This window comes from Sciurus carolinensis, chromosome 8, assembly GCF_902686445.1.
Source record: "Sciurus carolinensis chromosome 8, mSciCar1.2, whole genome shotgun sequence".
NCBI lineage: Eukaryota > Metazoa > Chordata > Mammalia > Rodentia > Sciuridae > Sciurus > Sciurus carolinensis.
In genome coordinates this window covers 127,454,986-127,515,933 of record NC_062220.1, presented here as the reverse complement: position 1 = coordinate 127,515,933, position 60,948 = coordinate 127,454,986, and the positions used below count along the sequence as shown (strand labels likewise).

Below are 60,948 nucleotides of genomic sequence, written 5' to 3'. Positions count from 1 at the left end.
CTCCATCTCTGAGTTTTAAAGTTGTTCGGTTTTATTGTTTGTTCTTTCTCTGGGGTTGGGCGGGGGGCGTTCTTCGGAAGTCCCTCGAGATTCTGCCCCCTGCCGCTCCCTCCCCACCCCCTCAGCTGGACCCTATTTCCCTGCCCGGTGCAGCTCCGGGGGCAGCCAGGAATCGGTGCGCGCACGACAGGGTAACTTTTTAACTCGCGCCGACGACAGCAGAGTGCTTAATCCGAGGTTTTTAAATAAAAAGGGCTCAGGGGTTGGTTTTATTATAACGTTTATTTCATTTCAGATTTCATGCGCAATTTAGCAAACGCTAGACAGACTTGGGCGATAAACACTTTCTTTTGTGGGGGGAAAAAGGCATTTTTATACACCATGCTTAATTTTATTTAGATTTAATAGCGATATCAGGGGCCCTTCAAAGAAAGTTCTGTTTTTTCTCCCTTTCTAAGGGTGTAGGTCTGCTAGCAAAATCGCCTCGTGCTATTTTATGCAGAGAAAATGAAAGGCCTCTCCCCTCCTCCCGCTGGCACTTGCTCTTCAGAGCGGAAGACACACGCACGCACGCACAGGCCCGCGTGGGCACGGGCACACGCACACAGAATCAGCACTCTCCTCTCCCCTCCAACTTCCAACTTCTAATTGCAAGATAGATTTCAGCCTCGGTGGGGATCAAGAAGATCTAAACATTTTAACTAAGATTATTGGGATAAATATTTCATAAAGAGCAGGGCAGATATTAAATTACTCCTATTGATTTTAGTATCACAGCCCAATTCCGTTCTTTGGCCTCTTCAGTTTAATTGATCTCTTAAGGAGGCCAACTTCGCGCCGGGAGAGGGCCTGGGCCTTGGCCTCGGTGGCTGGAGCAAGGTGCTCGGGTCTACCCGTGCGCCCTTTACGCGCGGGTCTTCTCGGGGCTCCCGGCCGCTGCGGCTACTACGCCTTGGCCGCTCCCGCGCTGGGCTCCTCCGACGTACCCCCCGATCCCCGCACAAAGTGGCAGAGTGCTGGAGGCTGAGAACCGGAAACCCCAGACAGTGGAAAGGAGGAACAATTGCGCGTGCCCTAGTAAAGGAGGAAAGCGGAGGAGCCCGGGGCTCTCCAGGAGAACCCTAACTTCGGGGTCCCGGGTCTGCTTCAAGCTCCAGAAAGAGCCCACGCCTGGCCACCTTAGGCGCCGCCAGTGGAGAGCGGAGGGAGGGTTCACCTCAGGGCTGAAGAGCAGTAGGCACTTAGAGACTTTCCGTGGCGCGTCCAGGGGCTTTGCCAGGCGACCCCATTGTCTGAGCGCCCCGCACCGCTCGCCGCCCACCTCCCCGCCCCCTGCCCACCCGGCAGGTCTCGCTGCAGTTGGGGGTGGGGAGTTGAGAACAGTGTGAATGGGAAGGGGGGTGAACAAAGCCAAGCTCCCGCCATTCTCCTCCGCCTGCGCCCTCTCCAGCCCCATGCGCCCGGAGGCCAGGACGCGCCCCCAGCGCACTGGCGCCGGACCCTGAGGCAAGGCGGGAGCAGGGGACCCCAGAGCTGGGGCAGTGCGGGTCCGTGGCGGGGGCCTCAGCAGCCAGGACCCGGGACCACCTTAAGAGCGAGCCCCGCCCCGGGCCCGGAGCTTGGGCGGCGCTGATTGGTGCAAATGTAATGGCTGAAATTGATTGCTGAAATGCAAAACTTGTTGCTGCTTCTCCCGGCGCTGGGCGAGAGGCAGACAGAGAGGGGAGCCGAGACCCTCAGAACGCCCCACGCAGAGCCCCCCCGCCAGCCTGGAGTGGGGTGCGCGGACCCCCCAGAGCTGCTCCCGCCCCCCTCCCCGTTCCCGGCTCGGAAAGCGCAGCCGGAACGCCTCAGCTCGCTGGCCCGGCGTGGCCCCCAACCCGCGTACGCCCCCCTTCCCCGGGTCCGAGGGGGACTCGCGAAGCACCTCGGCGCGGAGGCTGGGAACCGGAGCTTTGGAGCCACCCAGCCCTTCGCCTCTGTACTCGCCCAAGCTTGCAACGGGACGCGGAGACTCCCGCGAACTCAGAGACCGAACGGCGGAGGACAGAAGCAGCAGGCGGCGGACGTGGCCGAGAAGCGGCGCGCTGGGGCGCAGCGCACCCGCCGCCGGGCAGGGGAGCCGCGCCTTTCCCCGGACCCTCCGCTCCAATCCCGGCGCCTGCCGCCTCCCCAGCCCCGCTGCTTCCTCGGCTCGGGGACCGGCGCCGACGATGCCGAGCGGAGCCTCTAGACCTCCGACCCGCTGAAGAAGCAGCAGCCATTCGCCCGGGGCCGACCGGGACTGTGCGAGCGGATCGTGCTCGGCGGAGGCTCGGGCTGCGGAGCGCAGGGACTACGGGGGGGAGGGGGGAGGGCCTCTCTGTCGGTGCCCCCACGCCAGCCGCCGCCTTTAAGGGTCTCCCTCCCGGCCCTTAGCAGCTCCGCGCGGACTCCGGGAGGCTGCGGGCGGCGTCCTGGGGCTCCCCTACCGACCCGATCGGACTTAAGAAGGTGATCGCTCGGCTTTCCCAACCCCCTTCCCGCCCCCTTTCCCCCACATAACTTTTTGTCTACGTTCGCCCGCGGCTCGGTCCCCTCTCCGCAAACCCACCCGCGGCTGTGCCAACCGCCTGGGGCATGGGCCCCCCAACGCGGCTCCTGGAGGCCCCGCGGCCTCGCAAGATGTGAGAGGCCCGCCCCGGGCAGATCCAGAGCTTCGGGAGAGGAGCTGATAGCCCCCAGCCTCCCCACGCCTGGCGGGGTGGCGGTGCGCGCTGCGCCCCCGCGGTGCCGAGCGTCCCGGAGCGCCCAATCCAGGGCTGGAACGAGTAGCTGGCCGGAGGCGCGCCGCGGAGAGCAAGCTGTCATGCCCTATTGATCCCCCCTTGCCCCCCGCCAAGTATGTTTGGGCTGGACCAATTCGAGCCCCAGATCAACAGCAGGAACGCTGGCCAGGGCGAGAGGAACTTTAACGAGACCGGACTGAGCATGAATGCCCACTTTAAGGCTCCTGCTTTTCACACGGGGGGGCCCCCTGGCCCCGTGGACCCTGCCATGAGCGCGCTGGGCGAGCCCCCGATCTTGGGCATGAACATGGAGCCATACGGTTTCCACGCGCGGGGCCACTCGGAGTTGCACGCAGGGGGGCTGCAGGCGCAGCCGGTGCACGGCTTCTTCGGCGGTCAGCAGCCTCACCACGGTCACCCGGGAAGCCACCACCCCCACCAGCATCACCCCCACTTCGGGGGCAACTTCGGTGGCCCGGACCCGGGGGCCTCGTGCCTGCACGGGGGTCGCCTGCTTGGCTACGGAGGCGCAGCCGGCGGCCTGGGCAGCCAGCCGCCCTTCGCAGAGGGTTATGAGCACATGGCGGAGAGCCAGGGACCGGAGAGCTTCGGCCCGCAGCGACCTGGAAACCTCCCGGACTTCCACAGTTCGGGTACCTCGGGCCACGCCGTGCCTGCCCCATGCCTGCCGCTGGACCAGAGCCCCAACCGGGCCGCTTCCTTCCACGGCCTGCCCGCCTCCAACGGCTCCGATTCCCACAGTCTGGAGCCCCGGAGGGTGACGAACCAAGGAACCGTCGACTCCCTGGAATACAATTACGCGGGCGAGGCGCCCTCGGGACATTTTGACATGTTTTCGCCCTCTGACTCCGAGGGGCAGCTGCCTCATTATGCAGCGGGTCGACAGGTTCCCGGGGGCGCTTTTCCGGCCGCCTCGGCCTTGCCCAGAGCCGCGGGCATGGTGGGCTTGTCCAAAATGCACGCCCCGCCACCGCAGCAGCCACCGCAGCAGCCACCGCAGCAGCAACAGCAGCATGGCGTGTTCTTCGAGCGGTTTGGCGGGGCCCGGAAGATGCCTGTGGGTCTGGAGCCCGGGGTGGGCTCCAGGCACCCGTTGATGCAGCCTCCCCAGCCGGCCCCGCCACCCCCCCAGCAGCAACCCCCGCAGCAACCGCAACAGCAGCAGCAGCCTCCGCCACCCGGGCTTCTAGTCCGACAAAATTCGTGCCCGCCCGCGCTCCCGCGGCCCCAGCAGGGCGAGGCTGGCACGCCCAGCGGCGGCCTGCAGGACGGGGGCCCCATGCTGCCCAGCCAGCACGCGCAGTTCGAGTATCCCATCCACCGGCTGGAGAACCGGAGCATGCACCCTTATTCCGAGCCTGTTTTCAACATGCAGCATCCCGCTCCGCAGCAGGCGCCCAACCAGCGGCTGCAGCATTTCGACGCGCCCCCCTACATGAACGTGGCCAAGAGGCCGCGCTTCGACTTCCCGGGCAGCGCGGGAGTGGACCGCTGTGCTTCGTGGAATGGTAGCATGCACAACGGCGCTCTGGACAACCACCTCTCGCCCTCCGCCTACCCAGGCCTACCGGGAGAGTTCACTCCGCCTGTGCCCGACAGCTTCCCCTCGGGGCCTCCCTTGCAGCACCCAGCCCCCCCGGACCACCAGTCCCTGCAGCAGCAGCAGCAGCAGCAGCAGCAGCAACAGCAACAGCAGCAACAGCAACAGCAGCAGCAGCAGCAACAGCAGCAACAGCAGCAACAGCAGCAGCAGCAACAACGCCAAAATGCGGCCCTCATGATTAAACAGATGGCTTCGCGGAATCAGCAGCAGCGGCTGCGCCAGCCCAGCCTGGCCCAGCTAGGCCACCCAGGGGACGTGGGCCAGGGCGGCCTAGTCCACGGCGGCCCGGTGGGTGGCTTGGCTCAGCCGAACTTTGAACGTGAAGGCGGCAGCGCGGGTACAGGGCGCCTGGGTACCTTTGAGCAGCAGGCGCCGCACTTGGCACAGGAGAGCGCGTGGTTCTCAGGCCCGCACCCGCCGCCAGGAGACCTGCTGCCCCGCAGGATGGGTGGCTCAGGCCTGCCCGCTGACTGTGGTCCGCATGACCCCAGCCTGGCGCCTCCCCCTCCACCCGGTGGCTCTGGGGTGTTGTTCCGGGGCCCTCTGCAGGAGCCGCTGAGGATGCCCGGAGAAGGCCACGTGCCGGCGCTGTCCTCGCCGGGCCTGCAGTTCGGGGGCAGCCTGGCCGGCCTGGGCCAGTTGCAGTCGCCTGGGGCGGGGGTGGGGCTGCCTAGTGCTCCTTCGGAGCGCCGGCCCCCGCCGCCGGACTTCGCTGCGCCAGCGCTTGGGGGCCAGCCGGGCTTTCCGTTTGGCCCAGGGAGCCGGCAGGCCACTCCGCACAGCGGTCCAGGCGTGAACTCGCCCCCGAACGCAGGCGGGGGCGGCGGCAGCTCTGGCGGCGGCGGCGGCGGGGGCGCTTATCCGCAGCAGCCTGATTTCCAGCCCAGCCAGCGCACCTCGGCCAGTAAGCTGGGTGCGCTCTCTCTGGGCTCCTTCAACAAACCCAGCTCCAAGGACAACCTGTTCGGCCAAAGCTGCCTGGCTGCGCTCTCCACCGCTTGCCAGAACATGATCGCCAGCCTCGGGGCCCCCAACCTCAACGTGACCTTCAACAAGAAGAACCCACCCGAGGGCAAGAGGAAACTGAGCCAGAACGAGGCCGAGGGCGCGGCAGTGGCCGGCAACACGGGCTCGGATTACTTCCCGGGAGGGACTGCTCCTGGGGCCCCAGGACCCGGAGGCCCGTCGGGGACCAGTAGCAGCGGCTCCAAAGCCTCGGGGCCGCCCAACCCGCCCAGCCAGGGGGACGGCACCAGCCTCTCCCCCAACTACACCCTAGAATCAACGTCGGGGAACGACGGCAAGCCGGTCCCCGGGGGAGGTGGCCGGGGACGGGGGCGCAGAAAAAGGGACAGTGGTCACGTGAGTCCTGGGACCTTCTTCGACAAGTACTCGGCGGCTCCGGACAGCGGGGGCGCGCCTGGGGTGAGCCCAGGACAGCAGCAGGCTCCAGGCGCGGCTGTCGGGGGAAGCTCAGTGAGCGAGGCGCGCGGGGCGCCCACGCCCCACGAGAAGGCACTTACGTCGCCGTCGTGGGGCAAGGGGGCCGAGTTGCTTCTGGGGGACCAGCAGGACCTCATGGCGTCCCTGGACGGTGGGGCCAAATCGGACGGTAGTTCACCGCACGTGGGTGAGTTCGCCTCAGACGAGGTCAGCACGAGCTATGCCAACGAGGACGAGGTGTCGTCCAGTTCCGACAACCCCCCGGCCCTGGCCAAAGCCAGCAGGAGCCCCCTGGTGACCGGCTCGCCCAAACTCCCTCCTCGAGGGGTGGGCGCCGGGGAACACGGACCCAAGGCGGCCCCGCCCCCACTCGGCCTGGGTATCATGTCTACCTCTTCCTCGACCCCCGACAGCTACGGCGGGGGCGGGGGCACTGGCCATCCGGGCACCCCGGGCCTGGAGCAGGTCCGGACCCCTACGAGCAGCAGCGGTGCGCCACCGACGGACGAGATCCACCCTCTGGAGATCCTCCAGGCGCAGATCCAGCTGCAGAGGCAGCAGTTCAGCATCTCCGAGGACCAGCCCCTGGGGCTTAAGGGTGGCAAGAAGGGCGAGTGTGCCCTCGGGGCCTCGGGCGGGCAGAATGGAGACAGCGAGCTGGGCGGCTGCTGCTCCGAGGCCGTCAAGAGCGCCATGAGCACCATCGACCTGGACTCACTGATGGCAGAGCACAGCGCCACCTGGTACATGCCAGCTGACAAGACCCTGGTGGACGGCGGGGACGAAGACAAGACGCTGGCGCCTTGGGAGAAGGCCAAGCCCCAGAACCCCAACAGCAAAGAAGGTATACCCGCACGCGTTCCCTCTCCTTCCCGGGTGACCCGCCGGGGGCGCTGTGCAGGCCTGGGCCTCCGGGCCTCGGGTCCCTTGGGGTTTGGAGGGCCCAGGGCCCCACTCAGAGCTGGGTACCCCTCCACTGATTACACCAGGGGCAGTGGGGCCACCCCCCACCAGGTGCTGCCAGGTAGATTCTGGTTCCGGAGGATGGTGAGAACTTAGATGTCACTCTTTTGGGAATCTCGGTTGAGTCACACACATTCTCCCCGGCCCCGACACCCCCAGTTCTAGCTGAGCAGTGTGCAGCGCTCAGAGAAGCAGGTTACTTCTTTTTCACAGTTAGACCCCTCCTCACCCTCCACGTTCAGGCTGGTGTCACTTCTTAGGAGTTGTGAGTCCCCTCTCCTGGCAGGACACCTGGAAAGTTCTGTTCGCGCCTCCCCACCTTTTCCTAGGTAGCCAGCCTGAGGCTTGAGTGCCCTCAGGTGACCAGCATCCTCCCAAAAGTTGCCAACCCCGGTGTCCGGCAGTGTCCCTCCCAGGCAAGGCCTCAGTTGATGTTAGTTCCTAATGAATCGCTGTTTTGTCTTCTTCTTCAACTGTTGGAGTTTCATGAGAAAACACAAAACCAAAGACCTGGAGACCTGGCGGGGCGGGGGCCACCGGCCACCTTGCCAGGAGACATCTCCTTGACATTTGATGGGAGTTTCCTGGGGTTGGGCTGAGGGCTGCTTGGCAGAGACCAGATCCTTCCATTAGGAAATCATTTGTGTGTGGGGATCTGTATATATATTCCTAAGACACAAAGGACCTGCCTTTGTCAATATCTCGCTTGGCTTTGGTGACAGATGTCTGGTCTCCTTTGCATTCTAAGCACCCCTCTCGCCAGGCCTGGAGGCCTTAAGGTGGGAGGGGCGGGGGCAGGTCCTTGGAGGGCCAGTCCTGCTGAAGTGACACTGGTTCTTTTCAGCCTCAAGGTGACTGGGCTGTTGTAGGTATCCATTTTATTTGAATGGGACTTTATTTAAAAAAAAAAAAAATAGAGCTACTAGTTTCTTAAAACTAGATAACATCGGCCCCCCGTCCTTAAGCCTTAGGTGATTTCCCTGGGTTTCACGGGGTGCAATATTTCCCTGGTGCCAGTGGCTGGCGATTCAGCCCTGGCCTTCCGAACAAGTGCCCCTGGATCCTATAGCTCTCTAGCTTGTAGTTTGTTTCCCTTCTCGTTCCTTAGCCATCCCCAGGTCCCCAGGTCCCCATGTCTGGTGATCTCTTGACCCTGGATTTGGGGCGAGGGTCGGTTTTAAGGAGCTGTGAGGAGCTAGGGCGGGCGGGGAGGGGGCCGAGAGCCGGTGGTTGGAACTGGGGCGTCCCGAGGCGCCCGTCCCGGGAGGATGGCTTCCCCTGTGGGTTTTCCGATGCATGAAAAGCCCTGGCTGCTTTTCTTTGTTCCCGGTTCCTGCCCAGCCTGGGCCGCAGGGCCGCGCTCTCATTTGAAGCCGGGTGTTTAGCATGCACAGCGGACTCCCTCTGCCCGGCATGTGCATTCTCCAGGCTGGTCCCAGGCAAGGCCATAAATTGGTTAGTTTGGGACCCCGGCTCTTGTTTCTTTTCCTCCTTTTGAAAATGGACTTGGACACGGCATCCTGCTTGCGGCCCGCCTCCCGCCCCCCTTCCCTTTTATTTTCTTGTACACAACGTCTCGATCTGGCCCCGATCGATAGCTGGTTAGCACACATCTCAGCCCCTGTCACTTCTACCTGGCCTGGCCTGGCCGCCCCTCCCCCTCCCCTCCTCCCCCCACCCCTCCAGTAATTAAGAACATATTGGTCCAAAAATGGGTGAGAAAAGTTTAAAAAAAAAAAATACAAGAAAACAAACCCATCACCCTAACCCAATTTAGAGAATTCATCAAGAAAACCGGTTAGCACTTTCCCATCCTGGTCAACCGCCTTCCTAGGCGGAGAAGTCTTGGGTGGTTTTCATGGGATTTTGGTTTTTAGGGGTTCCCCCCACCCACCCGCTCCCCAGCCCTCGCTTTCTGGGGAGGGGGCTGAGACTCGGGCTTTGCAGGAAGACCTGTCCTTACAGAAAGGTTTGCTTTGCTTTGCTTCATTATCACCTAGGAGAAGATGTATTTGGGGGGACGCTGGCTGGTCCCTTTAGGCTCCAGGTACCCCTGTAGGTGACCCGAGGCCCTCCGTCCCCTGTGGAGGAGAAGATGGGGGGCTTTCCTCAGGGCCCGGCGAAAGGGACAGTCACTTGACCTCCTTTGTTTTCTTCTGTGATGTGGGAAGGAGAGTTTTCCTGGATGCAGCCCGAATGGAGGCTCTTCAGAGCTCCTGGGCCTCAGGGCTGCTAGTTAAGGCTTTATAAGGTATGTGCCTCGCTTCCCGCTCCCTTCCTGGTAGTAAATAAGGATGATTAAACTTTTCATTATGATAACACCCCCCATTCCATCTGCACACGTCGTATAAATAGGTGCACAAAAGCTTTCCGCAGGCCCCTGAGTCCCCTGACTGAAAATCAGAGTGAAGTATACCACTTTGAAATAGAGTCAGGGGGAAAAAAAAAATTAAAGCAAAAACATTCCGCTTTTCCTTAATAAACGCGTCCCGGGTCCCCTTAGCCGGGGAGCGCTGGTGTCCAGTGGCTCTGCACACACCTTGTCCAGGTTCCAGCCCAGCAAGCGCTCTGCCCGCCCTCCCACCCCCTTCCCAGCAGAGCCCATTTTGGTAATGATATTTTATTTTGTCACACCGTAAAACACGCCAGTACTAATGTGATTAAATATTAACACCGTTTCTGAAATTCTCCGCTCCGATGACAAAATACTAGTCGGTATTTAACAAAATGATCCGTGCTCGGGTTGAAGGAACGAATCGGTGTTCAGGACTGCACAAGACGTGCCGTCACGGGGACGTGCCCGGATTGTCTTATGGGCTTGCGATGTCCTTCGGAGGGGAAGAAACTTGATTGGCAAGTTGCAGTTCTGGAAGAGTCTGGGCCGGACTCGCCGGTGATTGTGATTTCTTAAACCAGGAGAGCCGGCCTCTCGGAATCTGCCTCCCCGATTTTCTACCCGGCTGTCCCCCCCCACTTCTATATCATGAAACTCTTCATCTGATCATGGGACCCCATGAAGTTGGGGTGGGGAAAGGCTGAGATGATCCATAGGGGGGGAAATAAAATAAAAACCTAGCCTGAGTTGGGGCCTATTCAGAGATCCAGTAAAGTCCACCAGGGTGACGTGAATTTAAGAATACTTTGCAAAAATCTACCCCTTGTCTTGGGGATCGGTGTGTGTGTGGCTCTGGAGAATTCCAAAGGAGAGAAAGGAAAACATCATGATAGGATAGAGATGGCGGCCTGAAGTTGGAGAGGGTGGTTTTCCCAGCCGGGGCTCAGCGTCTGCATTTGTTCCTGAAAACTTCCTTCAGTTCTGAAGACCCCCGGGGAGCCTTGAAGGGTCCTTCCCACACGCTGCAACAGGGGTGATATCAGGATCTGCTCAGCCCCTGATCTTGCTCTTTTTGGAAGTCTGATGTTTTTCCAGGGATGTGGGAGAAATTTTTGGAATGTCATGCTTCTCTCTCGGCGTTCCAGGCGGAGCCCAGTTAGGCCGGGCTGAGAAACTCTAGGCAGGCAGGGAATTTCTTGCAAGGACGACGGACGTGGGGCAGAGAGGGTAGGTCCCAGCCTCCCAGCCCTGAGCTGTTTCTCTTAAGTCCTTTCCGTCCCCCTCCTCCCTCCACCAGGCAGAGAATTTTGCAGGCTCACTTACTCCCACTTGTTTGGGAAAAGCCAGGAACGTCCCGGTTCTACCTCCCCGGGAGCACCCAGCGCAGGATCGCGTGCTTCCCACCGTGGAAGGACTTGTGCCTCTGGAAGATGTGACTCAAAACTTTGCAGGTGTTCATCAGGGGTAATGTAAACAGATAGGGGCCCCTTTGTGCAGCTGACTTGGGGACCAGCCGCTCCCTGGCTAACCTAGGACATACAACTACTGTTATTGGTGCTCATTCCATATTTCTTGCCTGTCATAAACCTGTCTGCTTGGTCCGCCTCCCGACATAAAACCCCAACCCAGAATACATCTGCGATTATATATTTCTACTAAATATTAATAAAGGACAAGGATGTTTTAAGGGGCTGGAGCTTAGCGGGGTTGAACTTATCGTGGTTTCTGCTACTGAAATTTGCTGGCTGTTTGGATTTTAAATACCTACTCCCTTGTAATATGCAATATACGCTTAGATATTCTCCCATGCAGACTTACAACTTTTTTTGGGAGATTGCAGGTCTTTCCTCAGGATAGCTTTCTTTCATATAAAATTCATTTAAATTTCTGGGGAGGCCCCTTCAGACCAGAAGTGAGAGACTGTTGAAATTTACTTCTGTTTTATTGCGGGTTCGAGGCAAGGAGCGTGGGTTGGTTAATCTGATTTCTCTCTCTAGCAATGAAATTCTAGGATTCCTGATATGATTTTGTTTGCCTGACAGAGGTATTTAAATTTCCACAAAGAATCTTAATAGGTCCTGAAAATACGGCTCCTCCCGCCAAGAAGTTAACTTGATACCCTCCGCTGATATAAAATATATATCTTTAATAAACAGTCCGGGAGGACTAGGTGAAATTGGAGGAGGAAATCTCTTCTCACTCTGGAAGGGCAGACTCGAGTGTGTCACTGGGATTTCATGGGATCTTCTAAGTTCGCTCTATGCTGCAAAATTTAGCAAATCACTGGTGGCCTGTTTCTCTCCACTTGAGTGACAGTGACATTGGCTCAGGTTCCTTGCCCAGGGAGCGATCTGCTTTACCGAAAGCATTTAGGAGATAAATACTCTCAGCCAGGAATACTGTATTTACCTCTGTTTGGTTAATTTTAGAGATTAAAAGGCTGTAGCTTTATATAATAGGATCAAATATCTGGGGAGCATGTGGGGACAAGCAGGCCTTCCTAGCCCATTGCCACGTTCACACACCAAGTCCTCCCACATCCAAGGCTCCTCCGCTGATCAGGGGCCCTGTCGTGGGTGCATGCGCCTCGCCTCCTTCTCTGGACCCCGCCTGCTCCCGCCCCTGTTCCACCCCAGTCTTGGGTCTGCAGGGGCCAGAGAAGCCCTGCTCCCTGGTCTCGACTGCAGTCAGGGCTTCGCCTTGCTGGGGACTGTGTGTGTGTTAGGACGGTGTCTATTTTTAGGTGCATTTGGGTGGACAGATTCGAGCGTGGGATTTGACGGCTCGTGGCGGGGATGTTGATGTATACTCAGGGTGATGGAGCAGAGGGAGCTTCGAAGCACAGTTTCCAAGTTTCCTCGCCTTCTCCAGCACAGGAGAGTCAAGCCAAGGGGTCTGGGGTCTGGCTTGAGAGGGTGTAGCCCGGGCGGGGTGACAGGTCAGGTGTCAGGTCCCCCAGGGGGCAGCCGGGGAGAGCAGGGCCCGGTGGTGGCCCCGTACCCGCGCACCTGCCTGGCCGAGTGTGTGTCCATCAGCTCTGAAGTCCTTCTTCAACTGCGCCCTTAATCTGCTTTCCCAAAGGCGACCGGGAAGCCGGCTCACCCTCCAGTCTCAATGGCCTTCGCTGACAGTTTCTGATTCTGCAAAAGACTGAATGAGTCCTAAAAATAGAGAGGAGGATTTTGAAGATCCTAATTACACAGTCTCGGCCTCTTGGGCTGCGGGCGCCTGGGATCGGGGGTGTTTCGGGTGCAGCCCCACGTCGTCCCCCCTTGCGGGGTTTGTGCGTGAGCTTGCAGAGCCTGGGGGCGTCTCTCGGGCTGTTTCCCAAGGAGAGGAATCTTGGAATCGGTGGTCCCCTCCCCCAGCCTCCCCAAGTTGTGGGAAGCCGAGGCCGCTTCTCATTTATGGAAATGCCTCTCCTTTATTGTCATCTTTTGGTACCAACAACGACACTGGGCTTTGGAATTCGTCATGGCCCTGCCTGCGGGGACCCTCCAAGTCCTGATGCACACAAGCCCAGCCTGCATTCACTCAGGGCCCCCGAGAAGGCCCGTCGGGTTGGGAGGATAAGCTGGTTCTGGGATCCTGGACCAGTGTGATGGTGGCCCAGTTGTGCCCTACATCTTCCCGGAACAAGCATCCAAGACGTGACCTCACCTGAGGGCCAGTGGCTCCAGAGGCCGTGAGTGAGCAGGCAGTTAGTGGGCATGTCCAAACCCCAAACTTATTTTGTATCCAGGATTGAAAAGCAAACAAGTTATTTTTGGTTTGGTTTTTTTTTTTTTTTTTTTTTTGGTATGAGGGATTGAACTCAGGGGTACTTGGCCACCGAGCCACCTCCCCAGCCCTATTTTGTATTTTATTTAGAGACAGGGGCTCCCTGAGTGGCGTAGAGCCTCGCTGTTGCTGAGGCTGGCTTTGAACTCGCCATCCTCCTGCCTCAGCCTCCCCGGTCGCTGGGACGACAGGCGTGAGCCCCTGCACCGGTTGTAAAGTGAAGTCTGATCTGCGTGGGTGGAGAGGGGTGTTTGAAAGACATCCTTTTCTCGGGGTGTGAGGTTTGAGGAGACCCGCCGGTTTGGTTTCCTGGCCTTGAAGTTTCATCAGCTGCCTCAGGAAGTAGGTGGTATCTGCTTCCAGAACTCTGTCTGTCCAGAGGGGCAACCAGGGGGAGAAAGGGCCACAGGGTCCCCAGGCCTCACCAGGCGGGGTCCCATCTTGGGCCTCACAGGCCATCTTGGACTGGCACCCTGGGTCCCCAGTGAGTGTCACTTGCCCCCAGCTTCTCTCTGCCTCTTGGCGGAGAAGGCTGCTCATCATCATGTCCTCGCACAGCCAGAGCAGAGAGCGCTTTACAGCAGTCGTGCGCGAATGGACCACGATTTATACATCATTGGAGGGACCCAAACGCCCTTTAAACCTAAGGCAATTGAATTTAACAGTTTCGAGGTCTTAGCACATTCCTGCTGGCTCTCTCTGAATGTCCCAGAAGGGACATCTTACATGGAATGAATCGGTCCCAAAAAAGGAAGGAAAAAAAAACAAAAAACAAAAAACCCAATAAATGTCTCCATACCAAGTCCCCTTGTTGGGGGCGTGCAGCGGGGTTTTAAGTTCTTACCTTACGAGCTCAGGTGTCCAGCAAACTCATGTCGCCCCGCTTTCCCCGGAGCCTGCGGGACCAACCGTGTGAACCGAGGCCTCCGTCTTCTTGACCATCTTGACCTCTCTGTGGAAAGTTCTGGGCCCCTCTCAAAATGTCCGCTCCTGGGGTTCTGATCCCTCTGCGGGCCTGGTTGTCTGGGTTACCCTCTGGCTTGCTGGCCTTCGGTGTGGGGGAATCGTGGTGCGTTAGGAAAGCATTGGAGGAAACAGCCCCTGGGTGAAGGGACCTGGGGACCTGGGGACACGGTAGCTCTCAAGGTCTCTCTGAAGCTGGGTGTCTGAAGGCACCGTAAGAGAACCAAGTCCTGTTTTCTCTCGCACGTCTTGGAGACCCCGCACGACTCCTCAGACCCCGAGGCTGGGGCTGCCTCCGGAGGAAGCTAACTCTGGCACTCCTCTAGCTTCCTAAAAAAATTTTGTTTTTCCTGCTCCCTGTTCAGGGTCCCGTCCTGTGTCCACCCCAGTGGCCCCCCCGATGTGTCCGATCCTGAATAGTTAAAATGACTTTTTCCTTCTCAACACTGAGAAGAATTTAAAGAGTCTTCCAACACATAAGTTTTCATTTGTCCGTGACCAGAGGTCCCCAAACTCTTTAAGAATAGAAGACACCATCCTGGGGCCTTTCGGACACCGGTGGCTTTGGGTGTGCGACCGGGAAGTGCGTCTGTCCTGCAGTTGAGGCCTCGGTGCGCTGGGTCTGGCTTTCCCGGTTAGATTTGGGAGCCCCTGGAACGTGAGGGGACAGCTAATGAGCAAACTTCACACACACGCGCGCACGCACACACACACGCACACACAGCTTCTGCACATCCAGTCATTCAGGGCAGGGTGAGGTGTTACAAAAAGATATGACCCTTTTCAGTTACTGTGAAACCCTGTTTTCAGACGCCCTTGGAGCCTGGAATACGCACATTGTCGCGTGATTGGCAACGACCACCAGGAATAAAACACTTCTTCAGGACCATCTTATGATCAGAGGCGGGTGGGAGGCTCTGCACAAAGCAGCCTGCTTTGAAATTCGCAGGGCTCAGCCTTCTGGAGAGAGCCAGGGCGGCCGAGGATTCAGCGCCAGGCTGCTGGGTTGTCCCCTGTCCTGCTCGCGGGGTTTCAGACAACCTTGAAAAATGCCAGGGCCTGAAACCCACGTGGACGCCACCTCGCTTTCCAGAGCAGGGGTGGCACCCCGCGCCCCGCAGCTTGGGAGACTGGATGGAGCTTGGGCGCAGTTGATTTTCTTGGGGTGGCGGGTGGATGGACCCGGAAGGACTAAGTCCACCAGGGTTGAGAGGTTCTTTCAGCCTTGGGATTTAGCAGTGGAAAATAATGTCTAACCGTTGAGGCATTTCTAAGGCCTGTGGTCAAGACTGGGGGGTGTCATTGCTCAGGGGCTGAAACTTTTTGTCTAGGCTTGTCCCCCCAGAGCTGGGGACTCCCAAATGACCACAGATGCATGGGGGGAATAAACAGGGAGGACCAGGCTACACTGCCTAGTGGGTCTCTCAGCAAGCGGGGCCTGTTTCTGTTTAGCGAGTGGCCGAGGCAGGCGCTCAGGGTGATGAGGAGGCCCAGATGGGTCCCCCAGAATCGTGGCCAGCGCCTGCAGAGGCACATCCAGTGCTGAGGATGCCCCCCATCAAAGAGGGGGTGGGAAAAGCAGAGACCTTCCCCCTGGTGACCCGCAAGGTGACCATCGGAGCTTCCTCAGCACCCAGCCCCTTCAGGGACAGTGTGGCCTTTCCCGGGCATCGAAGGCAGGTCCCGTATATAAATATACTACATGTTATATATGTTTTTCTTTTTTCTTTTTCTGAATGGCAGGGAAAATGGAAACCAAAGTCAGACAAATTCAGCAGGAGGAAGGTTTCCCTGTCTCACGTAGGAAGGAGGGAGCAATCAGAGCCCCCAAGTCCCTCCCTGTCGGGGGACCCGGGTCCCAGCCATCCGGAGGCCCCTCAAGCCCCTCATTGGCTAAACACAGACGGACCCTCTCCATCCGCCGCTCTGCAACCCTGGGTGGCTGCTTGGTATTGGAAGGGAGGCTGCAGATCAAACTCCGGCTTTATAAAAGGGGAGCAATTTCACGATCCTTCCGCCGTGACCCTTTCCCAGTGACCCGGGCCCCAGCTCTGTGTCCCCGGCAGGGCCTGCCTGCGAGCACGCGCACACCTACCCGCCAGGTCCGAGCAGCCTCAGGAAGAAATGCAAAAATAACCCCCGCTCCAGCCCGGCTTCTTGCTTCTCCAAAGTTTGGCCCCATTCAGTTCGAGGTAGAAGCTTCTGGATCTCAGTGGGGTCAGTTCTGCTGACTCTGTCATCCCGTTAGGGGCTGTTGGGAGAGGCCTGTTGAGTTTACGGGCACGTTTTACTGTGAGGGGTCAGTTTAGCATGTGTTTTGTGCTCAGGGTGCAAGAAGCATTGTGCAGGGATGCGCTGCGCGCGCCTGCGCACGTGCGGGAGTGGGGCGCACTCTCACCTCGCGGGAGGACGGCCCCCAGTCTGGGTTCCCGCATCTCCGCAGGAAGAGGGGCCTGGGAGGAGGGAGAGGAAGCCCGCCGCTCCGCAGAGCCGGCCTCCAGATCCCTGGGGACAGCCGGAGACCAGGGCTCCCAGCTGGTCCCCGGGTCCTTGGGGCGGCGGAGGGTCCACGCCTCCATTCTTAGTGCGCTGGGGGCGGCGCTGGGCGTGCAGCCGGGGCTCCCGATTCTTGGGGTCCTGGACCTCCTGGAGCCCCCACTCCGCCCCGCCGCTCTGACACACGGTGGCGGGGGACAGCGCGTGTGCGGGTGTGTGCAACTTTTAACAAATGCATGGTCTGACTTCCAAAGAAGGAAGAAAAAGTGTGCAGAGTCTCAGAAGCTGGGGAGGAAAAAAAAAAGAGGAAAGAAAAGCAGGGCGACCCAGCTGGCAGCTTTGGCTTTTCTAACGCCAAACCGGGGCCTGTGTCACTTTGACGGTGTGACCTGCAGCGGGGCCCCTGGCTGCCCCCCTTGTGGTGCGCGGGCTCCCCACCATCTGCCTGTCTGTCCGCTTCCAGAGGCGAGTTGAAGGTCTGCTTTTAAAAATGAGCCCCTAGCAGAGACGCCCCGGCTTGGGCGGTGAGCAGGCGGCTGCCCTTGCACCCCTTGCACCCCGATTTCTCCATGCCCCGCGCGTGGCTTTCGGCCGAGCCTCCTCCTTGCAGAGCCGGGCTGGCTGGGGTGCTCTGGCCCGGAGCCAGCTCGAGAGGAGCTTGACTCCCCGGGGAAACGGCCCCTGGAGAGCTGAGGATGGGATTTCTCTTTTATGGGGACCCGTTAAAGTCTAATGAACGCTGGTGTCTGGCCTCGACTTGGGAGAGGGTCTTTATCTAACCCTTAAAACCAGAGTCGTTTCCGGTAATTACAGCACCCCAGGCCGGACCACTAAATCTTCCAGAAGCTTCTGGGGAGGGGGGGGAGCGCCGGGTGGGTCACACCTGTTACCTGGATCAGCTGTGAGGGTGACATTTCTGGACTCCTGGTTTTAAAGGAAGAATTTATGGGCCAGACACGGCCCCAGGCATTCCTGCCCAGAACCCTCCCAGCCCCGCATTTCCTTAATGAATTAATTTAGCTTCCCGACAGTTGGTATTAAGTAGTTATTTTGGGAAGCCGAGGGAGAAGGAGCTGGAAGACTTTTTTTTTTTTTTAAACATTTTTGGGAAAAAAAAAAAAAAAAGGTAGTGTATTTTGAAGTTTGAGAGGACTTGGTGGGAATGTCAGCCACGGCTGGCCTGCCTCGTCCCCTCCTGCGACTTTCCGTCTCCTTGGACAGGTTTTTATCTCCTTCTCCCTTTTCTGTCCTTAAGAATGGCAGAGGTCACTGCACCAGATCCTGCGTGTGGATACTTGGAGATCGCTCTTGCTTTCCCGCCCGAGAGGAACTGGGTTTAATGGGAAAATAGCTGTCCTGTTCTCTTGGGGTGCTTGCTTTCGAGTTTAAAAATAGTTTGTTTGGATATCCAGGATTTCGCTCTTTGCCTGTTGGATGGAAGCCCACGGTGCGCCTGCGTGGAAGGCCCACACGGCTACCTGCGTGAGGGGGGGTCAGAGGGTTACCACCTCACCGCCCAAAAGAGACTGGGGTTCCCGGCCGGCTCAAGGGACCCAGGGTACCAGGGATTGAGCCCAAGGCTGCCTAACCACTGAGCCACCTCCCCAGCCCTTATTATTTTTTATTTAGAGACAGGGTCTCACTGAGTTGCTTAGAGCCTCACAAAGTTGCTGAGGCTGACTTTGAACTTGCAATCCTCCTGCCTCAGCCTCCCGAGCTGCTGGGATGACCGGTGTGCGCAACCACACCCAGCCCTGGACATTTACTCTTAACTTAAAACATCTTGTCTTCTCCTTCCTCACCAGCAATTCCCCCTCCCCACCCCAGCAATATTTATTTCTTCCTTAAAAAAGGTCCTGTTTGCCGAGGTCCAGTGGCGGCGAGCGTCCAGGGCTTCCGTGGGAAGTGGGTTGGAGGGTGATTTCAGCCCTGAGCCTGGTTGTCCTGGTACTAATGGTCGCAGGGCCTATTACAGAGAGTCAAAGAAGATTGTAAATGGCTTATGCAGAAAAACCATTTAGATAAAAAAGCAATTTTCCCTTCTGCATAAAGTGCTAAGAATTAATAGCACATTCTTTCTAAATGGGTATTTTTATATTATATTTTCCCCCTAATGAAATTCTTTTCCCAAACAGAAATATGTTTCATTTTAAACTTTAGAGTCAAATTGATCTGTTTTGAAGCCAGCAGAAACCGGTGTCCGGGGGTGGCCCAGGTCCCTTCCCTGCCGACTCTGTCCGGGAGTTTTGAGGGTAGGGTGGTCTGGAGGCTGGCAATGGAGGTTCTAGCCTCCACTGTCCACACTGACACTGGTCTTTGCCACAGCCGGGTTTGCCCTTCTTGTACCTGTGGTGGGCTTGGGGATGTTTGGGAGTGTTAACAAATAGACAAACTGGTCCTGAAATCTGAGCTGTCCGTTAGGTGCCGGCTCCCCTCTGTCTGGGGCGTTCCCATGATCCTCTGGGTGTGTTTGCCTGTCCCCGGAGCCCCTGTCCTGCCCTCCTTTACGTGACAGCTGGGGAAGGGGCTGCTGTGGTCCTGCAGGTACCCACCACGGGGCAGCTCTGTGGGTGCCCCCACCCCAGGGCCTGCCTACGTGGTCAGTCTGGGAGGAGTGGAAATTCAGAACTTCTTAGAAGGCCGGCTGCTCTCGGCCTGGCAGGAGCTTGTGGCGGAGCGTCCTGGAAAGTCTTTGGGAGATGGCCGGACCAGTGTCTGCTGACCCAGTTTCCCCTGCCCGGGTGTGTGGATGTGGAGTCTTTTGGCAGCTCAGGTCTTTGGACTTGAAAGTGCTGTAGGCGAGGGGCATCCTGAATCCCTGCTCATGGTTCTCAGTCAAAATGGCGCTCGGGTGAAAGTTTAGGCAACTTTTCCAAAACCGGAAAGCTCTTCTTCCGTGTTTGTGCTCTTCCACGCAACATTTTCCAGCCGAGAAAGCTAAGGCCCAGAGAGGGCAGGCAACTCCACTAAGGCCACACAGCATTGCTGCAAAGAGAGGACCGGGTCAGGGTGCTCTTGGCTTTGACCTTCTCCTGCTTCTTGACCCCACCCCCCTCCCTGGGAAGGTAGGATCTGATTTCGCCTGGCTCAGCTTGGTGCGGACCAGAGCCAGTTCTCTTTTAACCAGAAGTTTCTCAGCCTTTTGGAACGTGTCATGACTCACAGCTGCAGATGGAGGCAGCATTCATCCCCCTTCATCCTGCAGATGATTCTTGACCTTGGGGAAACCTTGACAGCACCACATCCCGCCAGAGGGCTCTGGGTCTCAGGCCTGGTCTTCTCACTCCTATGAGCTGTGCGGCCTTTGATGAGCCGCTTCAGCTTGATTTCCTTACTGTGGGTCGGGGAGTCTCTTAGGAGGATTGGAGACTGTAGCCAGCATTATAATAACGTGATTAAGAGCACAGGTTCTGGAGCCAGCCCACCTGGGTTCAAACCCCAGCCACTCGCCTTCCTAGCTGTGTGACCTTGGGCAGGTTACTTAACCTCTCTGTGTCTCCCGTTCTTCCCTGGTAAAAGAGGATAATAATAGTTCTTATCTCATGGGAACAGGAGGATCCACTGAATTAATAGTGATGTGAGTTGATATTCCAAAGCCTGCCCAGCACGACACAAGTATAAGGCCAGCACCAGCCTTTATTGACCACCTACTGTATGCCAGGTGTTTCGTACGTGGAACCTGGCCCCAGGGCCTTGCTCAGGACAGGGGATGCTGCACAAGTCCACCCTCCCTACAGCCTGGCTGTTGACCTGGCACGTGGCCCTGGGGGGCAGGGGACCGCTGGTATGACGTTCCTCCTTATTGGGGGCAGACAGGCAGGGTCGCGGGGATGGGGTGGCCCTGGGTGCTTTCCTTCTGCCTGTGTTTAAAAGAGCTCAGGAGAGCCGGCCCTCGGCTTGAACAGTCTGGGAGCTGCGGTCGGAAAACACGGCCCCTGTGCCTGGCCCCGGGCGGGGGACTCGGGGACCCCGACGGCTTGGACTGATCCGAGAGAGCCAGTGAGAGGGAGGGGAGAGGGGTTGAGAGTGAGCCTCCCTGCCTTGGTCAGATCCGGAGGTTTTCCGAGTCAGGCAGGCCCGGGTTTGAATCTTAGCTCTGCTGTGTGACCTTGGGCCAGTGGATTCACTTCTCTGAGCCCCGGTTGCTTTCCCTGCAAAACAGTTAAAAATCCCTGTGATTTCTCAGAGAGTTGCTTCTGGCATCTTTTGGTTGGAGACCCAGGTGCTGCTTGCTCTCCCATGATGCCCAGGTCTGTCCTTACCGTCCCCTCGACAAGGAACCCTCCAGACCCGAAGAGCCCTGAGGCCGGCGTCGAGAAGCCCCCAGCTCCAGAGAGCGTTGGGGGTTAGACTGGAAATAATATTCAAGATCTGGTCGTGGAGTCTGGTGGGAAGAGCGGCTCGTTCAGCCGACAGACACGCAGGAAGCTCCTCTGTGGGGCGAGGGAGCCAGAGACCAAGCCCCTGCTCTCACCGGGAGGGACAGACGGACAGACAGACAGCAGCCAAGGTCCATGTCACCGTCGGGCAGGGGCGGGCAGGCAGGGCACCGGGTCTCTGTGGGTGTGAATGGTGGGGAGGGTACTCAGGGGTTCTGGTAACCGCTGCACAGCCGGCTCTCTGGGGGAGGAAATAAAAGCCCCGCCTGTAGTGCGGTCCCCAGGGGCAGATCCCCCCATCGGGCCGACTTCAGGCTTCCAAGGTGATGTTGGCCCTGCCCGGATGGCCAGGTTCCCAGCTCTTCACCCTGGAGCCTGCCGTGTGGAGCCGGGCGGGAAGGGTGTGAGGGAAGGGAACAGCAGGTGCGGGGGGCCCTGAGGCAGGACTGAGCCGGTCTGTTCCGGGAACAAAGATGGGGTGCTGTTCAGGGAGAGAGAGTCAGGCAGGCAGCCCTCGTAGGCACCGCCAGTCAGGTCAGCAGCTCGGCTTTGATTCTGAGTGTGGCGGACGGCAGCCAGGAAGCGGGGGACCGGTGGCACATAGTAGATGTGAGATTAACGGTGGTTCCGCCCCTTCCACAGTGTCCAGGGGAGAGGGTTTTCCCTCCCTGGGGCCCGGCCCCTCCAAGTTAGGGCAGGGCACGTCCCCACCAGCCCTCAAGATGAGGGGCTCAGTCTGCCACAGACGGGGCGGGGAGGTGAGGGGTGCCCCACTTCTGCCTGAGCTGGGCAGGTGGCAGTCTGTGTCCCTGTCTGGGGGACTCTGTGTCCTCCTGTCCCCAGGCATTGCTTTGCAGGCCTGGCAGGCGCCATCCCGGCGGGGACGCCTAGGCCCCGGCAGGGCCAGCCCACAGAGGCCTGCAGGCTGCACCTTGGGCGACCCAGACCTGATGTCCGCCTTCCAGAAGCTTCTCTGAGCTCTTCCTTCCTGGCTCTCGGGCGGCAGAGAGACCCCAGCAGGCTGTGGTCAGTGGCGCTCAGGCCAGGCCCCACCTCACAGATGAGGAAACCGAGGCTCCGAGACGCAACGTGAGTGTCGGAAGGTCACCAGCTGCAGGGAGGCAGGGTACCATGCCCACCACGGCGCCTGTGAGGACCTGGCTCCGGACCCCCTGCCCCTCCCGGCAGTGGCCAGCCAGGCCCTTGGCTGCCAAGTGTTTGCCGTTTGCTTGTCCCAGGTGACGGGTGGACGGCGCGGTGGGACTGGGGAGCCGGGGTCTCTGGTCCGTCCGTGGCTTCATCTGGGCAGCTTCAAGGGTCCTGTGGTCAGGAGTGGGGCCGCAGCCCGGATCTGCAGGGAGCCCAGGGGCCTGTCCTGCCGGGTCCCAGGGACCCTGGGCACGGCCACCGAGGCCGGGGCTGCAGGGGCGGGCTCAGGCCTGGGACCCGCCCTCCTCTGTGGTCACTGTGGCCTGGGGTGTGGCCGCCGTCCCACTCCAGCGGGGCAGGCCGGGGTCAGAGCCCGTCCCGGGGACCCCTACGTGAGTCGCCTGACGGCTGGCCGTCGTGCTTGGCTCTGCGTCCTGGACGTCGGGGACGAGGACAGCAGGCGGCCACCTCCTGCTGGTGACCCCCCGGCCACCCCAGGCCTCCGTCTCCTCAGCCGTGATTCTGGGCAGGGGGAGGATTAAGGGGATAATGAAGGCGCCTGGCCCTGCACCTGGCACGTCACCAACGCCACTAGTTAGTGACCCACCTGCTGTCCTGCTCCCGGGCAGGGGCACGGGGCTCCAGGGGAGGGCTTTCTGTGGGCGGCAGGAGCTGTGCCTGGTTTGGGGGGTCCCTGCACCTGCCAGGGAAGCCCCCCAGAAAGCTGGGGGTTCTTTTTTTTGGTACCAGGGATTGACCTCGGGGACACTCCACCCCTGAGCCCCCTCCCCAGCCCCGTTTTGATTTTATTTAGAGACAGGGTCTCACTGAGTGGCTTAGGGCCTCGCTGTGGCTGAGGCTGGCTTGGAACTCGCCATCCTCCTGCCTCAGCCTCCAGAACCGCTGAGTCGACAGGCGCGGGCCACCGTGCCCACCTGCTGGAGGTTCTTGAGGCCACATCTGCAAGAGGCCCAGCCTGAGGCAGGAGCTGGGCATCCTCGGTGACGCCTGCAGGTCTCAATCCCGGGGTGGCAATGGCTGCTGGGTGGGGCTGGGAATGGAGCCCCTTGCTGTGCCAGAGAACCTCTTAAAACATCCTGGTGGCCACAGTTACAGGGCGGTAGGTGGACCTCGTTCTCCATGGACCGTTGTAAGACAAAGCCCGTGCAGCTGGCCTCGAGGACGCCCCAAGGGCGAGACCTGCCTCCTCGGAGGCCTGGGTCGCCGAGGCTGGAGAGGCTGGAGAGGCTGGAGAGACGGGACCTGCCTGGCTTTTCTTCTGCTGCTTCTTCTTCTTCTTTCTTGGTCCCAGGGATTGGACCAAGGGCTGCTGAACCGCTGAGCCACCTCCCCAGCCCGTTTAAAATATTTTATTTGGAGACAGGGTCTCGCTGAGTTGCTGAGGCTGGCCTTGAATTTTTGATCCTCCTGCCTCAGCCTCCCAACCTGCTGGGATGACAGGCGTGAGCCCCCTGCGCCCAACTGGCTTTTCTTCTTCTTGGGCTTCTCCCCAAGTCTGTGCCGGGGTGAGCAAGTGCCGTGGGATTGGAGGTTTCTTCTTGGATTTTGTTTTAGAGGAAAAAAAAGAAAAAGAAAAAACCTCTTGTGATTCTCCACCTCCGTGGTCCATCTCCAGTGGGGGATGCCAAGAGGATGCTGGGAAGCAGGACTCCGTGCCCCCCGAGGAAGGGTCCAGGGTGGGGTCCCTCCATTCGCCTGAAAGACCCGGCCAGAACTTTTCTGCACGTCCCTCTTGTGTCTGGAACAGTCTGCAGGCCGGGTCCTTTGGGGTCCCCCTCATTCTCTTTCTGAAACAAAATCCATTTTTAAGCCCCGACGACCGGACGTGGGGTCCTTCGGTCTGGTCGGTGGTGCTGGCCTGGGTGGGGGACGCGCTTCCAGAGTCTTCTCTGGCTCCCCAGCCTCCAGGGCCGGAGGGGCCGGGCAGAGGCAAGCGCGCATCCAGAGCCCAAGAGCCCTGCCCAGATTCTGGGTCAGGCCGGCCCCGTCCCCTCTGTGAAGAAGTGTCCCCCGCCACCTCCACCCTCAATCTGGCGGGCCGCGTGGCGGACGGTGGATTTTCCTCTGTGTTCTCTTTGGTTATTATTATTTTTTAATGAGGTCAGACTGAAAGATCCATCTGCCTGTCCTGCCTGGGTTGGAAGGTAATTAAGCCGGAGACTAACCTCTTAATTAGGGTTTTCCCTGCGTAAATCTCATTTGATAAATTCCTTATCATCCTCGGCTTTAACGACGGCGTGTCCTCGAGACGGGATCGAGCCCCCCTGGGACCTCTGAGCGAACCCCCCAGGGGCCTCCCCAGGACGGCTGGCAGAGGGACCCCTTTCAGGGTTAATTAATCAGCCCGTGGGTGCTGGGAGCTTGTCTGCCACCTTCTAATTCACCCGTTAGCCCTCTGCCTCCCTTCTAGGGCTTTCTCTGCGTTTTTTTTCCCGGTGAACTGAACTGTGCTAAAGGAACTGCGGCCCCTCCCTCCGTGGCCGCCCCTCCTTCTCCCCAACCTGTTTGTCTTTGTGCAAAGGTTCCATTTTTTTCCCGTCCCTTTTTTAAATGCAAGTGCAGGCAGGAGTGGAAATGTCAGGGGTCAGTCCTCAGGCGGAGGGGGCAGGGGCCGGGGCCACCTCAGCTGCTGCCTGTCCCCTTCCAGAGACCAGAGCTGCACTTAACCCTTCGGAGGCCGGCGCCTGCCTGCGGGGTGCACAGGGCCTTTTTTCCTGCTCTTCCCAGGAGTCTGGGGACCCTGTCGCCGGGGTCCCCTTTTTAGGTGTTAGACTGAAAACTGACCTCGCGCCGCCGCCTTCCCTAGGAGGAGCCCTCTTGGATTTTTTCTGGTCCCTTGGACCATCCAGAGCCAGTTAGAGACCAGGGTGGCGATGTCACCCGTTCAGACACAAGCCTGGCCCCATCGGCAGCTCAAGGGACGTTCAGATTTACAGACGGGAAAACGGGGTCCTGCTCCGCCAGCCGGAAGCGGGTAGGGTGGAATCGGGGGTTTCCCGGGTCTGCACCCCTGGTTCCTGCGTATCTGAGCCCCCAGATCCAGGGAGAGGAGAAGCCTGAGGTCAGAGTGGCTTCCAGACGCCCACGCTGTTCTGTGGCGGTGGAGGGGGCAGGGCTGTCCGGTGTCACCCGCGGGATCCTGGTGCCCCTGGGAAGCAGGGGACCTCCGTTACGGGCGAGATGGAGGGGACGGCCTGTGGGCGTGGCGGCAGGTGGCAAAGCCAGACCTGCTCCCTCCTTCTGTTGGCCGCCGGGCCAGGCTGCCCCTGGCACGGGGACCCTGCGGCAGGAGCAGCAGCTCACAGCTCAGGGTGCGGGGTCTCCGTGGGCGGGTCAGCCAGGTGCTGCAGGGCGGGCCCTCCCTACTGATCACTTTCCTGGCCTCGAAGACCCTGCGCCTCACGGGAAGCTCTATGGGCGGTGAGTCCCACCCCGGAGCTTCCGCACACCTTAACTGTGGGGAAAGGAAGGAAATGTCAGTATTAACAAAGGGCCCCAGGGAAGAAGTCCCTGTTGTGATCGGCACCTCTGTGGATACCTGGGGCTGTGAGGGTCCCCAGAAGGAGCTAGAGAGAGCTCTGCTGCAGCCCAGCTCAAGGGTTAGGCCTCTGACCGGGGACTGTGCATCGCCCGGCAGGTTACTCGACCTCTCTGTGCTCCGGGGGTGGGGAGGAAGTACAGCTTCCTTGGCAGCCGGGGCTGAGTCTGAACTCAGCCTGGAGGGGCGGAGGGGGCGGTTTGCTTCGCTGCTTTGTCCTGAACTGGGCAGCAGTTGCTTTGGGATCCTCCCGCCGGTTAGGCCTCAGTTTCCCCATCTGGAACGGGAGGCCTTGGTGAGGCTTCCAAGAGGCGACTTTGTCCGGACAGGGTTCACAGCCTCCAGGGGCCACTCGGGGCTCAGGACGGTTCTGTTTTGGGGCGTGGGCCCTGGGGATTGAACTCGGGGGCTCTCGGGCACGGAGCCCCCTCCCCAGCCGGTTTTGTGTTTTATTTAGACAGGTCTCACTGAGTTGCTTGGCACCTCGCTGTGGCTGAGGCTGGCTTTGAATCACGCTCCTCAGAGACGGTTCTCATCAGACTAGTGGGAAGTGGGTGCCTCTTGGTGCTGAGGGTGGGGGTCCGAGCCCCGGGGAGCTGGCCCCTTTGTGGCTCCAGGTCTGTTCATGGTGTGTCAGGTCCCTACCAGACCAAGGCAACCAGTGGGGGTTTGGGATGGGATCCTGCAGCCTTCGGAGAGGCCCCTGGCTCCCTGGGCCTCAGTTTCCCCTTCTGTAAAATGGGTGCTGGGGAGGCCCTGCCTCCTGGCCAGCTCTGAGGCCTGCGTGGAGCCGAGCGGCCGGCGGCTGCAGGATGCTCTGGGTCGTTGGTCGCCTGGACGACGCGGGCTTGGAGCGGGAGTCCTCCCCTGGCTGGCCCGCGGCCTCCTTCTCCCTCGCTCTGAAACCAAAGCTCAGCATCTGTTTCCCCAGGAGCTGTTTAATATTCTGTCGCGGTAAAATGAACTCATTGGAGCCACCCGAAAACAGCTGAATGAGCCCCCCGGCGCCCGGCCGCCTTTCAGAGTGGCTCTGGGCCCCCCTCGGGCCTCGGCGAGGCTGGCAGCAACAGCAGCTGGGAGAGAGGGGCCCCCTTTTCTTCTCAGTGCCCCCGGGGAGCCCTTGTCCCCACATGGGGCTCCTGGAGGGCAGGGTGGGGGGCTGGAGTCTGGGAGGGGCGGCCCGGGTTTCCTGGCCTGTTCGGGGCCTTGTGTGTGCTTCTTGGCTCAGAGAGTCTGTGTGTGGGGTCTCCCCAGGCTGAGAACGTCAGGCCTTCCCCAGACCCTTCCCCTGATTGTCCCTCCCTCCAGCCTCCAGCGGGGACCAGTGGAGGCTGGAGACTCGCCCACCAGCATCCCCGAGGATGCTGAGCTCTATCCGGCTGTCGACTCCTTGGAACTTCTGGGGATGTTTCCTCTCCTTATTCCCATTTGACAGGTGAGAAAACTGAGACCCAAGAGGTGAGCTGGCTTGTCCACCATCATGTCACTAGGAAATGACCAAGCGGGGCTTCCACCAGAGCCCGGCTCTGACCACAGAGGCCCTGTTCTCGGTGCCACCGACCGACCTCTGGACCCGCAGAGCCGCCCTGAGGTTGAGTGGCGGGTTAAGCCGCGCACCATTGCCCCTAGGCATAAAGTTGGCGCTGCCTCAGTGTCAGCCGTTCTCAGGACCTGGTGACTTTGATGGCTGCCCACCTCCCAGCCTTCTCCCTGATCCGGGAACGCCTGAGTTTCCCCAGGCTCCCTCCAGAGCAGGACAGGAAGTGCTCCAGGTAGACGCTGGATCCATTGCATGTCATTACCCATCACAAAATTAAATCTTCCTTGTAATTAGTCTTGGGCAATTTCTCTGCCGAGGCCCAGCCAGGCGGTGCGGTGAACGCGGGCGGAGGGGGCGTCCACGGGCCACTGCAGGGCCGCTGCCGGGGGCCCGGGCATCCTGACCCAGAGCCCCATCCCGGGCTCAAACCCGAGGCAGAGAGCTCTCGGGCGGGCGGCTCTGGGACCTGGCAGCCCCTTTCCTCTGTCCTTAGTATCCGAGGGACTCAGCATATGGTGCTGGACTTAGTCCTTTCTGCGAGTGGCCTGGATCTCGGTCCCCGGCCTCTGAGAGGTCCCAGCACTGGATCTCCAGCTCTGGAACCCAAGGTTGAGCCTAGCCACCAGCCACCCCACCCCTCGCCGTGGGCCTGCCCGAATCCCTCCGTCCCTCAGCCTCAGTGTTTCTTAGCTGTAAAATGGGGGTAATGGTGACCATTCAGTGCAAGGGTTGCCAGACTTTCTGTCAAGGGTCAGACGGTGAATATTTGGGGCTTTTCAGACTCGAGTGTCTCTGTCACCACTTCCTAACCCCGACCTGATCATGCAAGAGAGTGTCCCCAGGCCGCGGGGTGCCTAGGAGGGGGCGTGTCTTTGTGCAAGATCACAGGCTGGAAAAGAAAGGGGTGGGGCCTGAACCCGCTGGGTTCTCGCTTGCCCAGGGCCTGCTGGGGAGGGCTCGGGTCTCTCTGGCAATTCGAGTGTTGGAAAGTGGGAGTCCATACCCGCTTCCCTGAGTGTCAGTTTCTGCATCTGGGAATGCCGCCCTTCATCGCCCGGTCTGTTGGACTCTCTGACTCTGGGTGCTGACCAGGCGGGTGCTGAGAATCTCTCCCCATCAGCCTTCTGGGGATTCCAGAATCCCCTTATACCCAGCCAGGGTTTGCACTATCTTGCAGCAAAGGCTCCTGGGTCCACGTGCCGTGCTGGCTAGAGAGGACTTGGGGGTGTTGGGGGGGCAGCAGGCGGGAGTTTTCGTCCTGGCCGAGCCTTGACCCATCATGCTGGCAGGTCACTTTGTTTCACTGGGTCTCAATTTCTCCTCCCTGTGATTGGAACCAGGTCAGATGACAGATTCAACAGTCAAGGGCTCCTCTGGGTTGCTCCGTCCTGGCCACTGTAGCACTGTGTTGAGAAGGGCCCTGAGGCTGGCCCAGGTTCTAGGCGGAGGCTGGGCCGCGTTGTTTAGCAATGTCTGCTGTGGGCACCAGGAAAAGCATGCGTTTTGCTGGGCATTTCATGTGGTCCATAATCCTGGAAAACAAATCCTTGTGGTTCCTCCCAACCCGCGATGGACCTGCATCCATGGGACCTTCCTACTTGACAATGATGGCGTTTGCCTTTTGTAAGAAAGCGCATGGTCGCGGCAGCACTGATGCAGATTGGGAGAGGCGGGGTGGACGATTGTTCTAGACCAACGCATCCCGTAGACCTTTCCCCGACTGTAGAAATGTCCTCTATCTGCCCTTCCCAGGTCGGTGTCCTCTGGTCACATGCAGCTGTCAAACTCTTGAAATGTAGTTGTTCATGAGCAAGGGGTTGATTTAAACCTTATTTCATTTAAAAATGTAAAAGCCACGCGCGTGCTAGAGACGGCCTCGTTGGACATCCCAGTTCTGGATTTAGAGAGCATCTGGCTTGTAGGGGTTTCCAGGATCACTGACTGGGTGGGTCCTCGGATGGGAGCCTGTTGCTTGGCAACAGAGACAGCTCTCTGAAGCCTCAGCAGGGGTGTTGCCCAGCTGGGCGGGCTCTGGGTAGGTGGGCGGGCTCTGTGTAAGTGGGCGGGCTCTGTGTAAGTGGGCGGGCTCTACTCGGGTGGGCGGGGGCTCTGCAGGTGGGCGGGCTCTGCAGGCGGGCAGGCTCTGCTCAGGTGGGCGGGCTCTGCTCAGGTGGGCGGGCTCTGTGTAAAGGGGGCTCTGCTCAGGTGGGCGGGCTCTGCAGATGGGCGGGTTCTGTGTAAGTGGGCGGGCTCTGCAGGTGGGCAGGCTCTGCTCAGGTGGTCGGGCTCTGTAAGTGGGGGGGCTCTGCAGATGGGCGGGTTCTGTGTAAGTGGGCGGGCTCTGCAGGTGGGCAGGCTCTGCTCAGGTGGTCGGGCTCTGTGTAAGTGGGGGGGCTCTGCAGATGGGCGGGTTCTGTGTAAGTGGAGGGGCTCTGCAGATGGGCGGGTTCTGTGTAAGTGGGCGGGCTCTGCTCGGGTGGGCGGGCTCTGCAGGTGGGCAGGCTCTGCTCAGGTGGGCGGGCTCTGCGCAGTCTCTCCAACACCACAGGCCTCCCTGGGAGGGGCCTGGCTCCCTGCGCTCCAAGCGCGTGCGTGTGAGGCCTGGCCTGGGTCACATGTCACCTTCAGAGGACACGTGTGTGGTTCTCATCCCCGGGGACCGCAGGTGTCCCAGGTGCAGAGTGGGCAGGCTGAGAGGGGAGGCCGGGAGGTTCCTTTAGGACATCGGGAACGTGCTTTATTTTTTCCTTCCTCTCTCCCACCTAAACCCTGTCGCTGTTTCTGATGTGGAACAAAAGGAGGGGCTTTGGAAATTGACGTGGCTGTATCTTGAGTCAGCGGTTCCCTTGCTGTGTGGTGTTGGGGGAGTCTTCCACCTCCCTGAACCTTTAAAAAGGAACAGCAGCCCCGCCCTCGAGGGAGAGACGCTTGTGATAACGTCCGGGTTGTGGTTAAACCCAGGAAAGGACGAGCTCCAATTCTCTCCAACAACATCAGAACCAAAACCCAACCAAGGCCCCACCCAGCCCCATCCTGCCCAGAGATGGCGCCAGGGCCTGGAGGGTCATTGAACTGATGCTCACACCTGGAATCAACTCAAGAGGCACCCCAGATGTTATCCCAGGGGTCCCCGTCCCAGGGCGGGGTCGGGGTGTCAGTTGGGAGAGGGGCCTTCCTGGCGGAAAGAAGTTGCTGGCATTTTTGGCTCACGCCAAGGGTCGACTGGGCTTTGCTGTCCTCTAAAGATGCCTCGGTCTTCTGGTCTCTTCGCCCACCGACAGGGTCTCCACTGAACCCGGAGAATTCTGACGTCCAGATTTCGCAGGAAGGCTGCTGGCCAGGTTGGGGTTCTGGAAAGGGCGTGGATATGCCTGTCAGTCTTGGTCAGTTTCGGGGAGACCGAGTGGGCAAACCTCCCAGAGAGGCCCTGTATTATTGTCACCTTGGAAGTTCCTGTTTGGATCTGTCTGGAGGCCCAGGTTTGAGCCTTTGCCATTTGAGAGATTCCTTAGGGTTTGTTCCTGTCCCTGGGAATCGAGGTACCATGTGCCGGGTGCCAGGCCCCCAGGGGGATCAGGGGGGACAAAGCCCTTCACTTCAAGGAGCTCCTCTTGTCGGGGCTGTGGCAGACCTTGGGACGGCCAGAAGTCAGGGTTAACATGAAGTGTTTGGAAGAGGGGCCTGGAGAGACGTCCCCAGGCAGGAGGACCCCAAGAGTTAGCCAGGTGATGGAGGAGGGATCTTGGTGGTCCCGGTGAAGGAAGGGCTGTGGAAGTGTGCCGGCCCTTGGTGACAGCGTGCTGCTGACCCTCTGGGGAGAGCCCCCACCAGCCTGGTCCTCTAGGCTGTGGTTCTGCTTTGACCCCAGGGACGGTCGTGACCTCTGCCCTGGGCCGGGAGTCCTGGGTCTTAACCCTCCTTCTCCATCCCAGAGACACAAGCCAGGTGCAGAAAACCCTTGCAGGCGGAGCCTGTGGGTGCCGGGTGCCGGGTGCCGGCCGGGAGGATGCGCGGGGGTGAGGCGGGGCTGACTTAGTCACGCACCCGCACCCGCCGCCCCTGCGCCTGCGCCGCCTCTTCCCACACGCCCTGCCTGAGGCGCACCGAGGCCTCTGGAGCCCGCACCCCACCTTTCCAGGTCGATGCCAGAAGCTCCCCGACACGGGGCGGGGCTGGCCCAGCAGGAGCTCTGGCAGCCCAGCCAATCAGCACCTCGCAATCCTCCCCCCCCCCACCCCAGGGCAGAGATTAGTGAACATTTCCCAGCAGTCCACAAGAGAGAATTTGGGGTGGGGAACACCTACTCAGGTGGCCTCTTCGGGTCATGGAGTCACAATCCTGGCAATCAGATCTCCTGGCACTTATAAAGAGGATGGCAGCTCAGAGAGGGCAAGCGATGCTCCTGAAGTCACACAGCACTGCATTCTGGTCTCCTGAAGCTGGAGAGGAGAGCTCAGTCTGATGAGTTGGGGATTTTTATAGCGGTATATCTGTCCCCAGAAACCCGGGGAGAGGCTGAGAACAGGTGTCCCAACACAGGCAGCCCAGGGGCTTCGATCCCCTTTGTTGTGACTGATGCTGCCAGCCAGCTTCTTCTAAGCCCAGAACAGCTGCAACCGCTCCACCCATCTCTCTTCTCCAGGGCAGGCAGAACCAGGGACTGGTTAAAAACACACAGGTGGGGGCTGGGGAGATAGCTCAGTTGGTAGAGTGCTTGCCTTGCAACCACAAGGCCTTGGGTTCAGTCCCCAGCACCACAACAAAACAAAACAAACAACACAGGTGGGCTCTAGACTCATGTGGACCCAGGTTCAAATCCAGCCCTGCCCCTCGCCAGCTGCATGGCCTTGGCCCTTATAGGACTCTTGAGACGATAAGTAAGCTCAACCGTGGGCGTCACAGGCTGCCCCTGGGATCACCCAGGCCTGCCCAGCCTGTCAGTCTCCACACTGCTATTTCCCTGCCTGGGCCCTGGAGCTCCATGGGGGCCCCTAAGGACCTGCCTCCTGTGGCCCCATGTGGCAGGATCACTGTGCCACGTCTGGGCATTATTATTATTTAAGAGATTTTTACACCATCCCCCCCACATTTACTAATTTATGGATTTTTAAGTCGGAGGTCAGGAAGGTTTTCAGTGAAGCCCAAGAAGGACCTTCCTTGTTCCCTAAGGGTCATGCAAATCTTCCCAGATCAGGAGCATGTATTAAGCACCTGCTGGGTGCCTGGCTACTACTTCCTCCTTAGGTGAACATGGGCACGTGACCGCCTCTAAATCAGGCACAGGGCTCAGCTGACCTTCTCTGTAGCAGAGATTCACACAGCCTGACGGTGATGCTCAGAGAGTCGCATAACCGTGATTTCTCTGAAAGGCCCTGACGGATACGTTGGGTCTCTGCCTCAGCTGGGCAGAAACAGCCGTAAACAAAATGCAAACACAGGAGCGTGGCCTTTTGCCAATAAAACTTTATTTGCCAAAGCAGGCGGTGGGCCAGCCGGGCCGTGTGTGTTGGGGCCTGCTGACTCTCGCGGGTTCTTCACCTGGGAAGTGGGGCCCTCTGGGGTCACGGCAGGGGATCAGCGAGTGGGACGGAACGGACCCTGGCCCGATGTCAGCTGCGGTCGATATCTGTCATTGCCGATGGTCTCATGTCACTCAGACCCCAGCCCTGCCCCGTGGGCCTGCGATCTCATTTCATGGATGAGGAGACTAAACACAGGTCAGGTGGCGGTCCCTCGACCTGTCTGTCACTGTCGGGTGACCTGGGCTGCATCTGCACCCCTCCCAGGGCCTCCCCCCGTACCCTCAGAGAGGGCTCGCTGATGCGATGCATGGGACAGATGGTCACGCCCACCGTGTGGAGGGACGTGAGGGAAAGAGGTGGCGTCTCTTGTGGCGGTCGCCAGCTGAGACGCGACAGGGCTGACTGGGAACAGAACCCGGTGAGTTGCAGGTTGGCAGTCAGACTGGGGCTTTCTCAGGGTGCCATTCAAAGTGGGCTGTGGGGGTGTCTGGTCTTACTTGCTTAGAGATGGAGATCCCTGGGTCCCTTGCATGTCCTGCGCCAAAGCTAGAGCGAACGAGGTCGTGCAAGCCTTTTGTAAATTCGGACAGATTCCCAGTGCACCACCCCTGCTCCAAAGCCTGCTGTGGCTCCCTACTGCTCACAGGAACAAGTTCAGAACTCCTTCCACGACTGCCCCCACCTGAGCTTCGCAGCTTCCTCTGCTCCTATTTCCACCCGTGGGCCCTGGGTCGGCCTCTTGCTAGCCTTCTGAAGTCACACTACCTTCTCTTGTTCTGTCCCCTGCAAAGCTTCACGTTTGCCTGTAACCCCCGCACACGCCTCGAAGTCCTCCTGGATCCCCAGGTCTCCCCGGACACCGGGCAGGTGTTTCCCAGAATGCCTTTCATCTGGGCCCAGGAGCTCCCGGGGACAGGGCTGGGTTGGGGTCACCTCTCTGAGCCCAGTGCCCGGGGCACGGCCAGGGCGCAGGTTTGGTTGTGGTGCTTACCCAAGCGGCGCCGTCTTTGCCGGCACGGGGACCCCTCCCTGGGCCGCCCCAGCCCCGGGCACCTTCTGCCCCCCACGCTCCTGGCGGGGCAGGGGTGACCCAACCTCTCCAGATGAGGAAACGGAACGTGAGTGGAGGGGCCGACACAGGTAGCCCACCTGCCAGCGCTGGGGGGGTTCCAGGCCAGGCCTCTGTCCCCAAAGCGTGTGACTGTCCCGCAGCTGGCCCCCCATGCAGAGCCCTTCCTTGGAGACACAGCAGGGCAGTCACCTCTCTGCCCACATCCCACAGCCACGCTGGCCGCTGGACAGAGAGCGAGGTCGATGCTCCCAGAACCTCCACCCCAAACGTCGGCCCTTAGAAAACCTGCTGTGTGGAATTCAGACCTGGCGGGTCTGGTGTTCCCTGGGGTGGGCGGGAAGCCACAGGGTCCTGTTGCTGGAAACCTGGTGAAGGCAGGTGGTTTTGTTGGACACCTTAGCACGCTCTGCACCCTGGGAACTCGGGGAGGCCCCGGCCGGGTGCTGAGCTGCTCCAGTCACACGCGAGTATGCCAGGCTCAGAGAGGTGCGGCGTCCTGCCTAAGGCGGCTCAGCGGCGCGTCTGACACTGCAGGGGCGAATCGTGTGTGAGAAGAGCCGGGAAGGCGCTGGGCTGTCCCCAGGGCTGCAGAGTCTCAAATAGAATCGTCCTGGCGATGCTGGGTGGCTGCGACCATTTACTGGGCCCCCCCAGAACCGTGCCTGCATTATCAACGCGTCCTCGTCCTAGGAAGATGGAGCTGCCTCTGTCCCCGTTTTCTGGAGGGGACGCTGAGGCTGGTGGGCAGCGGCCCCTCCTGCCCTGTTGGGAGGAAGGTTCCGGCCAGGAGGGGCGGCCCCGGCTCGCCTGGGCCCTCGCGGCTCGCCAGCGGCCCTGGGTGGCTCTGGGGTGTGTGGGCCTCCGTCACAGGTCACCGGCTGCACGGCTGGAGGCCGCTGGGCCCCGAGGAGGCTGGCTGCCCTCTGGGCCCTGTGGACTGTGGCCCTCAGCCGCCCTCTCCTCCGGGGCCGGGGCGGGTCCCCGGCTCTCGTCCTGCTGCGTCCGCCCGCCCCCGGCTCTGGAGGCCAGCTCCCGCTTTGCCCTTGGTGCTTCTCCTCTGCGGAGCCCTCGGCCAGTTGTCCACGTAAGTGACAGCTGCCCTCAGCCCGTCAACTCGGATTAATCTCCCGGGCCTCCAGCCTGGCCCAGCCGCGGGCACCCAGCTGCCAGGGCCGCTGCAGCCGCGGAGGGGGCTCTGTCCAGCCAGCCCTGCGCCCGGGAGAGGGCGACCCGGCCGGCCCGCGCCGCGTGCGGACAGGGCTCTGTGCCCATCGAGGGCACGCAGGGTGGTCCCCAGCCGCAGGGTCACCCACCCTGGTTCCTTCCCGTCCCAGCTCTGAGCCGTGGGGCCCGTGTCCACAGAGCAAGGGGCATGTTGACCAGAGGGACAGAGACAGAGAGAGACAGAGAGAAAGAGAGAGAGAGACAGAGAGAGACAGACGGACAAACAGAGACAGAGAGAAAGAGAGAGACAAGAGAGACAGAGACAGAGACAGAAAGAGACAGAGACAGAGACAGACAGAGACAGAGACAGAAAGAGAGAGACAGAGACAGAGAGACAAGAGAGACAGAGACAGAGAGAGAGACAGGCAGGCAGACAGAGACAGAGACAGACAGAGAGACAGACAGAGATAGAGAGATAAGAGAGACAGAGACAGAGAGAAAGAGAGACAGAGACAGACAGAGACAGAGACAGAGAGACAGACAGGCAGACAGAGACAGAGAGAGATAGAGAGATAAGAGAGACAGAGACAGACAGAGAAAGAGAGAGATAGAGACAGAGACAGAGACAGACAGGCAGACAGAGACAGAGAGAGACAGAGAGACAGAGAGAGACAGAGATAAGAGAGATAGAGACAGACAGAGAGAGAGACAGAGAGACAGAGAGAGACAGAGAGAGGGGATTGATGGGAAGGGCCGTTGCCTAGGAACAAGGGATGGAGTCCTGCCCCTTGGGCCAGGGACATCTTCCTTTCCCACGCGACTGTCATGGAGCCCCACAGCTGGTCATCAGACAGCCCTGGCTGTGGCCCTGGCTCTGCTGGAGACACCGGCTGGTGGCATCTCCTCCCTGAGCCTCGGCTTCCTCCTCTGTGACGGGGGCGGTGCCGGGTGGACCTGGGGCGCTGGGCTGAGCCTGCCCGCAGGTCTGCTGGGACTCGCGGGCGACGGCGCAGACGCGGCCAGCGTCCCTCTTCTGCCTCTGTGGGCGCAGTGCCCCGTGGGGCTGGAAGAGCCGAGAGCCGGCAGGACCCGGGCGGCCGGCTGGGCGGAGGCAAGGCCAGTCCCCTGGGCCTGCCAGGGGCCCTACATGGCCCTGACGAGATGCCCAAATGGGGGTCACTCAGGATTGTGGCCACTGTCTCTTGGTCCCTGATCCCTGGGTTGTGGGTGCTCTTGGGCTCAGGTGGAAATGTCCCAGGGCCCCTCGCTTTGGGAGGGCTCCTGATCTAGTCTCCTGCCTACGTCCAGTGAGAAATCACGTTGCTCCAAAGGAATAGGTGGCTGTGCAGCCACCCACCCCCGGTCACTTCAGAGAAGACCAAACAGCCCAGAGAGGAGCGGTGACTTGCCTAAGGTCACACAGCAGGCCCCAACCTGCTCCTTGGAGGAGCTCGAGTTCCCGGGGATGCGCCCACGTGGGGTGCTCCTTAGGGTTACAGGTGCTGCAGGACTCGTTTGGGTTCGGGGTGACTGCTCAGGGCCCCCACATCCACAGTGGGGGTTCTTGGGGACGGAGTCCAGCTGAAAGCCTCGCCCTGCGGCTGGGGGCGTGGCTCAGGAGGGCCTGGGTCCCTCCCGCAGCAGGAAGCAAACGGCACCCGCCTGCCTCTGGGCCTTCGGCCTCGGAAGGCCGGTAGTGCTTCCTGAGCACCTGCTCTGTGCCGGGCGCCACCCGACCTGGTGTCACCGGGCCAGGAGCTGGGGGCGCCCTGACCCCATTTCCCGGAAGATAAAGCTGAGGCTCAGGGAGGGAAATCCGAGGTTGACCTGCTGGGGAGACACTGGGGACTGAGATCAGACCTGGGTCATCTGACCCCGGGGTGTTTTCCATCTTTGGTGGCCTGTGGGGGCGGGGTCCGACTCAGGCCTCCGTGGACAGCACTTCCCGCCAGGTGGGCAGAGCCGGGCCCCATTGCATCACAGGCTGGGGGCGGGGCCACGTGCCAGAGGGGCGGGGTGATGTGGCAGCGGGGGCGGGGCCTGCTCCAGAGGGCGGGGCATCAGTACCTCGAAGCAGGGCCATTGGAGAAGCATCGCCACCGCGGGTTGGCAGCCAGGTGGGATGGCAGGAGTCAGCAGAGGGGAGGAGGGAGGTCATGCAAAGCCTGCGACTTTATCTTGAGGGCAGTGGGGAGCCATGGAAGGTGTAAGCAGGAGAGCGGTCTCTGGTTGGTGTCTCCGGGAGCCCACCCAGTACACAGAGGAAGACAGAAGCAGAGAGCAGGAAGGGATCGTGAAGGTCTGGGGACAGGTGTGTGTGTGGTGGCCTCGGGGACTTTCTGCTGCAGGACGAGGCCCAGAGAGGAGCTGGCCCGCCCTGTGACTATGAGCCTGGGGCCTTGCTTCTGGTCCCAGCAGCCCAGCCCCAGCTGAGCGACACCTGTCACAGAAACCCCCTCCCAGGTCCCCATAAAGGAAAAACCACACTGGATCTGCCCCTTGGGATCCAGCCTCTCGGTGCCCGAGGCCCACGCTGCTGCTTACATAATATCTCAGTTAAATGTCCCTGGGATTCTAACTCCCGCTCTGCCGGCGCCCGCCCAGTCGCAGAAACCACCCCAAAGGGCACTTCCAGCCCTGGCCACCTCCAGAGGGATGCTGAGGGATGGGGACCGTCTGACCCCTGGCTGTTTGGGAGGCTGATTCTTCGGTTATCTCACTTAATTCTCTCAGCAGCTGCCAGGCGGGACCCCGGGACACCGGGGCAGGCAGCTGGCCCAGGCCAGTACCCAGGGGCACTGGTGGGCAGAGGGACGCGAGGTGGCTAGGCCAGAAATGCCCTGCCCGAGGGCCCCAGGGTGGCAGGGTGGCCGAGGGGACCCTGGAGGCAGCTGGCCACCACCCACACCACGACCCCTATGCGGGCGTCTGTGTCTCACCCAAGTCGAAACCTGGTCTGGGGGTGATGAGTTGGAAAAGAGAAGACCCGGGATCCCTGGCGGGCGGTGCCCCCAGGAGTGAGGTAGGAGACCGAGGGCCCGGGGACCGCGGCACCGCCCCGCGCCCTCACCCGCCCTGGGTCCTGGCCGGCAGGGGGTCCCTGTCCTCCCCAGCTTCGCCTGGACCCTGCGCCTTCATCCCCGGGGTGGCCTGTTGCGCCCTCCCTGGAGGCAGGTCCAGAGGGGGACGGGCACAGAGGCCCCTGCTGCGCTGGTCCCTGTGGGAGAAATGGGGACGCGGGTTATTCCACAAGCACCTTCTGGCACCTGCTTCCCGTCCTCTCCCCTGGGTGGAGGTGACTGTCCCCACTGCAGGTCCAGATGTGTCAGGCGACATCTGACCTGGGGCTCATCACAGGCAGGGGGCATGGGTGGCCCGTCCTGGCCAATGGCGGTCCTGCCCGCTGTCCCCAGGCTGTCCGCGCTGGGCAGCATCGCCATCGGCCCCCACCCGCCTGAGGTCCTGCAGGCTGTGTGCCCGCGGGGCAGAGGCCGCGCGGTGCCACCTCTAGGACCCACCCGCTCTTCCCCTAGGTGGGCCCAAGCTGCTCTGAGCTGGGCCCCGGAAAGCGCCACCTCCGAGTGACAGATGAGCAGACCCGGGTCTGGACAGGAACCACAGGCCACCTGCCCCCGGGTGCCTCAGTCTTCCAGTCTGTCCAGTGGGGACGAGGGCCCTGTCACAGCAGGGCGCTGGGTGCCACCCTGCCTGTCCCTCCGCAGCCAGTCGAGCGTGACCACGTGGACATGTGGCAGGACCACTGGGTCCGCGGTGTCTGCCGGCACAGGCGCCAGCAGCTCCCGGGCCGCCCTCCAGCCCCAGGGCCGCGGCAGGGGTGGGTTTCTCTGGGTGCTGGTGTGGGGACGGCCACCTGTCTTCCTGAGGCTGGGGGACGCAGGGCCCTCCCGGGCTGGGACAGGCTGGGACTTGAGGCGGCTTCCTTGGGACTGATTTATCAGCCGCCTGGGGAGCTGCCGTCCCAGGGCGTGTTGGGTCCCCCGCCGGAATGAGTCGCAGGAGGATGAGTTTGGTCCTGCCCGGGTCGTCAAAGCTCAGGAACAACTTCCTCCCGTAGGAACCCCTCCCACCAGGCTGCGGTCGGCTCTCCCTCATCCCAGGCCAAGGCCGGGGGAGTCCCGGGCCCGTGCTGTGTGACGTCGGGCCAGCGTCTCACCCTCTCTGAGCCCCAGCCAAGTGGGGCAGAAGGATCCCCCCTTGCTGGGCGTGCCGGGGGATGAGTTAGGGAATATGTGACCTGTTCTGTGGGGTGCCCGGCGCCCCCTCGTGAAATCCACCCCGGGGGAGAGTGATCCTCTGGCATTTGGAAATGCGTGCAGTTGTAGGCAGTTTGGTCATTTGGCTTGGTCTGGGGAAGCCATGAAGAGTCCTGGACTCCTCCTTCCCGGCTGCCGCCGGGGAAATTCCACCAGGGGAGGCGGGTCGGGAGCTGGTGCCTCGGTCTTCTCATCTGTAAAGTGGGTGTGAACCACGTGGGTCCCTGGCAGACGCTCCCCGCCCCCCAAGCGGATCTTGTGATGCTTGGAGTAAAACTCCTGTTGGGGCGCGAGGCGGCGGGGTGGCCGTAGGTCAGCGATGCTGGGATCCAGGGCCCGCTGGGATCCAGGGCCCGCTGGGATCCAGGGCCCACTGTGCCCTGTGCCTGCCGCTCCACCAGCTGCGCAGTCTCTGTTTTCCCTTCCAGGAAATCCGCCAGGCTCCTGCCCAGGAAGCGGGGAGCTGCAGGCCCCCCGACGTCCTGCCCCTCCCAGATCCTAGTGGCAGTTCCAGCAGCCCCGCCTGGGGACCTCTGCGTCTACCAGACCGTTACGGGGCCCCAAGGGGTCGAGGGCATCTCCACCGTGTAGCAAGAAAACTGAGGATCAGAGAGGGACAGTGGTGGAGCCCTGTCACACAGCAGTGGAGCCGAGACTCCTGGCACTGCCTCCTGACCTCATCAGCTTCAGGGGGAGGGTGACGACTGACTGTGCGCGTCTGGTCTCTGCCTGGAGCCGCGGGGCGGGCGCGTGCCTGGCACACAGTAGGTCCGCAGTGAAGGCTTATTCATAGATGGCTGAGGGGAGGCGCCTTCCTCCCCAGCTCTGGCTCTTCCCAGCACGCAGGTCCCAAACCCAGTGAGTGAGTCACCACCCGGCCTCCGCGGCCCGTCCCTCTGGGAGGCTCTGCTCCTCGGGAGGCCTCCTGCCTGATCCCAGAGGGCGGGCCTGGTGGCGGTGACTCCTGGTGTGGTCGCAGGCGGGTCGTGGAGGTCAGTATCTGGGTGTGCTCCTGCGGCCGCGCTGGCCCCCGCCCCCGTCCAGCCTTCTCTCTCCTGAGGCAGAACGTCAGCGTGAGCCTCCAGTCAAACCCAGCTTCCTGCCCCTTCCTGGCTGTGTGACCTTGGGCAGGTTATCTGCCCTCTCCAAAACCGAGGACCCTGGTGAACACTGGTCAGTGGTCACTTGGCAACAGTAAATTCAAAGTCCCCCCCAAACTCCGCTCCATTTCTTCCCTACTCACCCTCAGAACCTGCAGGTCTTGTGTGCGTCTGGTCTAATTCTTACTAAGGTGTGAATGGTTTCCAGGCTCCGCCTCCAGCGTGTCTAACACATAGTGTGGTGGCCTGTGGTCTTTGGGGGTCTGTGAGGAGGGAATCGAGGGGATTTTTGTTGAGGGTCTTCCTCACCCCTGGTCCCCAAGTCCCCTCACGCAGCAGTTGGGGATGGTGCTTTGGTGCTGGCCTGGTAGGGAGTCCAGACTCGGTCTTCGCTGTCTGAGGACCTCGGAGTCTGCCCTTCTGAGGAGAGCCCTTCACGTTTCTGAGAACACCTGGTACACGGGAAGGGCGTTGTGGACAGGTCCCCGCGTAGAGGTCTGCGCACCTGTTGGACATTTCCATTTCCAGAGGAGGGGCCTGGACTCGGGTCCCTCTGTGGGGCTGGCCCCCGAGTCTCTCAGCCTTTGGGTTGGAGCTGTGTGTCTCCAGGAAAGTGTCTGTGCCTTTCTGGGCTGCCGGTACCTCCTCTGTAAACTGGAGGACAGAAGGCTAAACCAGACAGGCGGTGCCCAGGCGCCTCCCCCACCTGCCCGCCCCCTCTGCAGGCTGCCCTGCCCCTGGCCGTGCCCTGCTGGGTGCCCACAGGCACGTCCCCCGTCCTGTCTGCTCCCCGGGGAGGGTGCTATTTTCCCCCGTGTGACGGGGCAGGTGTTTTTCCTGTGCCTCGGTTTCTTCCCTGTGAAGTCGAGGTGGCCGCTGGCTCCTCCCGGGGTCCCTATGCAGGTAGGCTGTGTCTCCAGACGCTTCTGGCCCGTATCAAGCCTGGGCAGATGTCCGTCTGGAGGGCAGGAGGACGGGCGGTGCCTCCCCCACCCTTCTACTGTGCCCGGCAAACTCCTACACATCCTTCAATGCCCAGGTTAGACGCCCCTCCCCGGGGAAACCTTCCCAGCTTCCCGAGGTCGGTCTGAGCTTCTGAGGATGCCGGTCAGGCAGAGGCGGGCGGATCCTGAGTTTCTCTTGCCGATTTCTACTTCCCAAGGGGGAACCCAGGGCCCCACAGCGGGGCAGGGCTGAGACCTCCCAGCCACGCATCTCTAGACCCCCAGATCGTCTTCGCCCTGAGGGGAGGCCACAGCCTCTCTTCTCAGCCTCCCTCCCCTGGAGCCAAGACCGCCACTAACCGCTCTCCCCCTTTTTCCTCTGCAGCTCACGACCTCCCCGCCAGCAAGGCCTCTGCTGCCCAGCCTGGCAGCCACCTGCAGTGCCTGTCTGTCCACTGCACGGACGACGTGGGCGACACCAAGGCCCGAGCCTCCGTGCCCACCTGGCGGTCCCTGCACTCCGACATCTCCAACCGATTCGGGACGTTCGTGGCCGCCCTCACTTGAGCGACGAGAGCCCCTCCCCCTCCAGGCCCTCCGCCTCCTCCAACCTGTCCCCACCCCGCGGTTAAGAAAGGGCCACTATTGCTGAGTGGCTGTTGGTTTTTTTTTTTTTTTTTTTCTCGTCTGGGTTGGTACCTGCTTCGTGGCACCCGGACCCGAAAGGGTTAATTTAAAGGGGCGGGAGGGGTGGAAAAAAAACCTCCAAAAGTTATTATTTTTTCTTTTTTTTTTTAAAGAAGCTGTCGCCACGTTAACTCGCCACAGTTAGCCCACTCTTGCTTTGGCCTGCTAGTGTTCCCCGTTTCCCCGTTTCTCTGTATTCTTGGTCCACCCTTTTAGAGGACCTCTTTGATTTTTCTGGAAGCTTCTATGTCCAAGTATTGTTCTTTCGTCATAAGACAAGAGTTGCTTTTCTTTTCTTTTTTTTTTTAATTCTCTTTTATTCTCCCTGCTGCCCCGACCCCCTTTTTTTAAAAAAAAAAAAAATTCCCCTTTGTTCACTGCTTATTAAAATGGAAATCCTGGAGAAGAGTAGTTCTGGAATAGTGCCGGGTGAGAGATTGTCATGGCAGTATTAGCTAGTGACACCCAACTGTCACCAGCCAGACAGGAGCCGAAGGAGCCGCACCCCTTAGGTGTCCCGCCTGCGGTTTTGTCTGGTCTGTTACCCGAGGACGCAGAGAGGCGGATTTTCCTTCCCACACGCGCGCGCGCTCTGGACCCTGGGGACGCGCGGGGAGGTTTCTCTCTCCCTTTCTGGGCCTCCGCCTCTGCTCGCCGAGCTAAGCAGCTTTGGTCCTCTGGGCGAGGGGACGCCAGGCCCAGGGTCCCCGGGCACCCGGGGGAAGCCTGCATTCCTTCCTGGCCGGGCACATCCTGGGGACCGAGGGCACCGGGCGTGTCCCCTTCGCCCGCTCCTGCGCCTCCCCAGCCAGTCCTGGGAGGACGAGGCCGGGCCTTGGGGACCCCGCAGGCTCCCGGGCTGAGCAGGAGGAAGCTGCAGCCTCTTCAGCCTCCGGGGTCCCTTTTGATCTGATTTCACCCCTTTCTGAAACCAGAGATGCGTCCCGCGTCTCAGGAGGGAACCGCCTCTCCTTTGCGCAGTGAGCGCGGCGGTCACTAGCGGCCCGGTGTTGGCGGGGACGGGCGCCCTTGGGCGCCGCTGACCCTTGCAAAAGGCCCGTGGGACGCGTGGGGTGGCGGGGGGCGCGCAGACTCCAGGGCGGGTCACAGCCGCTCGCGGGGGCCCCTCCGGATGGGTGACGCTTATGCTTTTATTTCAGTTTTTCGTTCACGAGCTGGTCTTTCTAAACGCTCCCTCCAGAGACCCTGCCCGCCGGGTGCGTCCTGCAGCGAGCGGCCTGCCCGAGGCTCGGGGGCCCAGCGTGCGACACCCACAGGGTTTATTTCCAAGAACTTTTCAGTCAAGGGAGAGAAGAGCCCAGAACGTCCTTCCCCTCCTCCTCTCTCCTTGGCTGGCCCTTGTGGCTGGGGGTCTCGGCCAGCTCTCAGCGGTCCCTTCGGGTCCTCTGACCAGGGCAGCCCCTGGCCGCAGAGGGCAGACAGAAGCAGGTGGCGTGAGGCCATCCGTGGGAGCAGAGTCCCCGCATTCTGCCACCAAGGGACCGAGGAGGGATGGGCCGTCCCCCACCCTGGGCTGCAGAAGGACGGCCGGATTCCGGGCCCCCCACCCTCCACGTCGCCTGGACTCTGCAGTGTCCAGCTGTTCGAGAGCCTCACGGTTTTATTTTCTAAACAGGAGGGATTTCTCCTCGATCGCTGAGGGCCGGGGAGCAAAGTCTTCAGCCTCTGTCTCTGGACTTGGCCAGCAGCCTGTGATCCTTCCGTTCTAGAAACATCCGCCGTTTCCACCGGTCTCGCTCCCCCGACCCCAGAGTGGGCCAGCTTTTCAAACAGCCTTAAGCAAAAGGGTGTCATTTCGCCACGTTTGGTTCGCGGGAGAAGCGTGGCAGCGAATGCAAAGGCGCGCCCGGGACGCGAGTCTCGAGTCGCGAGTCGCGAGTCGCGAGCTTCGGGAAAGGAAAGGAAGACGTTCTAATTGCACATGTAAAATAAGGAACTTGACTCTGCTGTGTGTTGGGCAATCCTGTCGTCTTTTTTTGACTCTTAAAAGAAAATCCATTTCTGAAATGCTTGGTTGGAAGACTGTGACGATAGCTCATGAAATTGAGTGTTATTTTTTTCTCGATGTAAAGCGCGGTCTTCCGGATTCATGCATATTGTATATACCTGTATATGTTTTCCTGAGCAGCTAAATGACAATAAATATGACGTTCATGGTGACTGCGGTGCAGTCGTGGGCCAGGCTGGCTTTCTCCCCCTCCCCCTTTCCTGGCTTTCTCCCCCTCCCCCTTTCCTGGCTTTCTCCCCCTCCCCCTTTCCCATGGGATTCCCCAGGAGCTTCGGTCTGGGTGCTTGGTGAGTGCATGGGTGTCCATGGGTGTGTGTGGATGTCGTCCCAAGTCGTGTCCCTTCATGGTTTGTCACCTTGGCTCCTACTGACATTTGGAGCCCGACCATTCTTTTGCTTTTGGGTACCAGGAACGGAACCCAGGGACACTCGGTCACTGAGCCACCTCCCCAGCCCTATTTTGTGTTTTATTTAGAGACAGGGTCTCACTGAGTTGCTCAGGGCCTCGCTGTTGCTGAGGCTGACTTTGAACTGGCCGTCCTCCCGCCTCAGCCTCCCGAGCAGCTGGGATGACAGGCGTGGCCACTGCACCCGACTGGTGATTCTTTTTCTTGGCCAGGGTGAGGTGAGCACCATCCCCGGCTTCTGCCACCAGATCTCAGCAGCATGCCCCTTCCCCATTGTGACAACCAAAGAATGTCCCCAAATGTCACGCAGCATCCTGTTGGGGACAGGATCGCCTGGTTCTGGTGTCTGACAGTGCAGGAGGGCGGAGGTGAGGGAAGGCCATCCGGGTGGACGTGCCGTGCAATGGTCCGGCACTCAGCTCGGTGACCTGCAGGTCACGTGGCTTCTGGCTCCTCTGCGCCCCATCTGTGAAATGGGTGCAGCTCTCGGGGTCGTTAGGGACACAGCATGTGGGACACTGCAGTCCGGAGAGGGTCCAGACGCCCAGATTGCTCACCTGGGAGCACCTCAGAGGGTCCTACAGCAGAGCCCAGGCTGGGGTGTGGCTCCGTGGAGCCCTGGCCAGCGTGCACAGGGCCCTGGGTCCCTCCCCAGACTGCAGAAAGAAAAAGAGGGCTGATAACCTCCGGCTGGAAGCTCCTTGGAGCCCAGCCCCGTCCCAGGCCTGCCCAAGCCCCTGGCCTTGGCTGGGCACCTGCTGTCTTGGGCTCGGGGCCAAAGCTGGGCCCTCCCCACAGCACACAAGGTGTTTCTCAAAGCGTGTTCCACGGAACCCCAGCCACGCGCCTGGACGGTGCCAGGTTCCCAGCCTCCGATTCAGATCCTCTGGACTCTGACTCCACACATAACTGCAGTAGGGCTGTTCCCTCCTCCCCCAGCCCACAGCAGATTGGGGGGTCCTGTGGGGGGATCCCAATGCCAGTTTGAAGCAGGAAAATGAGGCGGAAATGGTGGCAGATTGAGAACTGGAGAGTGGCCGTTCAGGGTGGAGCTGAGCGCTCCCGTCCCTCCCCAGACATTGCTGCCCTGGAGGCGCCAGGTGAGTGCAGCGGGCACAGGTCCCTGAGGGCCCCCCGGGGGCTCTGCTGACTGGTCGACTGGACCTGAAGGGTCCCAGGAGCCCCTGGGTAGAAGGCGGGGTGTTGAGGCCGGGTGGCGAGGCTGGGTGGTGAGGCCATTGGACTCCAGGAGGGCTCTTGGGAAATGACGGGGTGGTGAAGGCTCTCGCCCGTCCGTGGTCAGCCCACTGGTGGGGTCATGGGAGTGGACCGTCAGGAGGTGGGGGACGGTAGGAGGAGGGTAGGTCCCTGGAGGCGTGTTTCTCGTCGCCCGCCCCTTCCTGGCTCTCTGCTTCCTGGCGGCCACGAGGCGACAGCTCTGCCCACTGCCCCCTTTCCATCATGATGTCGCCATAGCGACGGAGCCCGTGGTTCACGCACTGAAACCTGAGGCCGAGAAACCTTCTCTCCTTCAGGTTGTCTTTCCTCGGGTATTCCGACACAGCAACGGAAGGCTGACGCACACACTAGTTAAAAAGTTGATTCCATCCAGCCAATGTCCCATCTCAAGGGCAAAAGGAGTTGCTTAGGAAAATCACCCCCCACAGAGGCTCGGACGCCGGGCCTGGAATGGAGGGGAAAGACCGTGGGGGTCACTCGGTGTCCAGGAGGCAGGCAGGGCTCCCTCCCTGAGCCTCGGGTTCCTTGGAGGAGTGCAGTTCTGTGGGCGCGGCACAGGAATGGAGGGGAGCAAATGGGAGCGTTCCCTCCCTGGGACCAATTGGGAGCCCAGTTCCTAGTCCTCACCGGCAGCCCAAAGAATTCATGCTTTCCTAGTTCAACTCAGCAAATTTATTTAGCTCCTACTATGCACCAGGATACGATCCTGAGGCTCCTAGTAATAAAACTGCACCAACAGAGGACCGGACTTTGCGAGGACCTTTAGAGACGAACGTTATCCCATTGAATTCTCAAGGCAATCTTGTGCCAGGGTAGGATCATGCCACTTCACAGCTGAGAAAACAGACTTGGATAATCCCAGCGACTCAGGAGACCGAGTCAGGAGGATTGTAAGTTCAAGGCCAGCCTGGGCAACTTAGTAAAACCCTGTCTCCTGGTTAAAAATAAAAAGGGCTGTTGATGTCAGAGGTAGAGCACCCTTGGATTCAATCGAGCAGAAAAGCAAGCAAGCAAGAACGAAGGAATGAAAAGAAAAGAGACTGAGCAAAGAAACGCCCAAGGATTTTCAGTTAGACTGTGGCTTGAGGCCACTTGGTTCTGACATCATGGATCACCCTGCCCTAAGATATTCTCCATCTAGAAAGGAAGCTTGGGGGTGGTGATGGATAAGTAAATTGACAGTTAAATTATGCGGAATGTGCCCAACAGTGGTATGGGACTCTCAGGGACTCAGAAGCTTGGGGAAGGATTCCTCCAGCAGGTCATGTCCAGGAAGGGTTTTGAGGGATGAATAGGAGTTTATCCTACATTGCCTCCTTCTGTCACCACTAGCCACCTGTGTGGCCAGTTCAAATTGCAATGTTTGTAAATATAAAACCAGCTTTCTAAGATTTAGTGCAAAAAATTAAGAGGATAAGATATTTCACTAATTACAATTAAAATTCTGTGTATTGAGTTCATGTTGAAATAATAACTTGGATCTACCTTTAATACGTGAATACAAATCATTTTTACCTTTATTTTCTTAATTAAAAAAATGCCAGACTGGGGATGTAGCTCAGTTGGTAGAGTGCTTGCCTTGAACACACAAGGCTCTGGGTTTAATCCCCAGTACCACAAAAAAAGGAAAAAAAAAAAAAGCCATCTATTAGTTTTCTGTTGCTACTGTCTTTGTTTTCGGTTATAGCAAAATGCCTGAGGCTGGACACTTAATCAAGTAAAAAGGTTTATTAAGTTCACAGCTTTGGAAGCTAAACGCCCAACATCAGGCAGCCCCATCCAGTCAACCTCCGGTGGCGCTTCATGGCTGTCTCATGACCTAGCGGATGGCACTCCACTGCGGAAAGCCCAAGAGAAGGGTCACACAGAAGCAGAGGAAGCCAGAGAGAGTGAAGGAAGCAGAACTCGCTTGATTGCCATCCGATCTCGTGGTGAGTGTCCAGCCCCTTGAGAAGGACCGTGACCCTCGTGACCTTGAATATCTCAAGGCCCAGCTACCTTCCTCCAGGTGCCCTGGAGAATCCAGCCTGGGCCTGAGCTTTGGAGGGGACAGACCACGTTCCGACTCCCGCAGCTGTGTGACTCGCGGCCACAAGCACAGTGACTCGAAGCAACGCCCTCTATCATTTCATAGCCTCGGGGGCAGCAAGGCTCCCGGGGCCGGGACCGCCCCCCAAGTTCAACTCGGGCATCACACACTCCGGCCAGTCTAGAGATGGCTGGAGGGAGCATTCCGGGCTCGTGGGCTCTGATCTGGGGGGAAGAACAGCGGGGTCATAAAGGCTGGGCACCCTTGGGCAGATCGCTGTACCTCTCTGAACTTCAGTTCCCTTAGCTATGCGCTGGGGGTGGAAATAACCACAGAGGTCACGTCGTAGAGTCCCTCAGCCGATTGCCCACTGTGAGCAGGCTCAATACGTGGTACGTGTTATGAGGGCGACATTGATTTTCCACCTGGAGGGAGCAGGCCACTTCGCTGACCTCCAGCTTGTCCCCGTTGCCTGCAGTTTATGGGCCCAAAGACCTCGATCTCCCTGTCTGTGCAAGGAAGGCCGTGCATTCCTGAACCACTGCAGTCGGCTGCGCTGAGGAGAGAGGGAGCCCAGGGGGCCCAGGGCCCCCGACCACGAACGAGGGAAGAAGGTCGCCCAACAGGTGGCAGCCCCAACGTGCCCCAGCGCCTCACGCGGTACCCCATCTGTCCCCAGAGAGGCAGGGGAGGTGTGTGGAAGGATGCCCTGAATCTTTATTTTTAAAAAGATTAGACCTGTCATCCCAGCCTCTCAGGAGGCTGAACCAGGAGGACAGCCTCTGAAACCTAGCAAGGTCCAAAGCAACTCAGCGAGACCCTGTCTCTAAATAAAAAGTAAAAAGGTTGGGGAGGTGGCTCAGGGGTCAAGCACCCTGAGTTCAATTCCCATTACAAAGAAAAAAAAAAAAAAAAGATTAGAAAAGGATCTGGAGATCAGAGTGAAGCTGGGATTGTCCCGTCTGACAAGGGGCTGATCCTGCTCCCGCAGGAGTTGGGTCAGGGAGGAGGGGGCGCCTGGGTTTCCTGCATCCCCCGCGCCTGGGCCGGGCGTCCTCCAGGTCTGGCTGGCTGGGTGGGTTGGGGTCTGCGGGGATGGCCCAGGTTAGTGCAGTGTCCCCTGTGGCTGTGGCCTTTGTCCCCGTCCTCGCAGCCCCACGGAGATCCCACCTCCAGGGGCACATTGTTCACCACAGAGCCTCCGGAGCCCCCGCTGCGCACCCCAAACAGCCCCCTCCTCAGGATCCCTTTGTCCCGACCAGGGATCCTCAGAACTCTGAGCCCCTTGGAGGACAAAGAGCTCATTGAGGGGCCGCCGGGCAGTGGAGGAGGGGAGCGGGAGAGGGCGCGAGGCAGGGGCTGGCCAGGCGGGAGGGAGGCCGGCGGGTTCAGATCCTGAGCTCGGCGCCCCATCCCTGCCTCTGGGAGCCGCGCTCGGGGCAGGACCAGGGCCGCGTTCCCCGCGGCTGTTCTCTTGGTGACCCGGGGAGCAGGGCTGTTCCCGCCTCTGGAGTTTTGGGGGGCTTGGCAGAGTGCGCGGGGCGGGGCCCAGACGGCGGGTTTGGAGGCGCCTCCAGCCACCTGCCTGTGTTCACTGAGCATCTGCTACATTCAGGCCGAGGGGACCCCAGCAGTGACAGTTTACCCCGGTCGGAAGCCAGGATCCGACCCAGCGCGATTCACTAGAACCTTCTCACACTGTGTTAAACGGGGGACTAGGGGTGGGACAGGCACGTCCCTCGGGTTGTGACCACCTCGAAGGCGAGGGGACAGGTGGGGGTGGAGACGCTGGCCACCATCGCCCACAGCCCGAGGCCGCTGGGGTCCCAGGGCCCGGCTCCCTCTGGGCTGCAGATGGCTGGGTGGGACGTCGGAGTGGTGGACGGCCCTGGGTTCAAATCCCGCCAGACCTCCTGCCTTAGCGCGGCGGACTGCCTCCCTCCTCGGCCTCCAGCGTCCCAGCAGTCACCTCGGAAGGCTCTGGGAAGGACTGGGACTGCCCGGGCCTGTGGGAGGCGTCCACGGTGGCTCCAGACCCAAACTGAAGCGGCTGGGTGAGCCACCGTGCCCTTGGGGTGGGGGACACGGGCAGAGTTAAAGACCACCGGGGACCCAGCCCCTGTCCAGATCCTTTGATTTGACCTTTTGGGGATTTGGGATCCGACTTCAGGGCTGCCGGGGCCCCTGGTTGGCAGATTCCCGAGCCCGGCTGCCCTGTCCTGGTGACCTCTGACCCCTGGCAGTGGCCGGTCCAGCTTCAGACGCGGGCGGGGGCCAAGGGCTTTGGCTTCAGGAAGGGTGGGCCCCGTGCAAGATGGAGACCCGGCCTCCAAACGCGGGGGGCAGGCAGGCGGAGAGGCCACCCTGGGTGTTTCTCTCGCCTCCTCGGAGTTTTGATCTCCTCTTCCAGGTCCTTCTCCACGGGAAGCCAGTCAAGTGCCGTAGCCTGAGGCCGGGCTTGGCCTCTCTGCAGCGCGGGGCTGCCTTCCGGGCGGATCCTGGGGCGCTGCTGGGCCTGTGGGGGCACCACACGGAGGTCGTCCCAGCGCCCAGCTGGGTGTGGGGCCCACGCCTGTCACCCCCGCAGGGCTGAAGGCTGAAGCAGAAGGATCAAGGTTCAAAACCAGCCTCAGCAACTTGGCAGGACCCCGTCTCAAAACGAAAAGCAAAAACGGGGTGGCTCAGGGTCAGGGGTCACGCACCCCTGGGTTCAATCCTCAGCACCCCAAAAAATTACTAAATAAGCCCCTTCCTGCCTGCTCCCTCCCTCCCCCGCCCCGCGGCTCCCGGGCGGCCTGCTTGTCTGAGCAGCACATGCCACTCAACCCTACTGCTCGGAGATGGGGCGCAGCCCTCGGGGAGCTGAACCCACAACTTCAAAACTCACTGGAGTGTGGGCGCTGAGTGTTAGCGCAGGGCCTCTGAAGCCTCCGGTGGGCCGAACCCCCAGGGCCTCCATGCTGGTTCTCTCTGCACCTCCCGCCTCCCTCACCCTCCGCCCGGCTGGGAACTCCTACTCATCCCTCAGAGCCCATTCCAGTGCGCGTTGCTCTGTTTCTTTGACGCCTGCTGGAGCTTTTCAGCGCTAGGGCCTGGAGGAAGGTCCCGGGAAGCACAGACAAGTGCTCAGACCTGGTTCCTCCCAATCCCAGGCAAACGTAAGCCAGCACACCACACCGTTGCTGGGTGTGGAAACAGCCGTGAGGGATGTGAACTGGGGGTCTGGATAAAGAATGAGGCTCTGTTCCAGGTGAGCAGAGAAGGGTGCTGGGAGAGGCGCCAGGTGAGGGTGTGTTCCGGGCAGGGGAACTGTGGAGGAAGTGCAAGGGTCCTGTGGCAGGGAGGGCTGATGTGTGTGAAGGAACAGCCAGTTGGCTGCAGAAAGCAGAGAGGGTGGGAGGTGCAGAGCCAGTGGCCAGCGGCAGGGCCCCCACCCGCAGTGTGGCCTCCGGGGTACTGAGGTTTCAGGGTCCCTTCTTCCTTCTTGGGGCAAAGAAATCAGATCAAGTCCTCGTGATGTCCCCGGGTGGGCCTGACCCCCACGACGTGTGCAGCTGAGGTGGCCCCAGGCAGCCCACGGGGTCAGCGGGCAGGGGACAGCAGCTGGGACCTGCTCCTTCCTCCCAACTTGGCCGGCACACCTGGGGGGGGCCCCGTGGGGCAGCGCTGGGGTGGGCGTGAGGGCTGCTGACACGCGCCATGGGGGCCTGGCAGGGCTCCCTGGGAGTCACGCTCCGTCCTCAGCCCCTTGTCCTGTGTTGTCTGGTTTCTTTGAAACCATTTTTTTTTAAGGTTCTAGCCAGGGTCTGACTATGTTGCAGAGTCTTGGTAAGTTGCTGAGGCTGGCCTCGAACTCACGATCCTCCTGTCCCGGCCTCCTCACTGTGCCCAGGGAGGGGCAAAGCTCCGACCCCCCAGGCTTCTAGCCTCCTGGGCTGGCTCTCCGCACCTCCCCACCTGGGTGCCCCACGCTGAGGGCCAGACAAGGGTCAGAAGCCGTGGCGGCCTGCAGAGCCATCCTCTGCCACCGGGCCACCTGTGATCAGCAAGCGCCAGTCTCCACAAGAGTCCTGTGTGGGGGAGGGTGTCCGGCACCCGCTAGGGACGCTGAGGCTCCAGGCTTGCTCCCAGCGAGCAGGGCTTTGGAGTCCCCAGCACACCAGCAGGACAGCCGCGGGTCTCCCATCAGGGTGGTGGATCTGCCAGGTGGTCTCCGGTCCCCCAGCCGCCGTCTAGGACGGGAAGGGTCCCAGCAGCCCTTTCGCACAGACAACCATCGCAGAGTCGGGCAACTAGGTGGTGCCCAGGGGAGGGTGGCGGGGCTCCGAGCCAGCACAGGCTGCTTCGGGCAGGGAAGGGATGTGGCTCCAGCCTTTGCAAGGGTGAGTCCCTAGAGGGCAGGTGACGCACGCCTGTCATCCCAGAGGCTCTGGAGGCTGAGGCAGGAGGATGGCGAGCGCGAAGCCGGCCTCAGCAACAGTGAGGCGCTGAGCAGCTCAGGGAGCCCCCGTCTCTAAGTGAATACGGAACAGGGCTGGGGCGGCGGCTTGGTGGTCGAGCGCCCTGCTGGGAGAGGATGGAGGGGCAGTGGGCGCCCGTGGAAGACCACCCTGCTTCGTCGTGCCCGCCAGGGGACCTTGGGCCCACTGTGGCCCCCTCAGTGGGACTAAGAGAAACGCTCCAGAACCCCAGCGAGACAGCGTCTCCTTCCAGCTCCTCTCGCACCAGCGGAGACACGGGCTGCTGCTGTGGGTCTCTGACACCTCTCGCTCATCTCCCTTGCCAGCCAGGGAGCCTGGCCTCCCGCGGGCACTGGGCCTCTGCTCCATGAGGGGCGGCCAGGTTGAGGGCGTCCGGGGGCTGACAGGCAGCGGGAGGCATCCTGGTGCACGGTCCTGGGCACAGAGGCAGGGAACCCTGTGCATGTGGTAGAGGGGACCGGGATGGACCAGGGGCAGAGAGGGCCCCAGGCAGGGCCGCGGTGTCACAGGGAAGGTCTGAACAGGGGCATGAGTGAAGGAAGGGTCAGTAGAGGCCACAGGCAGGCGAGACCTGACCGGAGCCCAGACTGTGATGGTGACCAGCAGGAGGACAGTGGGAAAAGTCACCAGGGATGGCCTGCCTCAGTGACGACAATGATGAGTGTGGTGGTGGTGGTGGTGGTGATGGTGGTGATGGTGGTGATGGTGATGGTGGTGGTGATGGTGGTGATGGTGATGGTGGTGGTGATGGTGGTGATGGTGATGGTGGTGGTGATGGTGATGGTGATGATGGTGGTGGTGATGGTGGTGGTGATGGTGGTGGTGATGGTGGTGGTGATGGTGGTGATGGTGATGGTGGTGGTGATGGTGATGGTGGTGATGGTGGTGGTGGTGGTGATGGTGATGGTGGTGGTGATGGTGGTGATGGTGGTGGTGGTGATGGTGGTGATGGTGGTGATGGTGATGGTGGTGGTGATGGTGGTGATGGTGATGGTGGTGGTGATGGTGGTGATGGTGATGGTGGTGGTGATGGTGATGGTGATGATGGTGGTGGTGATGGTGGTGGTGATGGTGGTGGTGATGGTGGTGGTGATGGTGGTGATGGTGATGGTGGTGGTGATGGTGATGGTGGTGATGGTGGTGGTGGTGGTGATGGTGATGGTGGTGGTGATGGTGGTGATGGTGGTGGTGGTGATGGTGGTGATGGTGGTGATGGTGGTGATGGTGGTGGTGATGGTGATGGTGGTGATGGTGGTGGTGATGGTGATGGTGGTGGTGATGGTGATGGTGATGATGGTGGTGATGGTGGTGGTGGTGATGGTGATGGTGATGATGGTGGTGATGGTGGTGATGGTGGTGGTGATGGTGATGGTGATGGTGATGGTGATGGTGGTGGTGGTGATGGTGGTGGTGGTGGTGATGGTGATGGTGGTGATGGTGGTGGTGGTGGTGATGGTGGTGGTGGTGATGGTGGTGATGGTGGTGGTGGTGGTGATGGTGATGGTGGTGATGGTGGTGGTGGTGATGGTGATGGTGATGATGGTGGTGATGGTGGTGATGGTGGTAGTGATGGTGATGGTGATGGTGATGGTGGTGATGATGGTGGTGGTGGTGATGGTGGTGATGGTGGTGGTGGTGGTGATGGTGATGGTGGTGGTGGTGGTGGTGGTGGTGATGGTGATGGTGATGATGGTGGTGATGGTGGTGATGGTGGTAGTGATGGTGATGGTGATGGTGATGGTGGTGATGATGGTGGTGGTGGTGATGGTGGTGGTGGTGGTGGTGGTGGTGATGGTGATGGTGGTGGTGGTGGTGGTGGTGGTGGTGGTGATGGTGGTGGTGATGGTGGTGATGGTGGTGGTGGTGATGGTGGTGATGGTGGTGATGGTGGTGGTGATGGTGATGGTGGTGATGGTGGTGGTGGTGATGATGGTGGTGATGGTGGTGGTGGTGATGGTGGTGGAGACAGTTGTATCAGTTAACCCTGCTTCCATCTTCCTCATCTGGTGGCCATAATTCCACGATCTCTCTTGGGCTCAACGTGGTTTTCATCCCTGTTTTTCAACGAGGGACCCGAGGCACACCGTGGCCACCCTGAGGAGAGGCAGTGGGTGGTGGGAGCGGGGCTGGCCTGCCTCCTCCCCTCCAGCTGGGCACGGGGACAGCTGCGCCCCAGCCTCCCACCCCAGGCCCTGCAGTGCTGGGCTTCTCCCCTTCCTCGGCCTTTGTCCTGCGCTGACCCTGTGGGCTGCGCGTTTGAAGGCATCCGCCCGCCACACCATGGGCCGGGGCCTGTCATCCTGTTGGCATTGACAGCTGTGCTCTGGTCCCGAGAGGCAGGGGAGGCTTCCCACAGCCCGCAGCTCTTCTGCGCCAACCCTGGTCTGAGCGAGATGTGTGGGGAAGAATTCTGAGCATATGGATCCAATTTCTCTTGGAATCCACAGCAAATAGCGCTGGACAAAGGCAGGCTGCTTGGCTAGGCTGGAACTATGTTAGCGATGGCTTCCGAGACGTTGACAACTCCAGGACTCAGCCGAGCCGGCCAGAGCCATGGGGCTGTGGCAACCTATCCAGGAACAAGCAACCAAAAGCTACACCCTGCCCCCCCGGGCATGCCAGAGACACAGGGACAGAGGCCACCCATGCATGAGAGACCTTCTCAGGGGACGCTGCATCCGGGAGGGTAGGAGTAAGGTGTAATGGTCTGCTTCCATAAATTTTCTTGCTCTGTGAGCTGAACGACTCTCTCGCCCTTGCTGAGTCTCAAGAGTCTCCGTCACATGGGCAGAGGAGCTGGAGGGTATTGAGCAGGGCCCGAAGGGGTGTTTGGTTCTATCTCCCCACAACAACCAGCTCCCCACCGCCCTTTCCTCCCAGGCTTTGCTCCTCCCCTTCTCAGCATGCACTTCTGAAGGAGACTGCCAATCATACTATCCTGCTCTCTGATTGGTCTAAAGATGGGCATGTGACCTACCTTTGGCCAATCGGAGCCCTTCCCTGGGATTCTTGCTCTTGAGTTAGGCAAGGTGGTCCCTAGTCCTCCAAGGAAGTTGGTCCTGAGCTGCTTTGGACACGACCCCCACTCTGGGAAGACAAGGAAGAAAGAAGATGATCTGTAAAGAGAGAAGCAGATGAAGACCAAGGAGATGTCCAGATGAGGTTGATATTCTAGCATCCTGACTCACACCTGTCCTTCTCATGGAATTTTTGGTGACAAGAGCCAAGTTTTCTGTCTAACCCAAGCTAACTGAATTTGTGCTCTGTCTCCTTTGACTAAAATTATGTTGACAAATGCAAGAATCCCTGGCTTCCAAGTTTCATTACCCTCATCGTTCCCGAGAGCTGAATATTAGTATTCCTAGCTATACACCGTACTAATCATAATCGCCTCCATCTCCCAACGACTGAGCCTGGTGTCAACGCGGAGCTGAGCCTGTTGGAGGAATTATTTCATTGAATCCTACAGTGCCCTGGGAGGTAGTGTTTCTGGTTCTCCCATTGTGCACACAAAGGAAAGGACATTCAGAGAGGTCAAGAGACTCACCCCAGGCCACACAGTTGGCAAATGACAGAGCCAGAGTTTAAACGGGGGTCAAGTCTTCCACCCCAAGCGATAGGTCAGTGGGGTGGTGTTGGTGGCAGCTAAGGTCCCTCGGGCACCTCCTTGCAGCAAATGCCTCAAGGATATTGCCTCTCCTTGTTCTCATGGTGACCCCAGGTGGCAGAGATGTTCTTTATGCCCATTTGGCAAATGAAGAAATAGAAGCTCAAAGAGTTTGGGTGACTAATAAGTGCCACACGGCTAGAAAGTGATGGATCCACCGTGCCTGGGGTCTTCCAACACCCATGCTCACAACTTCCATGCTTTGGAAGTGGGGGTGTACCAATTGAGAAAAGTCTCTCTTCCTCCTTCCCTGCCACTTCTCTGGTCTGTGCCTCTTTGTCGGGTGGCTTTGAGGCTCTTTCCTTGGAGAGACAGTGTCTTTTTTTGCCCCTTGAATCTGGACTTGGCTGCCAATGTGGGCTGCCATATTGAATGGGCAGCGTGGCTGAGGCAGCAGCAATTCATCTTCTCGTGGTTCTGAGGCCGGAAGTCTGATGTCCGGGTGGATTCTCATGAGGACCCCCTTTACGGCTTGCAGCCCGTCATCTTATTGCTACATCCTCTCATGGACAGAGAGAGTCAGAGAGAGATCTTTTCTTTTCTGGGGGGTCACTCGACCACTGAGCCACCTCCCCAGCCCTATTTTGTATTTTATTTAGAGACAGGATCTCACTGAGTTGCTTAGTATTGGTGAGGCTGGCTTTGAACTTGCGATCCTCCTGCCTCAGCCTCCAGAGCCCCTGGGATTATAGGTGTGCGCCTCTGCCCGGGCGGAGATCTTTCCTAGAGGGCCACCATCCCATTGGATCAGGGTTGCACCCTGTAACCTCACTTAACCTTAATGACCTCCGAACCCACCTCTGCAGATGCCATGAGTCACTCTGGGGGTGGGGGAACCGAGGGGGCGGGGCTGGAGCAGGGATGCCCACCGAGGCTTTGGTGGGGACAGGCGGCAGGTGCACTACGGTCCCAGGAAATCATACAGCCTAGCGACCTCACAACTGGCTCAGTTGGTGTACGCAGCCTCCATGACGTTCGCCCGACTCTCACCTGGTGACGCACCGATCAGAACGTGTCCCCGTTGTCCAGTGGCCCCAGACTGCGCCCCTGTGCGTCTGGCCGAGGGCGCTGGGCAAAGGCGGACGCGGGGGCGGCGGAGTCTGCGCTGGGAGGGGAAGCGCGTCGCCTGGGCTGCCACTTCTCGGAGGCTGGGTCTCCGCAGCGGGTCTCCTCCAGGGACTGCGCTAGACCTGAGGTCCTCGCACCTTTCCACGGCAGGGAGACCCCTGGGCAGCCCTCCGGGCTCTGGAGGGGACCTCCAGGTGGTGTCCAGGCCCCCTGACAGCCGCTGCCACTCCTTCCTCGGCCTCAGTTTCATCAGCAATAAAATGGGGATGAAAACAAGGCCTTCCTCCCACGGCGGGTCGGAGATCGCGCTTGCTAGTTTGGCTCTGGCGACAGGGTGGCTGCGGTCCTAGCTCCGGGCCGGGTCTCGGCGTGCACCTCCCCGGGCGGAGGGTCACCGTCCTGTGGGATGGGCCGGCGGCTGGGCTCCCCGGGAAGTCCTCCGCGGCCCCGGCCGTCAAGGGGTCTCAGGCTGTGACTCCCCAGGGGCCCTCCCCAGGTGGCCGCTGACCGCGGTGGAAGCTCGGCCTTGGCGTGTTCCGGCTTCTGCTCCTCAGAGGACAAACGACCGACCCTGGATTGTCCTGGGGGCGCGGGATCACTGTCACTTAACCTCTGCGTCCCTTTCAACGGGCTGTTCTCGGGATGCTGGGAGACACCCCTCTGCATCCCCAGGGCTGCGCCTGCTGGAAGGTTTAGAAGATTGGTCGCAGCCATGTCCCCAAGTGCCACCCCACGCTGTGACTTTCGAGGGTTGGACAGATGAATTTTCAGCTCTGACTACGGCGGCGAGTCTTGGAGTCAGCGACACTGTACTTTGATTTTCTCTTGGTGCCTGAGTCTGGCGACGGGTGGTCCCCTCTTCTCTCGCCAGGCTGGACAGCAGCAGGGAACCCCAGGTCCCCTGCAGCCCCACGGTCACTGAGAAATGACCTCCCGCTGCCTGAGCTGCTACCTCGGGGTGTCTGGCAGGTCAGGTGGCGGCAACATATTTTCCACTTCTGATATTTTCTTCTTTTAAAAAATATTTAATTTGTTTTTTTATACCAAGGATTGAACTCAGGGGCACCTAGCCACCGAGCCACATCCCCAGCCCTTTTTTATATTTTATTTAGAGACAGGGCCTCGCTAAGTTGCTGAGGCTGGCCTCGAACTCTAGATCCTCATTCCTCAGCCTCCTGAGCTGTTGGGATGACAGGTTTAAATTTTGTTTTGACTGACACATAGAAACAAAGATGATACATATTTATGGGCACCTGGTGATGTTTTGATACCTGTACACATTGTATAGTGTTTGAATCAGGCTAAATGTGTATCTCCTCCAACATTACCGTTTCTCTGTGGTGAAAACATTCCAAAGTCTTTCCTTCCTGCTTTTGAAAACAGGCAGCTCATTATTGTCATCTAGAGTCACAATGGTGCACCAGCACTGCTTGCTTCTACTTAGTGGAACTTGGTACCCATCGAGTGACTTCCCTGCCCCCTCACCATCTGAGAGCCACCAGTCTTCTCTCAGCAGCTAAGATGGATGTTTTCTACCTTCCAAGTAAGAGTGAAGTCAGGTGGTACTTGTCCTTCTGAATCTGGCTCATTTTCATTCACCACAACGTCTTCTAGTTCCTTTCATGTTGTTACAGATGCTGGGGTTTGTCCTTGTTTATGACTGCATAGTATTCCATTGTGTATATGTAGTTTTTTCGTTCATCTGTTGACTACAGATGAACTAGTAGGAAACTACTAGGTTGTTTCCATAAAGTGGCTATTGTGACTAGGGTTGAGATAAACACAGCAGTGCCGATGACTCTTGGACATCCGGGTTCTGTTTCCTTTGGATATCTATCTGGAAGTGGGCTTGTTGGGTTTTTAAGTTTTCGAGCAATCTCCGCACTGCTTTCCATAACGGCTGTACTACTTCTGACGTTTTCAACCTAGGATGGGTTTATTGGGATGGAACCCCATTGTAAGTTGAGAAGCATTTGTACTGTTTCTGCTGGGTGACCTTCTGGTGTCCTCTTCTGACATGTGACTTCCTTTGGCCAATGCAACACGCCATGAGCACTGCCTTCCAATGCCCTGCGGTGACTGGGCGTGCCCCTCTGTTGCCAGGAGAGGGACATGCCCAGGCTAGCCCAGTGCAGGATGACAGGCAGGTGGAGCAGGACCAAGTCCCGCCACAGCCAGGACAGATCAGCTGGCAGCCAGCGGCATCCGGGACATGAGATCGAATCCAGCCGAGACCCCCAGGGCCACCTTGCCCGTGTGCACCAGTGCTGAATGCCAAGCCTTGGTTGCCACTGAGGACGTGCCACGTCATGGAGATTCATGGTGACAAGGAGAACTGGCAGTGAGGGAGGGAAAGTCACAGTGCAGTCCTCCGGGCTGGGTCTCCTTTGCCCGAGGCCAGGGCGGAGGACCAGGAGACTCCGTCCTTCTCCAGCGCTCACGCCCACCCCATCGGTGATCCAGAAGGCGCGACCTCAGGTTCCTGGGCTGAGCTTAGAGGTGGGCTGAGTCTCCAGGCTGACTCAGGAGCCCGGTGGCTGCCCACGCCCGCCGCCCGCCCCAGCGGATTGCAGAGTTGAGTAATCGTATTGTTTATTGCACTAAATGGAACATTAATCAAGCAGCTCCAAGGCGCTCGGGCTGCCTCCACGGGCTTCTCTGCCGAGTGTCTTGGTGGGAAGTGGGCACTGGCTGGACCTGCCTGGTGGACGTGGGGACCCCCAGCTCCCGCTTTCCAGGTGCTGCCTCCACCTGCCAACGCCCCTCATGGGTCTCCTCCCCTCACGGGTCCCATTTTACAGATGCAGAAATGGAGGCCCAGAGAAGTTGCTCACTTGCTCAAAATCACACAGCAAGGAAGGAGGAAGGAGAGGATTGGCACCTGGGGACACAGGTGTCCATCGCCTTCCTCCACAGGCCCTTGGGGTCACCAGCTGCTAGGCGTCCCTGACACCATCAGTTGCTATGTTCCTGGCGGGGACGGGGGCGGGGTGGTGGCGACAGGTGCAGCCCCGAGAAGCCGGGTAGCTCCTCACGGCGCTCCTGCGCGTGGGGCGGGGGCGTCGCTGTTCCCACACCTCGCCACCGAGGGGCTATTTTTAAACCCTGCTTTTTATAGTTAGAACACTTCACGTCACAGTCACCAACAGGACACGTCAGGCATCCTGGAAGTGACGTTCAGGCAGGAGGGTGGACGCTGGCTGGCGTCAGGGCTCCTGAGTCACCACCCTCAGTGCTGTTCCCCGTCCCTGGGAGCTGTTGTCTTAGGGACAGGGACGGGGACAGGGGCTGGCACCTGCAGGTCATGCCGGGAAGGCCTGGCCGGCTGCCCATTGTTCCCAAGTTCACCTTCACACAAGAGCCAGCGTGGGGCGGGCGGGGGAGGTCCAGAGGGGAGGAGGCAGGGCCTGTGACCCCGGGGGGAACTTGGGGAGCAGCTAACGGGGGCCCTCAAACCATGCTTCGGAAATCCGAGCTCCTCCGAGCATCGTGGGGGCCTCGCCATCGTTCCTTCCTCTTCTCTTTCCTGCGCCTTCCAGGAGCATCGAGTCGTGTGGGGAGGAAAGCTTTTAGCCAGGAACCAAATAAAAGTTCGGAAAGGGCCGAGTCGAGGTGGGACAGCAGCCGTCGGTCACCTGGCCAGCCATGCCGCTGTGTGTCTTTGGTGGTTGACTTCACCTCTCTGAGCATGATCGTCCCTGTCTGTCAAATGGGCCTGATGCTCCTACTCCGCTCCCAGTTGCTCTGCAGCATGTGGAAGGTCGCACTTTCCAAAGACGGTCACCTGCACGGATCCCACCCTCCAGTCCCGGCGGAACCTCATCCTTCCCGGGTCCAGAGCCGAGCCTCCTCCCCGGGAGCCCAGGTGGGCCCCGTGGCTGTCCTGAGAGCGCGGCACAGTGCAGCGACGGCAGACTTCTGTTTTCTTTCCCCACATTTTTTTATCGGCGCGGGACGGTCTACCTCGGGGGGGATGGCAGCCCGCGCATGCGCGTGGCACGCACCATGAGGACGTGGAGCGGCCACCTCGTTCCCAGCCTGAGGCGCCTCTCCCCAGGGATGCGTCAGGCCCTCCCAGGTGGGGGCACAAAGGGCCACCACAGGTCCCTGGTTCTCTGGGGAGGCTCCCTCTTTACCCGGGAGGAACGGAGGGCCCCACCCGGGCACCGGCCAGCAGCCAGGACCGCCTGGGCAGCCGAGTGGAAAAGCTGTTTTATTTTACCTTCTATTTTGCACCCCAGCCCCCAAATGGGCTGTTTTCGGGGT

General features: G+C 60.0%; 1 protein-coding gene across 1 annotated transcript; it reads left to right on the top strand.

Moving 5' to 3' along the window:
* The first annotated feature begins 1,710 nt into the window (after positions 1 to 1,710).
* Positions 1,711 to 41,751, top strand: Mn1 (MN1 proto-oncogene, transcriptional regulator). The gene is made up of 2 exons (XM_047562423.1): positions 1,711 to 6,679; positions 41,461 to 41,751. The coding sequence occupies exons 1-2, from the start codon at positions 2,884 to 2,886 to the stop codon at positions 41,640 to 41,642; spliced, it is 3,978 nt and encodes a 1,325-aa protein (XP_047418379.1). The 5' UTR covers positions 1,711 to 2,883; the 3' UTR covers positions 41,643 to 41,751.
* The last annotated feature ends 19,197 nt before the right edge of the window (positions 41,752 to 60,948 follow it).

What these genes read in the sequence shown, in the direction of transcription:
- Mn1 (XM_047562423.1), top strand. Translation starts at nt 2,884, where the DNA reads ATGTTTGGGCTGGACCAATTCGAGCCCCAGATCAACAGCAGGAACGCT. An exon ending in GAACCCCAACAGCAAAGAAG is followed by an intron (nt 6,680 to 41,460) that starts GTATACCCGCAC and finishes TTTCCTCTGCAG; the next exon opens with CTCACGACCTCCCCGCCAGC.